At 47.0% G+C, this 62,053-nt stretch overlaps 1 protein-coding gene across 1 annotated transcript; it reads left to right on the top strand.

Annotated features, from left to right (window-relative positions):
• The first annotated feature begins 28,627 nt into the window (after positions 1-28,627).
• On the top strand, positions 28,628-61,843 carry Parp1 (poly(ADP-ribose) polymerase 1). Its single transcript, XM_057770028.1, has 23 exons — positions 28,628-28,851; positions 33,114-33,279; positions 36,758-36,873; positions 38,367-38,581; positions 40,014-40,113; positions 43,586-43,702; positions 44,216-44,392; positions 46,459-46,606; positions 47,760-47,900; positions 48,665-48,904; positions 49,089-49,157; positions 49,387-49,519; positions 50,280-50,475; positions 53,619-53,747; positions 55,292-55,375; positions 56,004-56,126; positions 56,567-56,695; positions 58,306-58,404; positions 58,752-58,904; positions 59,511-59,638; positions 60,248-60,309; positions 60,734-60,848; positions 61,102-61,843. The coding sequence occupies exons 1-23, from the start codon at positions 28,732-28,734 to the stop codon at positions 61,181-61,183; spliced, it is 3,042 nt and encodes a 1,013-aa protein (XP_057626011.1). The 5' UTR covers positions 28,628-28,731; the 3' UTR covers positions 61,184-61,843.
• Positions 61,844-62,053: the final 210 nt, after the last annotated feature.

The following is a 62,053-nucleotide window of genomic DNA, read 5'->3' as shown; positions in this document are numbered from 1 at the left end:
CATTTGAAGATTCAAGCATGCTTGGTAAGCTGTCCTGGGTCAGAATATAAGGTGCTCCTCTTCTTTAACAGAGTTATTCTGCTGGGCTCTAAGTGTAGGGAGGGACCAGGGATCCCAGCAACGAAACCACGAAGGAACTAACTTATAAATTTATTTCTTCTTGTTCAAAAAGCCAGAAGAAAGGGCAAAGGAAGAAAGATTAAAATGGGGATGGGAAGTGGTTACGAGTGCCCTGAAAAGACAGTGTGCTCCAGGACATGGGAAGGTAGCAAGTTAGGATGAGAGAGAGAGAGAGAGAGAGAGAGAGAGAGAGAGAGAGAGAGAGAGAATATTATTCTAGAGCTAACAAGATGGCTCAGCTTGCTGCCACAGCTAATGAGCTGAATTTCATTCCCAGGGCTCACATGGTGGGAACAAAGAATGGATCCTCAAATTGTACCCCAACACATATTATGTACACACCCACACATATACATATATGCACATACATAAATGTATGTACGCACATACATGTATGTGCACACAAAGCACACAAATAAACAAATGTAAAAGAAAAAAGTCTTAAGTATAATTATTATAAAGCCAGTCCCGAGAACACCCAGAATCTCCCTCCACTCCATGAAATCTTTTCCAGTTAAAACCACTACAATTGGGGCACAATAGAGGATCTGGGCTTGATTTCAGCACCCACATGGCAGCTCGCAACCATCTGTAACTCCATTCCCCAGGCTTCTGACACCCTCTTTGGGCTTCTACAGATACTAGGCGGGCACATGGTACACAGACATACGTGTAGGTAAATAAACACGCACATAAAATAAAATAAATAAATACAAATGTTGCAACCTTTCTTCAAAATGAAAAATAATAAGATACGAGTGCTCCCCCCAAAATATCTCTAAAGTACTTCAATAACTAAAACAAGAATAAAGCAGAGGAACAGATGGGGGTAAAAGAGCTGATACAACAATGTATAGAGGCCAATTTTAGAAAGAAACTTAGATTTTTATCTCTCAGATGCATTAAATGAAAGACTTTGCCTAACATTCAGAAGGATGCTTCCCCACATTCTGCTGTGATATTTTTGCCTAGTGAAGAGAGAACATGCTTTCTTGTCTTTGAAGAGCGGTGGCCATGAACTATCTGGTGTGAGCCCGCAGAGGGGACAGCAGGTGCCCAGGGTAGGACTCCTGCCCCAACTGTCTTCTCTCTGCTCCGTCTCCTCCCTGTAGGTCATAGGTCACTGCACAGCACTCCAGCTAGAGAAAGTTTTGTGATGATTGACACTCAACAGGTAATGTCATTGGTTCACACAGGGGTCAGGCAGCACAGCCCATCAAAGCTGAGATGGCATGGTGACAGAAGCTGCTCATAGCTATGGCATGAGAAGCAAGAGGAAGCTGGTTATTCCTCAGGAATTCAGGGAACAGAAAACTTGGACCAGAAACAGGTCCAGGCTGTAGCTCCCAAGGCCGGCTCCTCAGTAGTCTACCTCCTCCATTTCCTAAAGATGCTATACCCTCCCCCCAAAGCATCACACACTAAGCTGGTGGAGGCCACTTCACCTCTACATCAGAAGAATAATACATAGACAGAACAAGTGGATTCCAGAGCCAAGTCTGATACAGCCTCCTGCCCGTGACCTCTTACCCTCAAGAGAAATGGGTTTAGCTGAGCAAAGGGGTGGGGGTCCTCAAGAGTGGGAAAGGGAGCAAGTGTTCTTACTCTTCCTTCCCCAGGAAAAGGCTGTTGGCAGAGGTAGACACTACAGATAAAGTTGTCCTGGAAATTGCCACAAGCTAGTGTGGATGAGTCTACATTTTAGACAATAATCTGACAGCAGGTGACCGCCAACAACCCTAACCTTACTACATAGCCAGCTCTTAAGGGCCCACCTGGCCCTGGACCAGGTCTACCAATGGCCTCATCTACATTCTGAGGCCACCAGAACTTAGCTTGTCTGGGTCAAAACAAAAAAGGGCAAACTTTTTGGTTTTGATTTTTAAGGGCTTTTACTCCCCATTCCCCTTTTTAGTTTTAGTTTTTGGTTTTTTTTTTTTTAAGGTTAGCGGTTTCTTGTTTTATTTAAGCATATGTTCTTGTATAAATTTTTCTCCTAGTTGAAACATCCCTTCCTGGAGGAAATAGGGACACTCATACATCCCAAAAAGTCAAGGAAACTTATAATGTTCAAAAATATACAAGACTGACCAGACCCATTGAGGTAGTTTTAAAGAAAAGGTCATGCTGTCTCTTCACAGAAATAGAACCCTAAGACAGAAGTTGGTACCGAGTATGGGGTATTGCTGTGAGAGGCCTGACTATGTTTCTTTGGAGAAATATGGACATTGGTACTTTGGGTTAGGAAAACGGTGGAATGCTTTAAGCACTGCTTAATGGGCCTGACTAGTAGGAGCATGGAAGACAGTGGTGCTGAGTGCCATTTGATGAACTGTGGAGGATTACCTCAAGAGGTTTCAGAGAAGAATTTTAGTATGTTGTCTAGAGATCATTCTTGTGAATGATTCTTTCTTCATTGGTGAAGAAAGGAGTTTCCTTTTTCCCTTGTCCAAAGAGTCTGCCTGAGGCTAAAGTAAAAAGTTTTGAACTAATTCCATTGGTAGAGGAAATCTCAAAGCAGCCTAGTGTAGACTCTGCCATGTGACTATCAGTGGTAACTCTAAAGAAGATTTATAATGAAGAGGAGCAAGCTGAACAGGGCAAATTACCTAATGTAAATTTTAAGGAGAAAAGGAGCACCAGAAAGTGGAATAGAGATAAATCCTACGTTCAAGGCCGGGCGGTGGTGGCGCATGCCTTTAATCCCAGCACTCAGGAGGCAGAGGCAGGTGGATCTCTGGGAGTTCGAGGCCAGCCTGGTCTACGGGAGCTACTTCCGGGACAGGCAACAAGGCTACAGAGAAACCCTGTCTCGAAAAACCAAAAACCAAAAAAAGAAAAAAAATCCTATGTTCAAGGAGATAAACAGATTAAGAAATGGAATAAAGGGAGTGGTGACCTCAGGACAAGACCTTACCCAGCTAAATTTCCAACTTGTGAACAGGAATTAAAGAAAAGCTTGGAGCTGGGTGTGGGGGTACATATCTTTAATCCCAGTACTTGGAAGGCAGAGGTTGGTAGACCTCTGAGTTTGAGGCCAGTTTCCAGAGCAAGTTCAAGGACAGCCAAGCTTAGACAGTAAAGGTAACAATCAAAAACAGAAAGCTGATGAAGATATAATTGAACATTCTAGGGACTGCAAGCATCAGAAGAACTTAGCAGCTTCATTCACATAGTTCTGGTTTTAGAGTTGAGGCCTGAAGAAAGGGATTATAGAATTTACTTCCATGACTAAGGAAAGTTGCTGAGCCCAGGCATGTGTCAGGAGTGTCCCTGAATGGAGGCCTAGAGGGGCCATTGTGTGAAGCTGTGAAGTTGAAGCCCGGATTGCCTTGGAGATCCCAAGATATTAGAGATGCCAGAGTCTTGAGATACCTGCCAAAGAGAGCTGCTAACAGGGGGCAGAACCAGCCCAAGAGAAAGAAATGTGTTGCAGTCAACAAAGCTGAACAGAGTTGGAGATCTGAAGAGTGTCTTAACATCAGACGCAGAGATGCAGAGTATGGAGTTTGCCTGGCTGGTTTTTGGTCTTGCTGTAGTCCAGTATTTCCTCACTATGCTCCCTTCCCTATGTTTTGGAATGATAATGTATATCTTGTGCCATTATATGTTGGAAGTATGTTGGATCTGTTTTTTATTTTGATTTTATAGGGGATTACAGTTAAGAGATTGCATGAATCTCAGAAGAGACTTTGAACTTCGAACGTTAAAATACTGTGAGACTGTGAAGACTTCTGAAGCTGGCCTAAATGCATTTTTGCATCTGACTACAAGCCTTTGGAGGCCAGGGAGTGGAATGTGGTGGTTTGTAACAGCTTCCAAAGGGAGTGGCACTATTAGGAGGTGTGGCCTTGTTGAAGTATTTGTGGCCTTGCTGGAGGAAGTGTGTCATTATAGGGGCAGTCTTTGAGGTCTCCTGTGCTCAAGATACCATCCTGTGACACAGCCCATTTCCCATTGCCTTCTAATGAAGACGTAGCCAGCATCATTGTTGCCTGCATACCACCATGCTTCCCACTATGGTAATAGTAAGTGAGCTACCCTAATTAAATGTTGTCCTTTGTGAGAGTTGCTGTGGTCATGGTGTCTCTTCACAGCAATAGAAACCCTAAGACACTAACTTTCTGGTGATGCAGCAACCTGTGAATCATCCAGGCTCTTGTAAGAATGCTCACCCATGCTCCTGTAAGTAAGCCCAATAAACTCATTGGTTCTCCAAGCTGGGCTTTGGTGGAATGGTTACTATGTTCTGACCTTGGTTCCCTATCTGGGATGAGTAGATTCATATCCAGGTCTTTGTGTGCGTGTGTGTGTGTGTGTGTGTGTGTGTGTGTGTGTGTTATAACTCAACACCTTTCCTCCAAACCCAAGCAAATGAAATTGGAAGAAAAAAGTCTAATCCTACCCACCTGGTAATTGGGAGTGGCCACACAAGCACTGGACGGAGCCTCGCAATACACTGTGCGTCACAAAGGATGGCAGGGACAAAAGGAATTCACATGTTTGGACAAGATTCATTCTAATAAAAATATTAAGTCCCAAAGAAACACTGTGTTGCTGTTTCCTTTGGGTGGGGCCAAACGCAAAGGGTGGCATATTCATTCAATGGAATTCCACTGGGCAGCAGAAAGGAACAGATGCATCCAGCACTGTGTGCAAAAGCAGTTAGCCACAAAGGAGTGCATTTCCACGAAACTGCGGAGGGGGCAAAACTCATCTCTACTGACAGAAATCAGAGCAGCGGTTTCCTCAGATAGGGTGGAGAGGGTGTTAGCTCACAGGAGCTAGGTTAAAAACTTCAGGATGTCTTGGTCTCTTTTCATTTTGCTAATAACACACTGCCATGAGGTAGTAAAATTGTACATAAAGAAGGTCCATTTTGCCTCATGGTCCTGGTCCAAAGTCCAAGGACCATATCTGATGATGGACAGGCTTCTTGACGTCAGAGTCCCCAAAGTGGAGCAAGGTATCAGGTGACAAGACATACAGAGAGAGTAGGTGCGCACGCTAGAGAAAGCACAAGTGACTGCTTTCTGGTCTACTGCTCATAAAGCCACCTGTATTCAATCGCAGGGGTTCCAACCTCACCCAATCTCAATTCCTTCACAAAGGCTTTAGCTCCAAACAGCATAAAGTTTCCACCTTCCCAGTCTGGCACAATGCAGATGAAACATCAGGAGTGTTAGAGGGACAAACCACATGCAAACTGTCTCAGTTAGGGTTTCTATTGTTACGACAAAACACCACGACTAAAAAGCAAGTCGGGGAGGAAAGGGTTTATTTGTCTTACACTTCCAGATCATAGTTTATCATTGGAGGAAGTCAGAACAGGAACTCAAGCAGGGCTGGAACCTGGAGGCAGGAACTGATGCAGAGGCCATGGAGGGTGATGCTTACTGGCTTACTCAGCCTGCTTTCTTATAGAACCCAGGACCACCAGCCCAGGGATGATGCCACCCACAAGGGGCTGGGCCCCCTCCCATTGATCACTAATTGAGAAAATACCTTACAGCTGGATCTCATGAAGGCATTTCCTCATCTGAGGCTCCGTCCTCTCTGATGACTCTAGCTTGTGTCAAGTTGATGCACAAAACCAGTCAACACACAAACTATAGCATGGGCGGTGGAAATGTTCCATCACTTGACTGGAGTCACATGGGAACCTATATCTATGAATTCTGAAACCTACACAAGTAGGTGTGCACATTTTGTCATTCTGTAAAAATGATAGTTCAGGGTTGGGGAGATGGCTCAGTGGGTAAGGGCACCTACTGGGTAAGCATGAGGACTTGAGTTCGAATCCCAAAAACTAGTATCCTAATTTGTTTTCTATTGCTTTAATAGAAGGATTAGAGAAAGAAGGCATTTATTTATTTGACTTACCCTTCTACATCATGATCCACCATTGAGGGAAGCCTAGGCAGGACCAGACTAGAACCTGGAAGCAGCAACTAAAGCAGATACCATGGGGGAGTGCTGCTTCCTGGCTTGCCCAGCTTCCTTTCTTTTACAGCTCAGGACCACCTGCCCAGAGGAGCAAGTGCCCACAATGGACTGGACTCTCCTATATCACTTAGCAATTAAGAAAATGCCCCTTCAAGCCAGGCGGTGGTGGCGCACGCCTTTAATCCCAACAGTTGGGAGGCAGAGGCAGGCGGATCTCTGTGAGTTCGAGGCCAGCCTGGTCTACAAGAGCTAGTTCCAGGAGAGGCTCCAAAACTACAGAGAAACGCTGTCTCAAAAAATAAAAAACAAAACAAACAAAAAAATGCCCCTTCAGAGATGTCCATAGGCCAATCCGATGGAGGCGATTCCTCAACTAACTGAGAATCCCTCTTTCCAGATGTGTCAAGTTGGTAACTAAAGCTAAATAGGACACCATGTTTTTAGAAAACTCGATGTGGCAGACTACAGACATGGCTCTGTAGACCTCTTCCAGAGGGCTCAACCTTGGTCCCCAGTATCCATGTCAGGTGGGCCATAATAATGTAATTCTAGATCCAAGGGCTCCAATGCCCTCTTTTGACCTCTGCAGGCACCCACACGCATGACATATATCCATACAAACACAAATAAATATACATAATTAAATAAAAATAAATCTCAAAAAGTTCAAGCACAATTATAAATGTATATAATGCAGTGTTGAGGGCAGAGACAGGCAGATTTGAGACTCTCACCGGCCAGCGAGCCTAGACAGAACAAAGAGCCTCAGGTTCAGGGAGAGACCCTGTCTCAAGGGTAAGGCAGCAAGCAATAGGGCAAGACAGCTCATGCCCTCCTTTTGTCTTGACATGATGCGTATGTCTGCACACAGAATGTGCATACAAACAGAAGCACACATGCATGCTCATTAAGGAAAACTTTGAGCTACACTGAAATACCCTTTATCACAATGACAGAATTCTAAACACTTGGTTGTGCAGCCTCTTGGTAAAGCATGAGAAGCAGCACTCAGAGTTTGCTGGTTGGCATTACAGACAAGCACGGCAGTTATAGAGGACAATTTCCCAAATCAATCAAATTTGAAACTATGCATTCCTCTGACTTAGCAATTACATTTCTGGAATCTATGCAACAGGAATCATGTTCACATGCAACCTAATTTATGTACAAGGTTTGCCGTTGCGACACAGCAAAATTCTGGAAACAGCCTGAAGGCCCAGCAGTACTGCTCATTGCATTCCTGCTACTGTGACAGAACACCCTGACAAAAGCAAACTCAGGGAGAAAGGGTTCCTTCTGGCGCATACAATCCATCACAGGAATATCAAGGACCGACTTAGTATATTTTTGGATTATGCTTTGTGAGAATGTTTGGCTTTTAAAAAAGAAGGTCCATCTGAGTTCCCTTCAAGATGGCTCCCTCCAGGGTATTTCCCTGAAGGGCTCCCAGCCTGGACTGACTGCAGGTGCCTCCTAGCCTGGAAGCAGCCCAAGGAGAAGGTGAAAGAACAGGCACGTGGCTCTCCGGGGAGCTGCTTCCATTTTTCTCAGCAGATGTTTCCTTGGGTTTTATAAAAACCTGTCTGCAGCTGTCAGGCTCGGGTTGACCAAGGGAAGCTGTCACTCCCTGGGGCTTTGCGAAGGATGCTCCTTGGGGACTTTCTGGGGAACTCTCTAGGGCATATCATCACTGTTCTTCTTTCTAAATGGAGAACTGGATGTTTCTGGTTACCCCTTCCTCCTGTTACTGCAAACAGGCTCAAGGTTCAGTTCCGTCTGAGGCTTGATCAGTTCCCTCATTGCAAAGTCTGGGTCATACTTATCATTCCAAAGGGCAAGCCATCCCCAGTCCTCTTACTTGGTCTACTCCTGACCCTGTGGAATCCTGCTTCCTGCCCCAAGTCCAAGGTATAACCAAGCCCCATCTCTGCCGTAACTCCTGCTGGCCTCTGAAGGAAACACCAAAATCTTAAGACTCATTTTCAAGGGTAAAACTCTCCTTCCCAGCACCACAGCTCAGAGGAGGATGTTGAAATACTCTATGAACCAAAAGGAATACCCGTGCCCACCAGACATAAGCCAATGACTGCCAACCAAAGACTAATGTCCCTCTATGAGAAGAACCTAATTTGACTTCTCTTCTCGTTCAAAGCTGTCTCCAGCAGGGACTGTGCCTTCATTAATATGTGTAGTCTGGAGCCCGGAGCTGCCTGCCAAGCTCCAGCTAATTGGAAATTGACAGTCTCTGCCTGAGGGGAGACAGGTTTCTGCCCGTAGACTCTGGGCATCAGATCCCACACAGGTTGGCCTTGATTAGCCAAAGGGGGAGTCAGGCATTCTGTTGCTACGACAGATACCTGAGAATTGGCTTAAAAGGAAGAAAAGCCTTTGCGGCTCACGGTTTCAGGGTTTAGTCCAGGGTCACCAGAGTCTGGTTTCTAGGTGCTGAGTGAGGCAGAAAATCCTGGCAGAAGGATTTGTAATGGAGCAGAGAGCAGCTTAGCTCATGGCAGAGAAGAAGCAGAAAGAGACCAAAAAAGAAAAAAAGATATGTATTTCTAAGGCGACCTCAGTGACCCATTTCCTTCAACTAGTTCCCGCCTCCTACTTGCTAACATCTCTGAATTATGCCTCCATATTATGACTCCGTCAAGGGATTGATTGATTAGGTCAGAATCTTCACTATTTAACAGCTTCCCCAAAACCAAGCCCCCACCCTGTAGGAGGCATTCAACACAACAGAGCGCAATCCCACTGCAGCCTGTGGGCCACTACGAGAAAGTCTGGACAGTTAAGAGGAACTTTTTTATTTTTAACATTTTATTTAATGGGGGGGGGTCATACACTCAAACAGAGGTCAGAGGACAGCTTGTGGGAGTCATTTCTCTCCTTCCACCATGTGGATCCCAGAGATGAAACTCAAGTCATCAGTCTTAGTGGCAAGAACCTTTACTCACTGAGCCATCTTGTCAGCCCAACACTAAGTTCTTAACCAGGAGGCTGGAGTTGTGACTCAGTCAGTAGAGTAGCTGCTGAGCAAGCATAAGGACCTCAGTTCAAATCCCCAGCACCCATATGAAAGCTGGGCACAGTGGCACAAATCTAAACCTCTATCTCCAAAACATTATTTACATCATAATTCATGACAGTAGCAAAACTAGAATTATGATGAAGCAACAAAAATAATTTTATGGTTGGGGGTCACCACAACATGAGGAACTGTATTAAGGGGTCACTGCATTAGGAAGGTTGAGAACCATTGGGCTAGTCAGTGGGAAAGACCAAGGGTACCTGCTGACCGACCCACAATCCATGGTCAAGGAACAAGTCAAACTCCAGTTGCAGCACCACTCCCAAGGCCTTGTTCTCTTCCCCACGCCTAACCAGCTCTCCTGTAGCAAGCTTCCTTGCTAGACTATCTTTGGATCACCAACACCCAAATAATAACTTAGAGATTTATTAAGTATGAAAGCTTAGCCTTGGCTTACGTTTTTTCCCACTAGCTCTTACGTACTAAATTAACCATATTTTTTTTTTTTGGTTTTTCAAGACAGGGTTTCTCTGTGGTTTTGGAGCCTGTCCTGGAACTAGCTCTTGTAGACCAGGCTGGTCTCGAACTCACAGAGATCTGCCTGCCTCTGCCTCCCGAGTGCTGGGTTAACCATATTTTTATTACTGTACATTCTACCACAGGGCTCTTACCACTCTCCCATAATGCCTGTCTGACTTATTCTGCATCTCAATGGTGTCCCCTGCAGGCCTCAATTATCCTCATCCTCTCTCTGCCTGAAGTCCTGCCTATCTCTCTTATTGGCTGTTCAGCTTTTTATTATATCTATCACAACAAGCCTCTTCACAGTGTACAAATATCCCACAATATTTCCCCCCTTTGTCTAAATAAAAAATGAGAGGTTTTTAACTCTAACATAGTAACATATACAATAAGAACAATTATCAGGTAAGAATTATATTTACAATGTACAGTCCATTTGCATCTGGGAAATTTAGAAACAATATTCCATTATCTATCATATATTGGTAAGTCCAAAGTTTTGTACCTAATTCACTTTCTATCCTAACTTGCATTACCAACCCAAAACTATCCTTTTAGACTTCAAAATATTTTCTTAGATAAACAGTTTAAGTTTTTATGTTCCCAACCTTATATACTTTTCATCTCTTTTGTAAGTTTCTTTTCTGAATCTGGTAACAAGGAAAACTATAACTATAACTATCTAGTCTTCAACCCCATCAAAGACCTAAAAAGAATATATTACCTGAGTAAACAGGAAGTACAAAGCAAGCAACTTCCAAAACTATGTAAATGACAGACAGAGCTGACTGCCTGGACAGTCACCCAAGGTTACTCTGCAACATTGAGGCATCTATCTTTGGCCTATAGGCCTAAAGTATCTGATAGACTTTTCTGTGAATCAGGAATTTTGAAGGACTACCCTACCTTGTCTTGACAAAGTTCAGCAATTGCCTTCTTTTTTGTCCTGCTTGTCCAATTTAGACAGCATGCCTTCAGCAATCAAGGGAAAAGCAGTTTCTTGCCCAGTGGATAACCTTACCACAATAAAAGCAAACTCCGTATGAAGAATTTTTAATGCCTATCATCAGTTTTTGAAGTAAATTGGTGCTACCAGCAGCAGATAAGTCTCACTGTCATGAAAAGCCTTATGTTATTAAAAACATCTTAAATGCCATATTCTGTAGGTCTCTGAAGTGTTTGGAGACCATCTATCTATTTAAAATATGTTTCGGTATGACCTTGAAGATATAGCTAATATAAATTTGATTGTTATAAATGACTATTAACCTGTGCTTCTTAATGGATTATAATAATAATTATATAATAATAATATATTATTATATGATAACTTTCAAAGACTATAACTTTGTTTTTTAAATGATCTGAATATGTACAATACCTTAAACAAGAGTAGAAACATATCCAGCATGTTGTAACAAAAATAACCTAAAATTTGTATCAATATACAAAAATCCATACCAATGTAAAGTATTTGAGACTAGTAGTTGTTTTTAGTCTGAAAGAGTAGTACTCTTTTATCCTATCATTCCCATATCCCCCTGTTATTAACAGAGGTTTCTGTCCTGCCCAGTCCTGCCCGGTCCCACCCGGTGGCGCAGCTATTCCATCCCAAAGAAATACACAGAGATCTACGTTACTCATAAACTGGTTGGCTGATTAGCTCAGGCTTCTTATTAACTCTTACATCCTACATTAACCCATAATTCTTGTCTGTGTCAGCCACATGGCTGGGTACCTTTTATCAGCAAGGCATTCTCATCTTGCCTCCTCTGTGTCTGGGTTATGACTGCAGACTGAGTCTTTCCTCTTCTCAGAATTCTCCTGTTCTTGTTGCCCCACCTCTTCATCCTGCTTGGTCACTCCACCTATACTTCCTGCCTGGCTACTGGCCAAACAGTATTTTATTAAAGCAATATAACCTATTTTCTACTGGATCTTTTTAAAGATTTTTTTTGACCACTTTACTGAGGGCTGCAGCCTTCACTGACTGCATGAGTCAAGCCTTAACCCACAGGACTCTGCACATGACACTGGCTGTCTCAAAGCTTCAGGCAGTGACCAGGAGCTGCAACTATGTATTCTGTGATCTGTCTGAAAGACTGCAGGACTAGGAAACTGTGTTTGGTTCTGTGTTTGTGTATTTGGAACCTTTAAAAAAAAAACTTTCCCAGGTTCTATATGGAAATATGTGCCCCCATGTCAGATACCATGTATAATGAGTCTTTCTCTGTCCCACCAGCCAGCTCCCAAATAATGACATGGAGACTTATTAACTGTGAAAGCTCAGCCTATAGCTTAGGTTTGTTCCTAACTAGCTCTTATAACTTAAATTAATCCATATTTTTATTAATCTACATTCTACCATGGGGCTTTATCTCTCTTCCATCTTGCACCTCCTTTTTCTGCTTCAGGTCTCCTGGAATCTCTTCCATGCCTAGATTCCTCCTCTTCTTTCTCTCTGTAGAAATCTGTTTAGTTATTGGCCATTCAGTTTTTTTATTATAACAACCACAGTAATACATCTTCACATAGTGTACAAATATTCCACAACACTCTCCCACCATATGATCAAAGAAACTCCACAGACAGAGCTCCATGTGGAATGGGTCTATGGCCAGCAGCAGGCTTTCCCAGTGGTAGCTCCCGTATAAATTCCCGGGTACACTAAAGATGTGTCTCAGTAGGAGGAACAGCTCCTACCATATTCCCAGCCCTCTCAAAGTGCTGCAGGGACCTCATACCAAGTCAGGGGCTCTGATTCTGCCGGGCCAAGTGTGGTAGCTTGGATGAGAATGGCCCTAAAGGCCCATATGTTTGAACACTTAGTCTCCAGTTTTGGTGGCTGTTTGGGAACGACTAAGAAATAAGGCCTTGCTGCAGGAAGTATGTCACTGGGGGCTGGCTTTGAAGTTTCAAAAGACTTTAGCCCAGTGGTTCCCAAACTTCTTTATGCTGTGACCCCTTAATATAGTTCCTCATGTTGCAGTGGTCTCCAACCGTAAAATTAATTTTGCTACTACTGCATAACTGTAATTTTGCTACTGTTATGAATCGCAATGTAAACATCTGTGTTTTCTGATGGTCTTAGGTGACCCCTGTGAAAGAGCCGTCTGACCCCCCCTTCCTGCAATGGGTCACAACCCACAGGTTGAGAATCACTGTTTTAGCCATAACCCGTGTTCCCTCTCTCAGAGTTTGCTCTCTCTGCCTCCTGCTTGTGGAGCAGGATATGAGCTTTCGGCTATTCCTCCCACTAAGCCTTTGCACTACTGTCATGGACTGTAACCCTCCGAAACCATAGGCTCAATTAAATGCTTTCTTTTATAAGTTGCTTTGGTCATGAAGCTTTATGAAATAGGAAAGTAACTAAAATGTCTAAATAACCAGGCTAGCTAAGGATAAAACAATTATATTTTATTTATTATAAGGGAAAAACTCACGAAACAGGAAAGGAAGATCCAAGCTCTGCTCAACTGCAGGGGGGGGGGGCGCTACACAGAGAGCGCACATGGGTAGTGCACAGGTTTTTATCTCCTGGTCCCAGAAAGCCATGGCTAAACTCTTAAAGATTATTGGTTAACAAGGCTTTCCCCATCACTAAAACATAAGTATATGCACTGAACCCCAGAAGCTGCACTTGATTCCCCAGATAAGATGCTGAATCTTTCTACTCAGGTCCCAGTCCTCTGCCCAAAGCCAAGGGTGCTGATGGGCGTGATGCTCAACATTGTATAAAAGTGGTAAGGAGCCCTTGCCTACAGAAGTAGTAAATATCTGGTCCCAAGAGTGTAAGGCAAGAGCCTAGTTCCTCAGGGAAGGAACACAGGACACAGCCCCAAAGGGCTACACTGTGGGTCTCAGCCTGTGAGTTGTGACTCATTTGGGGGTTCGAATGATCTTTTCACAGGGTTTACATATCACATATTCTGCAAATCAGATGTTTATATCACAATTCATAACAGTAGCAAAATTATACTTACTAAGTGGTTGGGGAGTCACCACAACATAAGGAACTGGATTAAAGGGCTGCAGCTTTAGGAAGGCTGAGAACCACTGGGCTACAGTCAAGAAGGTAACATTCCTAACAGTCAAACCCAGGGCTCACCAAGATGGCCAGTCTCACTAGCCAGTTTGCTTGGGAGAATCCCATCTCAACTTTCTGAGGCTGGAATTACAGGCAGCTGTCCCACCCATTCAACATCTGCATGGGTTCCAGGGGTCTGAACTCCAGGCTTCAGGCTTGCACAGCACTTCAGCTGCTGAGCCATCACTCCAGCCCCCTGACAGACCACTTTGATCTGGATAACATCATACATGACCGGTTGGCACAAGCTCCGAACAGTGGGCATACTGGACCCTCCCTAACAGGTGTCTTCTGCCCTACCCTTCCCCAAAGGTGGTCTTCAGGGAGGGGGACTGTATAGTTACCTGTCTCACTGCTTCCACCAAATACCTAACAACCGCTACGTAAGAAAAAGGAATGTCAGCAGGGCATGGTGGCAATGCCTTGAATCCCAGAACTTGAGAGGTAGAAGCAGGTGGATCTCTGAGTTTGAAGTCAGTCTACAATGAGTTCCAGGTTAGCCAGGGTCATACAGTGAGACCCATCTGGGAGGGGGGAGAGAGAGACAAAGACAGAGTTTACTTTGGCTCAATTTCAAGGGATGAAATCCGTCCTAGCAGGGGAGGTTTGGAGCAGGTGCAGAAGCAGCTGTCACACTATGTCCACCGTCAGGAAGACATAGTTAATTTGGCCTGCTTTCTTCTTTCATTCAGTCTGGTGGCTAACTTAATTAACCTAATCTAGGAACTCCCTCATAAGCATGGCCAGAGATTTGTCTCCAGGGTGAATCTATATCCTGTCAGGTTGACAGTCAACATTAATCAATATTGGGACCCTTTTGGCCGGTGTCTGCTAGCATGCTTCCTTCATCCCCACCCCTCCATATCAGCAGCTTTTTACATAAACATCATCTCGGGATCCAGCCTTTCTCTCCTCTCTCAGCTCCCTCCCTGGCCCCTCTCTGGGGGCTGAGAGTCTCTACCTCTGTTCTCTGTCTTGGATGAATGATTGTTTTTCATTTATTTCCCGGGAGCTCTCTTTATGACTCTGCTCTCTGTAATTCGCACGGCAACAGTCTGCTGGGACATATGTAAAATCAGGACTGAGCAGGCTCAGAGATGCGTGGAACACCAAAGAGCAAGGAACTCAGGGACTCTGCGGGAGAGAAAAGGGCCAGGGCTGCTGCTGCTTGGAGCAGATCAAAGCCAGCCGACTGCTAGCTGCGGGGGCAGGAAGCCCTCCCTGTTCCAGACCGGGCTGCAGCTCTCATCAGAGAAGCTGGAGAAATGAGGCTGCCCCCAACCCCTGCATTCTGGCCAATTACATAAAGCCTGGTATTTCTAAACAGCTCCCCTGGCGAGCCTAGAAGTCACTCAGGACCACAAACAGACTCAGCTGCAGAGCTATGGTGAGGAGAAAGGACAGCTAGTCCAGGGCAAAGGACTATGAGGTGACCACATGTCTCCTTCAAGGCCATGCAAGTATCCAATGCCAGAGAATGAGGGGACTGTCACATAAGCCCTGGGTGAGGGCGCTTGGTTCTAAAGGAGTAGAGATATCATGCAAACCTCAGATTCGAAGGGCTGCTGCTCCTAACCCCAGAGAGTACCTAGAGAGTGGGACACCTCCACGGAATGGTGCCTTCACCACCTGCTTTCCTGGTGTCACCGCCATGATCCTGAGCCTTCCCTGATCACAAAGACCCTGCGTGAGTGACAACTCCTACTCACTCCACAGCAAAAGCAGAGAGCCTACTGTGTTCTCTCAGAATAGGAGATGAAGCGCTCCAGGGTGCCACCCCTCGCTGCTCACAGAGGGTGAACATTTTTTATATAGTGTGTTAAGCAACAGAGGGCAGTAGCTCAAAGCCAAGTGACTGTGCTGTGCCATTAATCATCCCGGGGTCTATCTAATGAAGCTCCGAGGCTGTCCTGAAGCAGGTGGCCTCTGAGCTGAGGCTCCCCGGAGCTCTCAGACTCTCTCAGCCTCCCTTCATCTCCTCAGTGTCCCTGAGCATACCTCGGCTTCTCTCTACAGGGGACTGGAGATCACTGCAAATGGCAATGAGGTTCTGAAAGGCTATCTTATCGCTCGCGACAAGCCAGGGCCTAGGACAAAGACCTATAAGCATAGATTCCCCCATAAGTAGTTGTCGAACGGAATAAAAGACAATGACATTTTGTGCTTTCGTTGGGGGAAGAAACAGAAGACTCCAAAGCCATGCCCAGGGCCCTACGCCTCCCACTGTGGCCTGGGCTCTACACCTGCATGCGCTCCTGGGCACTGGTAGACAGAACTCAGGGAACTGAGAAGTCACACACTGTAGGTCCTGATGGAAATGATTGATTATTGAGAGGATTGCACAGACACGAGTCCAGGATTCTGTGTGAGGTGAGACAAAATTGGGGCATCAACCTTGCGAGGAGCGCTTGGAACCGGAACGCCTAGCACACCCTGGAAGACAGATAGTGGACAGGATTCTACGCATGAGGGATCAGCACCATAGAGGGACATCCCTGGAAATAGGATGAATGCAAAGAGTGAATAATCAATGCTGGAGATATTCTACAAAGGAGAGGATGAGAAACACACTTCATTCCTGAAGCCGTATGTCTTTATGATTTCACTATGTCAGGAACATAGATGCGTACATGGGTGTCTTCCGACAATGTCATGATAAACTCACACGCTGTGGCAGTGTTATAGGCAGCAGTTTGTCAAGTAGCCCTTACTTCCTTGCTATCTAGTCTTGGAAAGTCCAGGTTCTTTAGTTCCAATCTTAGCCGCTAGTATTAAGTCTCAGATCACATATTACACATCATACAATCAATAGACAAGACAGACAGACAGACAGACGGATAGAGTGTTTAGGTTAAAGAATGGCTGTGATGAGTTAAAGGAGTCTCAAAGAGGCCAGACTGAGAGGCAGAAACGGGAAGCTGACAGGGATATGAAAGGACTTTCCATAGATCAGGTATCTGCTAACTACATGGGAGTTCTGCTAGAGATGCTTCTGTCGTGCCAAGGCTTAAGCTTAGCTGGAGGCTGTAGAGGTGAAGGGCTGGACCAGATCCAGACAAAAAAAGGAATGAATGGGCAGATGGATGGATGGGATGAAAAGTTGGAAGGAAGGATGGGTAGATGGATAAATGGATGGATGGATGGATGGATGGATGGATGGATGGATGGATGGATGGATGGGTAGGTGGGAGGATGGATGAATGGATGGATAGATGGATGGGTGGCTGGGAGAATGGATGGATGGATGGATGGATGGATGGATGGATGGATGGATGGATGGATGGCAAGCAATTCAAGTAGGCCTCATCAATAGTGGGGACTGAGCCCAGCTGAAGCCCCTAGACAGCTGGGAGTTCTCTACCTGCTGGTCCTTTGACACATGCAACTGTCAGTCAGATGACAGATAAATAGAGACTATCACCACCAAGGAGTTAGGTGTCTTTGTCTTCATGGGATCCAGGTGAGGGTGTTGTCCCCTTGCCTCAGTCTGCTGCCTCCAGTAAGTTCTCAGGCCTGGTCTTCCTGATATGGCTTTAATAAGACCACATGTTCTATAGCCCCAATTTATGTTGATGTAGAAGGTGGTAACCTTCCTTCTATTATAAGTCAGTTACCCTCTGAGCCACGTGGATGATGCAGGACAGGTGGAGCCATCCGTGTGTCCACCCAGATACAATCGCCCTCTGGATGGAGTCAATACTGCTTGTATAATGGAGGCTCTTGGAGTAAGGCCAGGCCTGTAAAAGGCACTGTTTTACACAGTTTGGGGAGGCTTAGAGGCAGGTACTTCCTGATCTCAACTCTGCACCTCAAATCTCCAGGATTGCCTGGAGGATTTTTCAAAGAACCCTGGCTGAAATACATCTGTCCCAGGCACATTGACCAAGACAAAACCACAAATTAAGTATGTGGGAGTCATTAGAGAAATTGACAGACAGAAGCAAATCCAAGCGTTTTAGAAGTCTCACAGAAGCACTCAGTACAGGAGAGTTTGGGATTGTCACCTTTCTCGGTTTAGTGACAAAATGTATCTGGCAAAAGCAGCTTAGGTAGGAAGGGTTTGCTCTGGCCCACGATTTGAGGGGACACAGTTCATGACAAGATGGTGATGGGAGTGTGGGGTGGCTGGTCACACAACACCTACAGTCACAGAGTGGAGGAAGATTAATGTGGTGCGCAGCTCACCTTCTCTGTTTTATTCAGTCTGGGAACCCAGCTCGTGGGACAGTGCGGGCCACATTCAGAGCAGGTCTTTCCTCTACAACTAAACCTCTGTGGAAAAGCCCTCAGGGAGACACCCAGGCTGTGTTTCCCAGGTGATTCCAAACCCAGACAAATGGATGGACATTAACCATTGAACTATGTTATTCATTATCATTGCAAATATATTGCTTATCTATTCTGTGTGGTCCTGAAAAGCATCTACATGAATAACCACCTCCCTGCACTCACGTAGCTTACAACCTGTAAAGGAAAAGAAAGACAAAATGGAAAGATTGAAACAACCAAATTCAAAGAGTGCTCTGACCAGCCTGCCCCTCAGGACCTGTCCCTCTGACCCCTAAATCCACTGTCCGGTCCTGGCCCAAGCCCAGATCCATCACCCCTCCCTAGGACACCTCCACCTGTCCCTGAATTTCTCTGCCCACCCTCCAGGAGTTCTCCTTTCTTCTCCAGTCTGGACGGCACTTCCCTGCCAACTACCAGAAAACAAAACTTAACATTCAAACCAAGTGGGTCACGCCATCCTGGTTTCTTCCACCAATTTCACAGTTAGGCTCTCCTGTGCCTTCCTGGTGGCGTGAGGCAGGACTGTGGGTATATATTGGACACCATCTAGTGGACAGCAGGGCAATTTATTTCCAAGCTGTGGACAGAAAACCAAAGACTCTGAGTCAGTCTTCCTAATTTCAAAGGTTTACAAACAAGCTGTATTTTAGGAGCATTTTGACTTGACTTCTTTACAAGATCAGTGTGTCAAAGGTCACGTACATTTTGCTTCAGAAGCCACATATGGGGAAGAGCAGATAATATGTTAGTGAGAGCTGCTTTATCTCCAACAGCCTTTCATCTGTGCCCAGATGTTGGTTCCAGTTTGCTAGTCAGCTTTTGAGTACTGTGATAAATACTTGAGCTAATCAACTTACAGAGAACAGAAGGGGTTGTTTTGATGGCCTGGGGGTTTTTAATTCACTGTCAGTTGGCCCTTACTTCTGGGCCCATGGGTAGATGATAACTTCATGGTAGAGATCACATGGCAGAGCAGAACCATCCAGATCACCACCAGGAAGTGAAAGGGAGAAAAAGGAAGGGTCTAGGGTCCTGCTATACCTCCAAGGGTATAACCACGTAACCCAGAACCTCCTGCTAGGCCTTGCTTCTTGAAGGTCTCACCACCTCTGCTTCACAACAGTTTCCTTGGAGATTGAAATATTACATCCTGCAGGGAAGTTTGTTAAGCAGCAAGGTAAGCAGCTCATATTAGCTTCAGGAAGTCCCTGAAATAGACTAGATCCACTAGGACCCTCCCTGCCGGGGTAAGCAGTGAAAGCCAAGCGTTCTTATCAGATTAACTCAGCAAAGAAGACATTAAAACTCTACCTGGAAGAAACAGAAATCAGCAGAGCTGCCTGGAAGAGGGTTACTTGGAAAGGACCTGCTCCAACATGTTGGTTGAGCTTCCTGTGGTGTGGTCCAGGTTTCCTAGCTTTTGTGGGCTGTCAATGCTGGGGTGGGCTTTGATGATGCAGATGTCTGTGAGTCATTTCTGCTCCCATAAGTAACCATCCATATTTCTATAAATAACTGTCCCTATTTCTGTAAATAATCCAAATAAAAACTTATTGATGCACCCAGCTGGACTTTGGTGGTATCGGTACTTTGGTTTGTTGAGGGGCCCCTATCTGGGGTACGTAAACCATGTGTTGCATCTTCCCAGAAAATGGTTTGTCATACAACTTCCCAGTAGCACCGAGTTGGAACCCGACCCTTCAACAGCCTGGGGTTATTCTGAGTCTAAGCTATAATACCTGACTCTCTGTCCCTTCAGAGTCTTGACTGATTTTCGTCACTTTCCTAAAGGGACAATACCACGGGGACCATAGATTGTAAATTCAAGTCTACCAAGCATTGCTATTTCCCATAGCAAATTAAGAAACTCATGTCATGATTTTCATATCAATGTCCCAATCAGTTCCCAACTGGCTCTCTCTGACTGTGTGGCCGAAGATGAATTATAAGACTAAACCAAGGACCAGAGCCTGGAACACAGTGAGCTCATCAAAGTGAGGTCACCTGGTACATTCTTTCCCAGCACCAGCCAACTGGTCTCTCTGTGGAATGGCCCTTGTCACCACCACAATCAAATCCAGAGCCTGTAAAGAAGACTAGCAAGCTCTGGACAGTGAGCATTCATTCAACAAAAATTGACTGACCTCCTTCAATGGTAAAGACGAATGCAACATCTTTCTAAGCCTCACACCGACCTTGTAAGAAACCTTTACTCCCCCATCAACAGATGACTCTTGGGAAAACAACTGCCTTGCTCAGAGCACAAAGCTTCCAAAGGGCAAATACAAGCCTTTCTTGGACTTCACAACCTAGGTGATTGAAATAAGGTTGGTTTTTATTTTCAGATTTACTTATTTTATGTGTATGAGCATTTTGCCTGAATGCATGTGTGTGTGTGTGTGTGTGTGTGTGTGTGTGTGAGAGAGAGAGAGAGAAAGAGAGAGAGAGAGAGAGAGAGAGAGAGAGAGAGAGAGAGAGAGAGAGAGAGAGAGAGACTGGTGCCCATGGAGGCCAGAAGAGGTCACTGGATTTCCTGAACTTGGAGTTCCAGACCTGGATCTTCTGCAAGAGCAACAAGCACTCTTAATTGCTGAGCCATCTCCAGCCCCCAAACTGGTGATTTAATGATGAAGTTTTGCATGACTCTAGAAAAGGGACATAGACGACTATCTGTAAGAGACCAAGCCATTTTTTTTTCTTCTCCTTTGCTTTCTTTTCTTTAATGCATTTATTACTGCTATTATTGTTGGCAGTACAGCGTGTATTGTGAGTGCAGGCACATGCACACCTCAGCACACATGTGTGGGGTGAGAGAACAGCTTTTGGGCGTCAGTTCTTTCCTTGTGCCTTGGTGAGTCGGGACCTCTCTTGCTTTTGTGTGTTCTCCAGGCTACCTGCCTTACTGAGCTTCCCAGTGATTCTATCTCTCCTCCTATCTCACTCACAGCAGGAGTGTTAGGATGACAGATGTGGCCACATCTGGCCTTTTATTGGGGGCTCCAGGGACCTGAACTCAGGTGGTTAGATTTGTACAGCAAGCACTTTACCTGCTGGCTAGCCTCAGGGGTCCCTCCCAAGAAAACTATACTCTAGACTTGCTATGGAGCCAGCCCTGTTTTCCCCAGAGGCAAGGGTGTTGTCCTTGGTGTTCAACAAGGACCTGTGGGACCCATCTACTAACAGGCATATTATGCTCACTGGGCTCACTCCGTCGGTGAGCCACAGTTTGGGGGTGGAAGGAGGATTTTCAACGATTCTCCCTTTAATGATGCTTAGGAAGAATGGGCCCATCAGGAGCCAAGGGATATCGCCCTTGGCTGGCCCTTGTTTGCCCTGCAGGCAGACTCCTTCAGCCAGGACAGTACTTCACAGATTGACACAGTGAGATGGGCCACTGTCAAAAATGCCCATCAGACCTTCTCATTCCTTGCAGTCAGCCTAGGGCTCTTCCAGGGCTGCTTTCCACCGCCAAGGCCAAACTCCCATCAGAAGGGCTCAGGAGAGCATCACCTGGGCTCCAAGCTGTCGATGATATATGAAAATTTTTGTTGTGAAAATATAGGAACATGTACATTATGTATAACATTTCAAAAGAATCTAAATAAAACAGTCATACGTTCAACTGCTAACTGGAAAAAAAAATGACTTTGAAGCTCCTTGAGTTTTCTGTCTCCGTTTTATTCCAGCTATCCCCTAAAAGAATCACTACTTGAAATGTCAACAATTATACACAGATTATACACCTTACTGTTTAACCCTGAGTCCCCAATAATGCATAGGTAATATCACAGTAAAGAAAAAAAGAAAAGCACTTTTTCCCTTGAAATTATCTAACCAAGAGTGTGTCCGGATTTCGAATTCTCTCCTTCATGTTCCCTGTGTCTTCTGTTCTCTGTCTGTTGTCTTTGTCTGTGTGTCCCTCTGTGCCTGTCTGTTTCTGTGACTGTGTGTGTCTCTGTGTGGGTCTGCTGTGTGTCTGTGTGTGTGTCTCTCTAACAAAAGCTTTCACTCTGTATTTATTGAACACATAAAAGTATCACATGATGAAGAAATGGAATACTTTACAAACAGAATTTTATAATGAACTAAGTCACTGTCTCCAACTGGTTCCAACGGACCCAGACAATAAACAGTCCTCCAGACATCATTGCTTATCAACCAATATCCATAAATGGTGACTTTCAGCCTCTGCGTTTGCTGCTTTCGGCAGATGATAAACATATATTATATGGGTCAGGGTATGGAAGAGTATATAACTATGACTACAGCTTAGCTTAGGTTGTAAACGCTGATTACTTGGGGGGAAACCCAAGGCAAGTAAGATTGGTTATTACATTGTTGGCTTAAAGGCAACTTAAACAAACAGGCTCAGTACACAGTAGGATAAACAGCATTAACTAGCAATGGCCCCACACAGTGACCCCCACTCTTTAGTATGCCTTTGGGAATCTGAATTTTTTTCTATCAAAAAAGTTCATATATATATATATATATATATATATATATATATATATATGTTCATCATTTTGTTCAAGTATTAAGAGATTTCTGAATGTATTATTTATTAACTCTGACTGTAGGGTCCAGCCAAAGTTCCAGTCTCTTAGAATATAAGATATTTTCAGAACATTACATCACTGCACCTGTTGTATTTCTTTAAGGAATGCAGCATATGTAAGCAACTTAAATGCTATATGACTTTTTTCTTTTGGCTTTGAGTTTTGTACAAATGGACCTACTCAACTAAATGAGTTTAGTAACTCTGATTCAGTTTTTTCACTTAGCACTGTTTTTGAGAATCATGTGTATTGATACGTGAGCTGTCATTCATTCTTCACACTGCCGTGTAGGAACTCTATTAGGTGACTACACTGTAATGTATGTATTTATTTTTTCGTGGCTATTTGTATTAGTTCCACTGGGTGCTATTATGAAAAATCTTCTACAGACATCTTTGTAATGTTCTAGTCTTCCCCTTGCTCAGTCACAAGCTTTCCTAGAGTATACCTACAAATGTAATCACCATCAAAGAGGACGATCAAGTTTAGATTTATTAGGCGACAACTGGCCATGCTGTGCCACTCTGGAGTTGGCCCCATATGGGGCCACTGTCATTGCTCATGGATGTTGCAAACCTTTACGGAATTCTTTCTATGCAAACATCATGCTGAGTACTAGTGCTGGAGGGTAAGACAAGGCCTTTGTCCTCAAAGATTTCACAGGTTAGATGGTTCAGTGGGTTAAATGTTCATACTTCCTCCCAATGCATGTGTTGAATTCTTTATTCTTGTGCATGTATATGTGCACATGTGCATGTGTGCATGTGGATACACAGATAACAAAAGGTACTGGATCCTCTGGGACTGGAGTTACAGACTTGTTATGAGCCACCTAGTTGTGTCACTGAACTTGGGACATCTGGAAGAACAGCAGGAGCTCTTGACCGCTGAGCCATCTCTTCAGATCCACTTTATGAGGCCTCTGAGAGGTGATTGGTACCCTAATAAAAGAGGCCTCAGGGACTGGAAGGGATGGCTCAGTTGATAAGAGTGTTTGGTATGCAAGCATGAGGACCTGAGTTCAAATCCCCATGTCATATGAGCCTGTAGCCCCTTCACTGTGAGAGCAGAGAGAGGGGGATGGGGATTCCTGGCTGCCTACCTAGCTCCAGGCTCAATAAGAAATTGTGTCTCAAAGGAACAAGGTGGTAAGTGATAGAGTAGGACACTTGATGTCCTCCTCTGGCCTTCACATACATACCATGTATATGCAGACACACACACACACACGCACACACATGGCCCCAGAGATTTCCTCATCCCTTCTGCCATGAGAAGTTACCATTAAAAAAAAATCCTTTGTGAGGAAGCAGATGCCTCCTTTCTGGGTACCCTGGTCTTGGCTCCCAGCTTATAAGCTGTTGTCTGTAAGCCAGCCAGTCTGTGGAATTTTGTTATAGCAGCCTGAACAGACTTAGACAAATGAAAAAGCCAGATACATGAGGAGATAATTACAAAACAAGATCTAACACACGGTGGAAGAAAACCGACATAGTTCAGACTGGGCTGTGGCAGGTGTCAAACTCCTGCCGTGGATTCCTAACTATAGCTGGCCAGTCAGGTTTGTGCAAGGGTCCTCATAGGTCAAAACCCCCTGTAGAGGGGCCTGGTGCTCCGGGCACCATCTATGGAATAGTCAAGATGATCGAGCCTGTCTTGAGTTGACCCAGCTTTCCATGTATGAGAAATTCCAGGGCTTGCTGACCGCTACATCTATCAGCTTACACCCTGGTCTACCTCCTCACCTAAGGGCTGTAGAATGTACCTTTCAGAACACTGACCGCAGCTCATGAACGAATAATGTCCTCACAAAGTCACTGCAGATGGCGCAGGTCCTCTGTGCTCATCCCAGGCCGCACTAGCTTTGAGTCCCCACCCCAGCCCCCACTATACCTCCTCAATCCCTCTCTGTTTTAAAATCCTGGAGATTTCGCTGCGTGTAATTGTCTTCCAAGGAACAAGATCTGACTCAATTATTTCTCAATATGTCAAATAAATCGTGCTGCAATAACATTCAACTGTAATTCAAAAAAATCAAATCTTCAAATGTGAAATTACACGTGTTTACAGAGTTCTAGTTGAAATTTTCTGCCCTTGTAAATTATAGAGAGAGGAGAATGACAGAATTTTGAAGTTATTTTTTTTAAAGGAAGTGTTATTGAAAAATAAATCACAGCGATTTAAAAGCGCCCGTGTGTGAATACCATTAAGAAATCTACACCCTGATTAAACTTATGTAACCATTAACAGAGGAACTTGGCTTCATAAACACACAGGTTCCCAGCTTGGGGCATTACCTGCCTTTTCTCTCCCACCCTCCTGGATGTGTGGCTGTCAAGAAAACAAGAGGATCTGATTTTTATCAGACCCATGCCAGCACTGAGCAAATGAGGGCAAAGGTTCTCACACCAGCCAGAAGGATGTGCACCTCCCTAGGTCTGCTGTCACCAGAGGGACTGGAGGGACAAAGAGAACTCATTGTGACCAGGCAGGTGCCCTCCAGTCAGCCTTCAGATGGGCTGTGGGCACCAGTTATTTCTTCCTAGGGTGGCTATGCCCACACAGCCAAGCTCCTCTCTTGACGGGAAATCGGCAGCAAGGACGACGCGTAGGCTTGGAAGGGAACAAAATTTTCAGAGGCAATTGTGAGTTTCATGATGCTGGCCTCGTGTTTTAAAATAACTGGGCTTATTTGCTCTGTGAGAAATGTGCTCACTGGTCCATGTGGATGGAGCCCTTGAAACAAACACGGCTGGGCTCTGCCTGCCTGGGATAACAGAATTAACCAGCTAACAATGGCACCACATAGCGGTCCCCACTTGTCAGCATACCTTCTTTATACATATTTATATATGCATCATTTGTTCATTCAGTAAATTTTCATTGATTATCATATGCCAGGTTCTAGGCTAAGGGCTAAGAATACAAGATAATTCATATATTAAAATACACCTATATGATTAGCCAATGAGATGGCTCAGCAAGTTAAGGCACTTATAGTCAAGCCTGATGATTTGAGTTCAATCCCAGGACTCACAAGATAGAAGGAGTGAACCTACTCCCATAAATTGTCTTCTAATTCCTATACACACACCATGACATGTATACGCACACACACAAATAATAAGAACAAATAAATAATTGAATAATTCAAAAAAGACAATAAGGCTGTTGGACCAGGAATATAGCTCGGCAGTAAAGTTTATCTAGCAGACATGAAGCTCTGGACTCCATCCCCAGCAAGAAAAACAACAACAAACACTTCTTGTCTCGCATCGTGGAGAAAAAGAGGAGAAGAGAAGGCAATGTGTGGTGGAGGCTGTCAGGGAAACAGTACAGTGCGGCCTCCTGTGCCACAGCGTTGCCTCCCGTGCCACAGGGCTGCTAGATTCTACCAGCCCAGGCGCCTGTGATCATTTTCTTCCTTCATCACAGAGCTTTCTGTCTCTAGTCTCATCCTCTTAAGAAAGCAGACAACACGAACCACGGTAAACAGCATTTAGAAGTTAAAAGCAAACAAGGGGAATATAAAGACCATAAACATTATTTTTAAAATCCACACAACTGGAAGCTGGAGATAGGGCTCAGAGGTTAAGGGCTCTTGCAGTCTTGCCCAGGGAACCCAGACTCGGTTCCCTGTACCCTTCCCCAGAGGCTCACACTATCTCTAACTCCAGTTTCAGGGGACTTAATGCCCTCTATGGGCATTCACATGGTGTACAAACATACATACATGCAAGCAAAATATAAAATAAATAAGTCTTTTTAAAACTGTTAAATTTAACATAAATAGCACGGGGGATTTTTTTAATGGCAAGAAGTACTGGGCCTGGAGAGATGGCTGAGTGGTTAAGCACACTGACTGCTTCTCCAAATGTCCTGAGTTCAATTCCCAGCACCCATATGGTGGCTCACAACCATCTGTAATGAGATTTGGTGCCCTCTTCTGGCCTGCAGGCAGATATGCAGGCAAAACACTGTATACTTAATAAATAAATCTTTAAAAACGAAGCACTACAGGAAATCCACAGAGGAAGTTGATAAAAACGGTGACGTATCCAAGATTTTCAGTGTTGCTGGATGTAGTGGTCTGCCTGTTGTCCCAGCTACTGCCATGGTGAGACAAGAGAAACATTCTACTGGCCTGGATGGCACAGTGAAATGCCATTGAGAGAGAGAGAGAGAGAGAGAGAGAGAGAGAGAGAGAGAGAGAGAGAGAGAGAGAGATATTTCAATCTTATTAGTGATCCCAAAGTATGTTTAAAAATGAAAACAGGCGGTGGAGACAGCATAGCAGGAAAGAGCAGAGCAGCACCAGACGGAAGCTCGGGTCCCAGGACCCACGTTGGGCAGCTCACAATCACCTATAACTGCAATTCCAGAGGCTCTGACAGCCTCCTGTAGCCTCTGAGGGCAGCAGCTGCACACATGTGGTATACAGCCACACAATCACACATATAAATAAATAAAAATAAATCTACAAAAACTTTGGAATTTTTCTTAATAATATTAATAGCTATAATCCCAGTACTTGGGAGATAGGGGCAGGAGGATCAGGAATTCAAGGCCAGTCCTGACTGCATAGCAAGGTTGAGGTAAGGCTGGACTGCATGAGGCAGCAATGGCCTGAAGCAGCTGTCACATCGATTCCTGCCTTTCTGCAGACAGAGCAAAAGATTAATAAACCACTGCCATCACCCATAGCAAATGAACAAATTAAATATTTGTGCTGTTCACTGAGTATTTCTTTGTGATGGGAAAGTTGCAGCTGTTTTGTAGACATTCGGAATACTTCCAGTCAATGCAACTGTTTGCAAGATTTTTAAAAACGTATTACAAGGGATGACTCAGTGGTTAAGAGCACTGGCTATTCTTTCCGAAGACCCGGGTTCAATTTCCAGTACCTGCATGGAAGCTCACAACCATCACTAACTCCAGTTCCAGGGAATACAAAAACTTCTGGCCTCCGAAACCACTGCACACACATGAGACATAAATATTCATACAGGCAAAACATCCCCAATGCATCCAATTCACACACTGTAATTTGGTCTGTGAGACTGTTATTTAAGTCTGGGGTGGCCTAGCCTGCCCAGTTTAGAACCACTGCAGAGCAGCAAAGAGAGGCATTTGTTGAGGTGGATAAACATAGGACTGGGTACAAGGGAAAGGGGAAGGAGTACCACCTGGACTTGGGTAGGTAGGGAACAGCTTTGTGATTGATCTCTATGTCTCTCTGTCTCTGTCTCTGCCAGGGTCTCACTGGAGCAAAGATGGAGGCAGCGCACAGAAGGCACCTGGAGCCAATTCATACCTGCTGACTCAAAAAGACTCACGGGCAAGCAGGCCACAGCTCACCAACCAATTTGCTGCCAGGCCGGGAGCTTACCCACACACTAGGGCAGAGGTAAAAGGGGATCTTTGTGAACTTGAAGTTCATTTTCCTGGCAAGTCCCAGATCAGCCAGGGTTATATAATGAGTCCCTGTGCCACACACATACCATTTTTAAAAAGACCACTTATGTGAAAATCGTCGTGCTGCATTAAATATCAAGCTTTAACAGCAGCAAGTTTAACAATTACCATAGCTTCAATTGCTGACAATTTTAAATATCTTGAGGCCTCCCCAAGTGTATGATTTGAAAACATCTGTTGCAATTACTGCCAACAGTCACAGGTTCTGCGGATTCTCCTGGAATTTGTAGTTGTGCATTTCAGTTACTAAGAATGAAAAGTTAGGCTTTGGTTGGTTTTCTGTGCCAGCAGTATGGAGGCTGCAGACCATAAAGCCCTACTTAGGGTCAGCACGGCTTGCTCTCAGACAGACCTAGAAAAAAACGGGAGTGGGGCGAGGTGGAAGAAGTTAGGAGAGCAAGGAAGCCTTCCTGGGACAAACCGACAAAAGGGGTGGCGCCTATCGGTTTTCCGGGGCCCCCGCCCCAGAGGCTGTGAGACCAGGACGCACAGGCGCAGACGCACTGGCACGCAACCCCCCCCTCCCCGGCCCGGCGCGTGTCGAAGCCCCGCCCCCGTGCGCGGGCTTGGGGGCGGTCCCGCCGCCAGGCATCAGCAATCTATCGCGAGCGGAGGCGGCGCCGCACGCTTGCGGGGAACCGACACGTTAGGGTATCACACAGGCGGCAGCGTGTGGCTGACGCAGCGGCACAAGCGGAAGGATGGCGGAGGCCTCGGAGAGGCTTTACCGGGTGGAGTACGCTAAGAGCGGGCGCGCCTCTTGCAAGAAATGCAGCGAGAGTATCCCCAAGGACTCGCTCCGCATGGCCATCATGGTGCAGGTGCGGCGGGGCCGGGCCGGGGGCGCAGGGCGGCGCGGCCGCGGCGGCTGTTTGGGTTCGGGGCCGCCGCGCTCCCCCTGCGGCTCACGGTAATGGGGAGAGAAGGGCGGGAAAGGCCCGCAGCGCTGCCGCCGCCGTCCTTGAGGCCCACTGGGCCGACCCCTTCCCGGGGATTGAGCTAACCCTGCAAGAAAAGCCCGGGAAGAGCGAGCCTCTGGCTTTGTAAAAACGACAGGCCTCTCCGCTGGGTCTGGGTGGTCGCAGAGTTCTTGTTTATTTCACTGCTTTCTCTGGGGGTGGGGGTGCAGGATGTGCGCGCTATCTTTGAAGCTGCTCTGATTTGGGCCTACCTTGTCCTGGAAGATTTTTTTGTCCTACGTGAATAAAGAGGACGAGCTTTTGGAGTTTGGGGATTTTTTTCCCCCTTAAGCCTATTTTTGGTTATCCTTTCGACATCCGTTCTCTCGGTATTTCTATTTTAATTATGCAAAGCTGTTCAGTTTCTTTACAGTACGTTCGCTTTGGGCCTGATTTCTAGTTGGAAATAACATTTTCTCCAAACTTCCCGGGGTCACTGACTTCTCGGCGCTTTCTGGTGTGTTCACAGACGCTTCCCGTAATGGTTCAAGAGTTGGTACACGCTGTGAGGGGGTGGGTTAAAGAGTCTTCTGGTTTTCTGATACCTGCCTTTGCATGTGCGGTTCTCACCTGCTCAGTTCCTTCCTCCCCATCCCTACCTCTCCCCATACTCACTGCTAATGGTCAAGGTAATTGATTTCCCTTGCTTCCTGCTGCTGTAATGTGTTTCAGGATAAAGGCCTGAGAACCCTCAACGGGGTTCGGTACTTACTGGGGGGGGGGTGGGGGTAAGACGTTCACCAGTGGGTACGAGGGCCCACTTTGCTTCTGATATTTCACATTATGGCAAGAACTAAAATTGACATCTTAGCGCCCTGGGAAGGGCTAGACTGCCTAGCTCAGTCAGCAAGCCTGGCACGCAGTTCTCATTCATTTCGCATACATTTATTAAGTACCAGCTAGGTCCCAGGCTCTGCGACAGTGTCTCTATAATTGCCTTTGGTGATAAAAATCACAAGTACTGGGAGGCACATCTTTGTTGCTTGCCATCAAGATTGGGCAGGGAACCCACCCTGGGCGCTTTCCGCGTGGTGAAGGGAGGATTGATAAGCCTTGGAGCTGATGTCGCTGGGCGCTAGAAGAGGAGGTGCCCAAAATGTCCCGGTCAAGTGTGGGAACTTGATTAAGAGACTTTATTCACAAAAGTAGGGCAGGAAGATGCAGATAGCTTAGAGGGAAGGACCTAAAATTGGAAGAACAGTTCAGAGCTCTGTTTCCAACTGAGGTCTTTACCCTCGGAGGTAGTAAATAGAACTCGGGGCTCTCCAGGTTAAGAGCAAACTGGCTCCTAACCTGGATCCACATCCTTCCCAGCAAAGGTGGCTTACATTTTCATATCACTTTGTGATTGGAGATTCCTTGTCCTAATTACGGCAGCTATGGGGGGGGGGGTATTAGTAAAATTTGAAGTAATGGTACTTTCCCAGAAGTAATTTGGTTGGTTTTGAGACCAGGTTTCAAGGCTGATCTTCGAGATTCTCTGGCCTCCCTCTCTGAAGTGCTGGCCGCCACCACACCCAGTCTTTCCAATGTTTGTTTGGTTTTTTTATTTTGTTTTGAGACTTGGGCTCCACGTGTCAACTGTCTTGCTGGCCTTGAACTCACAAGAGATCTGCCTGCCTCTGTCCTCTTACTGAGATTAAAGGTGTGCGTCAGCACGCCCAGCCTTTCAGATAATCAGTTTCCTTTCCACGTTACACATTAAGCATTTTTGGGTTTACTGTGTTAGCCAGAGAATAGTCCTGAGGTGAGAGCATGACCCTGTTTCCCATTGTCCAGGAAAAGAAGTAAGACGGGGAGTCTGGGACTGCCATTGATAATTAATTCAGCATTCAAGGCCCTCCTCCGGATTTTATTGATTGTGAAAGAAACTGTTATTCAAAATAAGGAATTCTCTTCCTCAGTTGTAGTTGGGACTGATTTTTTTTTTCTTTCTTTCTTTTTTTTTTTTTCCCAAAGACTGGGTTTTCTCTGTAGCTTTGGTGTTTGTCCTGGAACTCGTTCTGTAGACCAGGCTGGCCTCAAACTCCCAGAGATCTGCCAGTCTCTGCCTCCCGAGTGCATGCCCTCATCCTCCCCACCCCCACCCCCACCCCGGCGTTTAAAGTTGGTCCTGTGAACTGGCCTGCAAGAAACCTTTCTTCTGGTTTCTAAATTTAAATGCCTTTTTTTTACATTTGTATGGGAGGATTGTTCTCTGAGCAACTAAAAACCTGATTTTTTTTCAAAGCCGGCTAGGAAGGGAGAAGTTGCACCCTCAGGCCACTTGACTGGGAGGAAGAGGGTAATCCTACAAGAATTTGAGCATTCTGTGCCCACAGCAAGGCCATCTCCCTCCTACAGGCAAAGTTCTTGGCCTACCTTTACAATCCACGGCTGGTGCTCTGTTCTTGTTGGCCCAAGTCCTGCTTATTTCATAGCTCCTAGGTAGAACCTGGACCTTGAGCCAGTTGTTCTCAAGCCTTGCCGTACCAGGAGGTTTTGTTTCTCATTGACGGCCCACTTGTATTAGAGTGAATGAGCGCTGTGGAGTAGCAGAGACAACAAGGAAGGCGGAAGCCATGAGGGCTCAGGGATCTGAACCTGTTGCCTGTTGTCATTCATGTTGGGTCCGCTCAGAAATGCCATTTGTTGTCTGGTTTAGAGGCTGTCTTTTCTGCTGTTCCTTTTCTCTGTGGGTTTGAAACTGAATAAGCGTTCTGCCAGCACCAGCGATGGAATTGGAGTAGATTCTTCTGGCTTGTACAACCTTGAGGGAAGCGGTGGGTGGGGCCTTGAGGCACCTGAGGAAGTCTTGAGGCGCTTTCAGTTGCAGGCCCTAGAACAGTCACTGTTGGGTCACCTAGGCAGGACTTGATGTTAGATTTTTTTTTTTGTCTGCGGGCGTTTTGCCTACATGTGTGTCTGTACCATGTACTTGGTGCCCAAAGAGACCAGAAGAAGATGTCGATCCCCTGGGACTGGGTGACAGCTGGTTGTGAATCACCATGGGGGTGCTAGGAATTGAACCCAGGCCCTCTGACAGAGCAGCTTAACCACAGAGCCATCTCTGCAGCCCTCAGCCTTACATTTTAATGCATCTGAAAAGGAGTGGGAGTGATTATTGGAGTACCTGACTTGCCATGCTTCTTCAAAATATCACTTGTCTCCATAACCTCAACGTGGTGCTTATGTTCAGTGCTGCTTTAATATTTTTATCTTTTTGGCCTTCGCCTCTCTCTTCCTTGAAGGCAGTCGTCGTCGTGGGCCATCTTATCAGAAGGCAGTTTGTTAGGTAGCTCTTCTGCCATCAGGATGGTGGAAGAACCTTGGTGTCAAATTCTTGTCCCATCCGGCTCCATTGTTGTTGCTGCCATCTGTGAGACAGGGTTGCTGCTTCACAGAGGCATGGTTTGTGAAGGAAGAGCACAGGAAACTGGGTTAACGCCTGTGCCTCCCTCATTTCTAAAACAGGCAGGACTGGGCCCAGAGCATCACAGGGAAAGAAAACACCTGAAGTGGCATGAGCTCAAGTGGGAATTGGGTACCTCCCTGCTGCCAGGGGTCAGCCTAGCTCCAGGCCTAGAGGTCTTCCTTCCTCTCGGGCTCTTTTTCGCCCCCTCCCCTCACAGAAGCTGTTCCTTGTAGTCACCTGTGCAAACCTTGCTGCGCCTGACACATTTTCTCTGCCTGGCTCATCGGGGTCCTGTTCCTCATTATTTTTAACTGCAGGGGCTCGTAAGAGCCACTTCTGGGCCACCTTGATCTCAAGTGCTGCTGCCAAGCTTTGTAATGGGTACAGGGGTCGCCGGGACCCTGAGATGTGCTGTGTTTATCACTAGGCGGTGCAGCAAGTTAAAAGGCAGCACGTTCCCTAAAAGAAACCTGGGGCCAGCTTCTTGTCCTGAGACAGTGGATTATGGGAGTGGGGCAGCTATAATTTTTAGCTTTTAGGAAAATAGTTAAGGTGAAACGCCGGAAGCTGTGTCTTGTCTATTTGCCAGTCATTGTGTGGCATGAGAGAACCCCAGACAGGCCGCAGGAAAGAGAAGGGGGCTCCCGTTGCTGCCTGGGCTGGGGGCAGGGTGGGCTTGGGGTCTTCACAGATATTAACATCTCTCTCACCCCTGCTTTATGACTTCTAGTCTCCCATGTTCGACGGAAAGGTCCCACACTGGTACCACTTCTCCTGCTTCTGGAAGGTGGGCCACTCCATCCGGCAGCCTGATGTTGAGGTGGACGGGTTCTCTGAGCTGCGATGGGACGACCAGCAGAAGGTCAAGAAGACAGCAGAGGCTGGGGGCGTGGCAGGTGTGTAAGGGGGGGCAGGAATACAGCCCTGTCTCTGTCTTGCACCGGTAGAATGAGAGCATCTCCTCATCCGGCCACATGGTCTATTGCACGAGGTCTGATGTTTTGTATTTCCAGACGCTGAAAATGTAGCCTTTAAATTTGCATGGTTCTCATTTTTAATAAGTTTTGATTTTTTTTTATTAGTAGTAGTGTCTGTTGTGCGTGTATGTGCGTGTATGCTACAGTATGCATGTGGAGGACAGCTTTACTAAGTTGGGTCTCTCCTTATTTGCATGGGCTCCTGCAATTGAACTCGGGCTGCCTGGCTTGCACAGCATATACCTTCACAGCCAAGCCATCTCACCAGCCGGACTTTGATTTTTAGAGCAGTTTTAGGAAACCCAAGAGATACAAGAGTGCGGTGCTCCCATAGGCCCTTCACTCCACAGCAGCGCATTTACAGCAGTTGATGAAACTTGATTGACACATCATGATCTTGCTGTTGTGCATTCTGTGGGCTTGAATGGATGGATAACTTCTCACTGTGAGGTGGGGTCACTGCCTTTCAGGTCCTATGCACAGAGGTTACCCCAATAAAAGACTTCTGTACCTTTTCTTCCTTCTCATACTTGGGAAACCTGTTAATTCTTTTCTTTAAAAAAAAAAAAAAATGAAAGAAAGGAAAAAGAAAAAAACAGACCTCAGGCAGAGTCAGGTGGATCTCTGAGTTCAAGGACACCCAGTGGTGTGTGTGGAGATCCTGTCTCAAAGCAAAATATAAACAGACCTCAAGGAGGGCAGTGTTGGCACACACCTGCACACCTTTATTCCCATCTATGGCAGAGGCAGGTGGTTCTCTGAGAGTTGACTAGCCTAGCCTGGTCTATAGAGCGAGCACCAGGGCTACACAGAGAAGCCCTGACTCGAAAGAAAAACAACCAACCCCACAGTCAGCCACAGCCTTGGCTTCCTGAGTGCGGGATTACAGGTGTGCACTCCCGCCTTGGCTTCTGTTCTGATTTCTAGCCTCCTGGGTCAGTTTTGCCTGGGTTTAGTTGCAGGGAGAAAAGGAAATAAATGTGTGTACTTTCTTTTGCCTTTTTTCATTTGGCATGACTTGTCCTTGGTCTTTTTTGTGGCTGAGCAGTGTTCCTTTGCTTGTCCAGGTCTCTGTTGGTAACCGTGGGTTGGTGATTATTTATTCCGCAGACTTTGTAGTGTTGATAAAGTTCGAGTGTCCTTCATCAAAAACTTGAAACTGAGCAGCAGTGCACCACAGGTGGAATCAACCGTGGACAGGCTAGAAATACTGTGCACTTACCTTTGGGCTGTGTGTGTAATGTGTCTGTGAAACAGATGGATTTCATGTGCAGACCTGCGGTCCCTCCTGACTCCAGGATGTTTTGTGTATCTGCAATTATTCCAAAAGTCAAAACAAAAAATCTGAACTCCAGAACAGATGCCAAGCATTCTGGATGGGGATACTCAGCCTGTAGCTTGTCGTGATTTCTTTCTTCCCCTCCCTCCCCCACTTTTCTTTTTAAATATGTATGAGTGTTTTGTCTGCATGTTTGTGCTTGGTTCCCAGGGAGGTCAGAAAAGAACTTTGGGTCCCCTGGAGCTAGAGTTAGGGACAGTTGTGAACCACCATGGATGGGTCCTAGGAATTGAACCTGGATCCTCCACAAGAACAACAAATACTCTGAGCCATCTTTCCGCCCACTAGTCATGATTTCAGTGTGTACTTTATCCCTGCAGTACGAGTGCTTAATCCTAGGTGCAGGTTACTGGCCAAACACAAGTATTGTGACTATACTGTCTCCCAGTCTGTGGCTCATCTTTCACTTTAACTATAAATTTTATTACACTTATTTATTTGGGGGGGGGGTCATTGCATACATACATGGCTATTCTTTCTTAACACCGATTGTGTCCCAAGGATGGAACTCGGGTATAGTCAGACTTTCCTTTGGGCCACCAGATCACAAATAATGACACAGATATTTCTTATTATGAAAGTTTGGCCTATAGCTTAGGCTTGTTCGTAACTAGCTTGTAAAACTTATATTAACCCATTTATATTAATCTATGTCTATCACGTGGCATTGCCTCTCTTCCATCTTGCACCTCCCGTTTCCTCTCCATGTCTCTTGGCATATCCCACCTGTCTGGATTCCTCCTCTTCCTGTCTTTCCCCGGAAGTCCTGCCTGTCCTCTCCTGCCTAGCTTTTGGCCATTCAGCCTTTTATTACATCAATCCCAGCAGTACTCCTTCACTCAGTACAAATATCCCACACACTTGGGCTGAAGTTAGCTTGTGTTAGCTATAGGACGACAGTGAGGCTTTCCTGTTGTTATAGCGGCCTTTGTTGGAAGATTCTGTATTCGTGACTTCTGCTGCTGTGGTAGGACAGTGTAACCAAAGCAACTCAGAGAGGAAAGATTTTATTCGGACTAAGAGTCCATCATGACAGGAATGGGCTCTATGAAATATTTTATGTATTTAAATTAAATTATACGCTCTGAAGTATTTTATGTATTTAAATAGCTATGTGCTTTAATTGTTTTTTTCTGGTTTTCTAATGTGGAAATGGCTTTCATATTTGCATATTGGCCTGGTTTTCTATAAATTTGCAGAGTATACTTACTAGTAGCTTTTCTGTGGATTCCTGAAGCTATCCTGAGTGTTGCTGTGTTCTGACTTATTCATATGTGGGCCAGAAGATAATTGGTGGCAGTCAACTTTGCCCTTCCATCATGAGTCATGGCTATACAATTAAAGTTGTCAGACGTTTTGCCCTCAAGCAATCTCTCAGTCATATTTACTTTTTAGATGGGGTCTTACTGTTTAGCTCTGGTTTTCCTGGAACTCCCTATATAGACCAGGCTGTCCCCTGCCTCCTAGGTGCTAGGATTAAAGGCATATGCCACCGCATCCAGCATGAATCTAGGGGCTATAGAGATCACTCAGCCCTTAAGGGCACTGGAAGCTCTTCTAGAAGACCTGGGTTTAATTTCCAGCACTTACATGGCAGCTCACAGTGTCCATAGCTCTACTTCCAGAGGATCCAGCACCCTCTTCTGTACCCCACAGGCACCATGTGTACAAGTGGTACATAGACATGCAAGCAAAATCCCCATACACATAAAGTAAATAAACTTTTTAAATCTAGCTTTTTGTCTCCCCCTTAAGCCCTTCACCATATGTTCAGTTCTTATATAGGCTTGAGGTTGATCTGTATTTAAATATTCCTTTCAATTCAACACTTAACTTTGAATCATAAAAGCACAATAGCAATGAGAAGTCTGAGTTGGAAATTAAACAAAAAGTAACCATAGTTGTTGCCAGTAGACATGACCTAAACTGATTGTGTTCACCCAAATCACAATGTCTTTGTGGGAGGATCCTGGGAGGAGGAAGACAGAAGATGGGGACATTTGGGGACTGCAGTGTGAGGCTGCAGAGTTGAGCAGTGATGTATGTTTGGTTCCTCAGGCAAAGGCCAAGATGGAAGTGGCGGCAAGGCGGAAAAGACACTGGGTGACTTCACAGCAGAATACGCCAAGTCCAACAGGAGTACATGCAAGGGCTGTATGGAGAAGATAGAAAAGGTGCGCTGGGGAGCCAGTGTCTGCACTTGTGGGATCTCACCTTAGGTGGGGGGCGTTGGCTATCTCAGGAGAAAAGAGCAAACAGCCTCTCCATTTTGGCTCCGCACCCATGGTCAGAAAGAAATACAGTGGAGAGCCTTGTAGAGAGGGGAGTGACAGTTCTGGGCAGACCGAGTCCTTTGCTCTTGTGCAGCTGCCTCCATGGGCAGGGGCCCTGGAAGAAAGATCTTGGAAAGCGTCGGCATAGGTCCCCAAAGTCAAGCAGGTTCGGGGGAGTTCTTGTGTAATTGGTTTGAGGTTAGGAGGGCTGTGTGGGCCTTCAGTTATCCTGGTTTGTCGGAGTAACTCAGACCAGCCTACCCTGCCACTAGTTCTTGCCCCTGAAGGCTGGCAGCCAGTCGGGTGGGGTGGCTGGCTGGATATGCTACTGAGAACAGGGTAGAAGGTGTGTCTGTGCTTGCCAGCATTTTCTTCTCTACTGCCATGATTCACTTAGCACTGGTGAAGGGTTTCTCTCCCTTGGAGTATTGTGAGGTGCGTGAGTCAACTTTCTGTATGGTAACAATGCCAGAGATCGTCTACCTGAAGAGGGAGCTTTGTGTTGGCTCTCAGTTTTAGGTGTTTCAGTCATAGTTCCTTGGCCCTGTTGTTTGGGTGGCATCGCACATGGCAGGAACCTGGCACAGGAGTCCTTTTCATCTTGTGGAATGCAAAACAGAAAGACCAACATCTTAATATCAAGGGAAACCCAAAGCTCTAACCTTCTAGTAGGCTTTCTACCACCTCCCAAGAGCATCACAGTCTGATGGTATAAAGGCCTTTGGGAATAGTTCAAGAGCCAAATGTAGTAGGCACAAGACAGAGGAAAACATAATCATTAACTGTCCTTGCCTTCCACCATTAAAAAGGGGAGCACAGCCTGCTCTGTGCTCGAGTATCACTCAACCCTGGATGGAGATTTCTGCATTATCAGGAACCTTGTTCACTGGGTTCTTGTCCACTGCCTCACAGGTGGGAAACTTCTAGAAATGTCACTTGTAGAAATTGTACACCTGGCAGGCTGGCAGGACCCAGCTCTTGCTTACCTGCAACTTAGCTGAACCCTTAGGTATAGCAACCACGGAGTCCTCGGGAGAGTGGAGGATAGGTGAAAAGTCCCTGTTGGGATAAGTTGCTGCACTGAATCCTTTATAGAATGGTGCAGTGCCACTGCTGACCAGCACACCATGTCAGCATTTTAACCCTTCCTGGGGAAAGTGTTAGTACTTTGTTGCTTGTCTGAGCAGGTGGGTGGGTAGATAGTCATCCACAGTGCAAGGAGTCAGTCTCATAGAATGTTAGTGCAGGGACCTAAGGGTACCCACAATCCTTGGTGGCATAAGAGCCAAAATTTTCTGAGTTGCTACCTGTGCTTTGATTGGAACTCAGGGCTTTAGGCTACCTGTTCCCCTGTCCGGCCTTGTCATTCCTTATGTGCCACATTGTCTCTACAGGGCCAGGTGCGCCTGTCTAAGAAAATGCTGGACCCGGAGAAGCCTCAGCTGGGTATGATCGACCGCTGGTACCATCCAACTTGCTTTGTCAAGAACCGGGAGGAGCTGGGCTTCCGGCCTGAGTATAGTGCCAGCCAATTCAAGGGCTTTAGCCTCCTCTCTGCGGAGGACAAAGAAGCCCTAAAGAAGCAGCTCCCAGGAGTCAAGAGTGAGGGGTAGGTTGGCTGTGATTAAAATGTGGAGTCCTGAGGAGGCCTGTGGTATCAGGACAGCAGAGAAACTGGGGCATCTGCTATTCCAGCACCTCTTCCCCCACCCCCCACCTCTGGCAGCTCACTAGTCATGAGATCTACCTCCAGGCACTCTGAACTTCTGCCCTCAGGCCTGGTATAGCAGACTGTGCCGCTTTTTTTAAAAATTCTTTTCTTATATTTATTTATTTATTATGTATACAGTATTCTGTCTGTGTGTATGTCTGCAGGCCAGAAGAGGGCACTAGACCTCATTACAGATAGATGGTTGTGAGCCACCATGTGGTTGCCGGGAATTGAACTCAGGACCTTTGGAAGAGCAGGCAGTGCTCTTAACCACTGAGCCATCTCTCCAGCCCCCTGTGCCGCTTTTTTATACAGCCTTCAGATGCTCTTAGACCAGTCAGGTAGTTCCCTTACATGTTAATGGCCATCGTTTACCACCCTGAGAAAGTCCACCACATGTGTGTTTCTTTGTCTGGGTCTCTGGGTGAATCGTGGCTGTTCATAAGTAGATGGACAGTGGTGGATAGGTGGGCCCACACATGGAGTTAGCGTCTAGGGTGACTTGGAACAAGCATGCTGCGGCATAGAGCAGTGTACTGTGTTCATGAGCAGTGTCTATACCACTGTTACCAAGAAGCTTGCACCATTCCAGATCCTAACACAAGCTCTTGGAGCAGCACCGGTGCCTCTGGAGTGTGAAGCTAGCAAGTCAGGCCAGTGGTGAGGATGTTTTGGACTCTTAGAGCATAGGGGATTGGGATTCTCTGGCTACCATTATGCCTGGAGAGCTGGGGTGTGTTGAGCATGGTTGGTATGCCAGACCCTCCTCTCAGTCCTGTGTCCGAGTGAGCTGTTTCATCTTGTTAGCACCATAGTCCTGCGAGGTGCATGCTGCTCCTCCCCTAGCACATGGCTTTGCAGAGTACAGGGTGAACTCAGGCTGCAGGGTTTTCTGTGTATCCTTGGCTATCCTGGAACACATTCTGTAGACCAGGCTAGCCCCAAATTCACAGGGCTCTGCCTGTCTCTGCCTCCCGAGTGCTGGAATTACAAGTGCTTACCATCACCACCCAGTTAGGCTCAGTTCTAGTAGCTGTGTTTGGCTTTTCCACAGTCCCCTGTCACTTTGTGTGTAAGAGACGTGGGGTTTAGCATCAGGTGTGACCTGAGCCCTTGGTGTGTCCTGGTTGTTCTAGACACTAAGGTGAGCTCCAGGCCCCTCATTGGCCAAAGATGTTGTCAAAGTCATAGCTGCTCCCTGAGAACAGAGAAGGCAGGTGGAAGAGGGGCTAATGGGGTTAAAATGACATTGAGGCATGTTAACCCGGTCACACTGGGTGTCCTGTTGTACTGGAGGCTCTGGTTCTTAAATAAGTCCTGTGTCTTTCAGAAAGAGAAAAGGTGACGAGGTGGATGGAGCAGATGAGGTGGCCAAGAAGAAATCTAAGAAAGGAAAGGACAAGGACAGTAAGCTGGAAAAGGCCCTCAAGGTGAGTCCTGGGCAGGAGGACATCTGGCTGTCCCTACTTAGCAAGACCAGTGTAAATTCTCACATATGTGACTGTTCTTGGGCCACGAGGCTTTTCTCCCAGCTTATTTTCTCCCCTTCACAGAAGTCATTTTTATTTGGGTGATGGGACACATTAGACTCAGATGCCAGGCCTGTGGCATGGACCAACACTGTAGAATGTGCCACGTCTCCCCAGACTCGCTGGGCTACACAAAGTGATGCTTCAGTTCCAACCCAGGTATCACTATCTTAGCTGCAGGCTTGCTCCTGAGTATTAAGGACTAAGTCCCCAGATGCCAGAGGTTCTTAGCGTAGATACCTTGGAGGCCTAAGGAGAAAGTTTTCCCAGTTTTTAAAATGAAGGTCTTTTTTAACAAAGGGACTGGAAAGCATGCAATAAAAAAGGAATCTCCCCATCCCAGCACTCAAGAGGCAAAGACAGGCGAATCTCTGAGTTTGAGAACAGCCTGGTATACAGAGCCAGTTCCAGGACAGCCAAAGCTACACAGACAAACCCTGCCTTGAAAAGAAACAAAATGGGTTGAAGCAATGGCTCTGGTTGAGAACACTGGCTGCTCTTCCAGAGATTCTGAGTTCAGTTCCCAGTAATCACGTGGTGGCTCACAACCGCCTAGAATGAGATCTGGTGTCCTCTTCTGGCATGCAGAACAGCATATAAATAAATAAACAAATAAAATAGTAAACAAAAAACAAGGCAACAACAACAAAAAGGAATTTCCCCCACTAAATCAATGGTCATCGACCAGAGGGGCTCATCACTCTTGCTGTGCTGTGTTGGGGCGGAGAAACAGTTATTACTCAGAGAACGTTTGGACAGAGAACAGTGAGTCTCTTCTTGGGAACATGATTTTTCAGGGGCCTTCTGTTTGAGTTTCTCATTTTGACTGGTGGAGCCCTCTGCTTGAGTTGAGTGTAATGTGCAACGGGTGTTTTGCCTGCCTGTGTGTCTGCTCCCTACGGAGGCCAGAAGAGGGTACAGGGTTGTTTGGAACTAGAACTAGAGAAGGTTGTGAGTCGCCATGTGGATGCTGGAAATTGGACCCAGGTCCTCTAGTTGAGTCGTCTCTAGCCATTCCCACTTTGATTTTTATTCATCTTTGCATTCCTGTAAATGGAAGCTTTCTGTCCTGACCACTTGGTCCCAAATAAACACACAGAGGCGTCCGTTAATTGCAAATGCTCAGCTGATAGTTCAGGCTTGTTAACTTAAACTCATTTCTATCTATGCCTTGCCACATGGCTCATGACTTGTTACCTCATTTTCTACGTGTCTTGCTCATTCGGCAGCTGACTGACTGACTCTCCCAACTCTCCTGACTCCTCCCTTCCTCCCATCATTTTCTCTGTGTCGGCTGTCTCGCCCAATCTCTTCTTGGCCCTGTTATTGGCCAATACATTTTTTATTAACAATGGGTATAATCCACGGCACATTCCCTTCAGAGGGTGTGCTGATACTTTCTCCCCGATGTGGCCAGTGATGAAGAGCAAGCCAGAAGTTTGAATTACCCTCTCAGCTCCTCCCTCAGCTGTAAAGGAGAAATAGCTCTGCCATTTCTGTGAAACCTGTGTTCATAGACTGCTGCTCCTGGTGTCCCAGTGTGTTTCTGCTACAGGGAAGAGTGAAAAGGATGGTACTGAGGGCCCAGCGAACTGGGAAGCAGGGAGTGCGTGTAGGTAATGGCCTCAATTAGTGGGGTCAGTGTCTTGCCCTGGCATTAATGGCAGCCTGTATGGTGTAGTAGGACCAGCATTCTCCTTTCCAGCTTAGGAGGTGCAGCCTGATATGTGATGCCCACCGTGCCTGCTGCCCCAGGGAAGGTGGAGGCTCATCTTGGCCTGCCTCCTTGGCCAGTAGTTGTGAGAATAAATGAGGTGGGACTTAAAGCAACAGCAAAGAGTGGGCACTCAGTAGACACTGAAATCGAGATTTAAAGTCCCAGTTCCAGAAGAGATCACGTAGATTCCTGCTTGAGCTTGAGTGTCTATGAGACTAAGGAATCTAACTGGGTGTTGGGGCCATAAGCCCCACCCAGAACTTGTAGTTGCTTCTCTGTGTCTCTTAAAACAGCTTTCATGGGGGTTGACACCAGGGCCCTGTGCAATAGAGAATTCAATCTTTTGGTTTTTTGAGACAGGGTTTCTCTTTGTAGCTCTGGCTGTCCTGGAACTCACTTTGTAGACCAGGCTGGCCTTGAAATCAGAGATCCTCTTGCCTCTGCCTCCTGAGTGCTGGGATTAAAGGTGTGCATCATACCGCCCAGCAGGGATTCAGTTTTACGAGTGGTCTCTTCTATACTTTGCCGAGTTTTTTCTAAGAACATTGCCTGGGCTTATGTTGATGTACACATGGATTTGCCTGAGGGTTAAACCCTGGCGGTGGGTGGAGTTGGCCAGGCTGGCTTTGGAGGAAGAGCCCAGCTCCATCAAGGGTTTGCAGTGGAAGGCTCAGTGATGGGGCCTGCCACTCCAGTGATAGAGCTCAGCCAATAAGGACGCTGCATATATGTTTGTGTACCACATGCTTGCCTGGTGCCCAAGGAGGTGGTTTTGAGCCACCATGTGGTTGCATCTCTAAACCATCTCTCCAGTCTGATTTTTCTTATTTTTATATTAATTATTTTGCATGTGTACATGGTGTTCATATGGAAGTCGGGACAACTTGCCGGATTTAGTTCTCTACTTCTACAAAGTGGGCCCCAGGGGTCAAAGTCAGGTCATCAAGCTAGTAGCAAGAGACTTTTCCCATGAGCCATTTTGTTAATCAAGGTAGCTCTTGATTAACTCATTAGTTCAGCAGAGACTGAGGCAGGAGAATTGCCATGAGTTTGAAGGCAGCCTGGGTTCCTGAGTGAGATCCTGTTTTACCCTAGTCTCTCCCTAAAGGTTACCACTTAAACTTTTGAAGTGTACAGCCCAGGCTTTTATTGCCCCCCCAAAGAAGACCCATAACCTCTGCCTCAGTAGCAACAACCTTACCACCAGACTTGTGGCCAGCCCCAAGACCAACACAGCGCTCACCAGCCCCTGCTTGTCCTAGTCCTCTGAGTTTCATCTCCAAAAACTACATTAAGGGGTCTGGGTGTGATAACATACCTTAATTCTAACGCTTGGGAGGCAGACACAGGTGGCTTTCAAGGCTAGCCTAATATACATAGCAAGTTCCTGGACAGCCAGGGCTACATAATAGACCCTTTGTCAAAAAAAAAAAGCTTAAAATATGAAAGGAGAGAACCAAATCCCACACACTATTCTCTGACCTACATATGTGCACTATGGAACATGTCAGTGTATGCACGTTAATAAATGCAATTTTTAGTATGGTAAGAAAACAAGGGGTTTTGTGTGTGTGTGTGTGTTTGGTTTTTTTGTGTTTTTTTTTGTTTTGTTTTTTTTTTTTAACTTTGATCTCCATTGTGGGGTCTCATCCTCAGGCCCAGAACGACCTGATCTGGAATATCAAAGATGAACTGAAGAAAGTGTGTTCCATCAATGACCTGAAGGAGTTACTTATCTTCAATCAGCAGCAAGTACCATCTGGAGAGTCCGCGGTGAGCTGCCTTTGTGTTGGGGGGAACACAAAGAAGGCACTTAAAGAAGTCACGGCTCACCGTCTCCTTCAGTTGGGAGGCTTTCCCAGCTATACCATACATTGCCTTATGTTTGTTCTGATTTAGAACTTGGTGAAGTCCCAAGGTGAGAAGGTACTTTTACTTGGTACACAGTACCTTGTGTGTTCATATACGGATAGCACTGACCCAAGGACCTCTGCTGTCTGCTGCCATGTGTCCCGGGGCTGCTAAACCCACCCTGCGCCTACTTGGGCCACTCCTTGTGTAGTAGAATGTATGCTGTAGGCCTCCCTTGGCTTTCTAATTTCCTGAGGTGGGGCTGCCGCAAGACCCCCAAGTGTAAAGCCTGGCCTGTATTGTAAGCTAGCAGCTGAGCTGTGGTAGAGCCCAGAGACAACCTCTTTCTAGGGAATAGGGTCTGTTTGAGAGCTCTTCCGTCTCCATTAGTTGCTGTCATGTCCTGAGCCTCTGGTCTCTGACATGTTTCTTCAGATCTTGGACCGTGTTGCTGATGGCATGGCGTTCGGGGCCCTCCTGCCCTGCAAGGAGTGCTCAGGCCAGCTGGTCTTTAAGAGTGATGCTTACTATTGTACTGGGGATGTCACTGCCTGGACCAAGTGCATGGTCAAGACACAGACTCCTAGCCGAAAGGAATGGGTAACTCCAAAGGTAAGTGTTGGGGCATCTAGAATCTGCTGGCAGGAAAGCGTGACTGGACTTGAGCATACTCCGGGTCTTAAGATGACAGCCCATGTTCCTCACCCTTCCTCATAACCAATGCTCCCTGTTCCTCCTTTACTGCTGTGATCACCCCCTTCCCTCCCTGGGCTGGCTCTGCCTTCCTTGGCCTGAGTAAGCTACTCCATAGCCCACTTGACTTGATCATTTCCTCACCCTTAGAACCTCAGCTTGCCAGCCAAGGTGGTGGTGGCACCGCCTTTAATCCCAGCACTCAGGAGGGAGAGGCAGGCAGATCTCTGAGTTCGAGACCAGCCTGGTCTACAAGAGCTAGTTCCAGGACAGGTTCCAAAGCTACAGAGAAACCCTGGGGGCGGGGGCAGACGACTCACCTTGCCCAGCTTTCTGATACGCAGATTCTACAATCCCTTACATAATCATTTTTGTGCCTTTTCCTGCCTTTGGTTGGGACAGTTGTAAGATGACAATGAGCAGAATCTGCCATTAGATGGCAGAGTGTGTACTTAACCTCCTTTGAGGGAGGGTGCAAAATGTGTTCAGTCTGATGATGCTTGCTATCCAAGCATTGTGGAGTTCATGACTGTTGTTCCTCCAGGTGCTTATCTCAGACCAAAAGTCAGCCCCTTAATGTCCTCCAGAACCCTTGTGACCCTTCCTGACTGATTCTACTTGCCAGAGTTCCCACTGGCTACTGTGTTTTACAAGGTACCTGTGTCCAGGCAACTCTGCTGTTTGACTCTTGGCAGACTTGTCCAGGTACCGCCTGCACGTATTCCTGCACATCTCCCCTCCTGGTATCTGTGTGCTGTACTCTGTCCAGACAGAACTGCTTCCTGAGGGCAAAGGCCCTCTAACCTTTTGTGCCGTGTGGCATTGATGAGTGTGAACCTGAAGGTGTCTGGCACCTCACTTGCCATTCACTGAACATGGGCACAACTAGGAAGTTCCTTTCTCAAGAGGGAGACTTGGGAGCAGAGACTGTGCTCTTCACCAGAGCCATTTGAATGTGACATCATCAAGTGACCACCTCCCTCCCTAGTGCAAGGCCTACTTCTGTAAGTCATTTGGGGTACAGAAAGAACTGCGGGCTTGCTATGTGTATTCCTCCCTAGCAAGCAAGGGAACTTAACCTGGGTCTCCTTCAGAAAACTTCTAAATCTCTCACTGGGTATTTGAGGTGTTTTTGTTTTTGATTCCTTAAAACCAGTGAGCCTGAGGCCCCGCCACCCGCAGTCTAGTTTACATTAGGGACCATTAATGTTAGCTTCTTTCACTTGGGAATGTGCACTCAGGGTTTCCCTGTGACTGGGTAGTTGATTGGATTTTGATACGGGATAACAGTTCATTGTCTCTATACAGCCCTGGCTGTTCCTAGAACTCACTGTGTTTAAACCAGGCTGGCCTAGAACTCACAGAGATCCGCCTGCCTCTGCCTCCCAAGTGCTGGGATTAAAGGCGTGCGCCACCACTCTACCCTCTGGGCTAGGTGTGTGAGTCTTTAGGAGCCTTCAGCCTTGAGGGAAGCACCTGTGGACCCTAGAGGTCAAGGACAAGGAGGTCCCAGCATGCATCCTAGGTCTGGTGACACTTCTCTCACTAAGCTGTCCCCTGGCTTTTTATTTTGTATTAAGCGACGACTTTGGGGGGGGGGGCTTGTGTACCATGGTGCACATGTAGAGGGCAGAGGACAGTTCGTGGGAGTTCTTCCACCGTGTGGGTTCTGGGGTTCAAACTCAGACCCCTGGCTCGGCAGTCTGCACTAAGCCGCCTCATCGACCCTTGTTTTGTTTTTCTAAAGGGTACGATTTTTCTCTCAGGCCCCTGCAGTAAACTGATCTGTCATAGTTAAAGGAAGTGAGTCCTATAAACGGTAACAGTAACAAGCTTTCTTCCTGGAACTTCAGCATTCTCCTGTTTATTGTAGAGATTTTAAAAAGGATTATTTAATTTCCACAGGACATGTCCCACTTAGTCTATTGCAGGTTTATTTCAAGAGACATCCGATGCCTTTAAAACTGAAACTTAATGTTGTTTAGGAATTCCGAGAAATATCCTACCTCAGGAAATTAAAGGTCAAAAAACAGGACCGGATATTCCCTCCAGAGACCAGTGCCCCAGCGCCACTGGCACCTCCGCCCTCCATTACCTCAGCACCCAAAGCTGTGAACTCCTCTGTCCCAGCAGGTATGACTCCCGGGAAGGATTATGGGCTAGGTTTGCCCTAGGAGCCGTGCCATGCAAGGACATAGAGGAATGACGAGGGTATCCTGTGGTCTGTTTGCCATGTGGTCAGCGTTCCTTGGGGATGGTCAGAATATACCACACGGTGTGCTACAAAGCACATCCTCACTCTCCAGGCCCGTTGTCCTCCCTGTCATCAGGACCCTGGGGAGATCCCAGTCATGAGTTGGCATGCCCTAGGCCATCAGAAGCAGATAGAGCTATGTTTTGTTGGCAAGGAGAAATGTTGCCCACCCCTTCAGGCGTGTGGACACTCTTGAACCGTAAAGGTGGAGGCCAAGGCTCTGCTTCTGGACACCAGCCCAGCTGCACCTGTTCCACCCCTGGTACTGAGCGGTGGTTGCCCCAAGTCCTCTGCTGCTTGAAGCCTGGGGTCTACATGAGCACAGGGTGGTCAGTTAATGTCTGCTCTCTGGTCCCCCTTTGACAGGTCCTTCCTCTGGTGTCTCCTCAATTGCCATTCACACCCAAATCCGTGATTTTGTTCTCTACAGAGACGTTAATAAGATTCACGTGGTATCATCAATGTCCACCCTCTAGAGAGGACAGGCTAGACCTCCCCTGTTGAGAGATACGAGCTATGGCCTGGGTGTAACCAGTGATGTGTTCGTTCTTGCCTTCCTTTCCCAGAGGGCCCCATCCATGCCAGCCTTACAGTCAGTGCTGGGTAGTTGGTGCAGTTTGCTCTGCCTTTCCTGGAACAGCTCAACTCCCTGTGATCACACTGATGGAGGCCTTTGTCACCAAGAAGTTACTCAGGAGTTAGGTCTCGCCAACTACCCTCTTGAGCATTCTCTTCCCATCCCCAGATGCAGCGTCTCCTGTCTGCCCCCTGAGCAGTCCCGGGTTGCCAGTCCGTGGTTTGTTCCTACCCAGTTTTCTCTGTTGCGGAACTCAGGTCCTCGAGTGGAAGTTTGCTGTTTTGCCCTTTGCTCTCCCACTGGCTTTGGTCTTCCCAAGATTTCCCGAGGCTGGCGACACCCTAGCTTCTGGGGTTTTCTCCCGAGGAGCCTGCAGTTCGTCTCGCTTCACTTTGTCTTTTCCTGGGAGCAGAGTTGAGTGGGCCTAGCCTGACACATCTACTTTCCTGTCCCAGATAAGCCGCTGGCCAACATGAAGATCCTGACTCTGGGTAAACTCTCCCAGAACAAAGACGAAGCAAAAGCCATGATTGAGAAACTCGGGGGCAAGTTGACGGGCTCGGCCAGCAAGGCCTCCCTGTGTATCAGCACTAAGAGTGAGTTTATCGGGCTCGTGTCTCTTGCAAGTGTAAGAAGGGTGTGTGTGTATGTGTGTGTGGCACAGCTGGGGTGCAGCCGGTCATTGCTTGAATGTAAACTGGTATTGTACTGTGCAGTCCTTGTGTGTGCTCACAGTGGCTCAGCATTCCCAGCCGCGGGCCATAGTAAGTGTCACTGTGTGGTGTCCATGGGATGTCCCCAGTTCTCTGTCAGAACAAAAGGTGTGAAAATAGAGAGGAGGCCGGGCAGTGGTGGCGCACGCCTTTAATCCCAGCACTCGGGAGGCAGAGACAGGCGGATCTCTGTGAGTTCGAGACCAGCCTGGTCTACAAGAGCTAGTTCCAGGACAGGCTCCAAAACCACAGAGAAACCCTGTCTCAAAAAACAAAAAAAAAAAAAAAAAAATAGAGAGGAACTGCTGGTTCCTTTGTAGTTAGGGTGGAGTTTACTGCTTCACAGTCTGGTGATGAGGCCCATATTTTTAGGCTGGACTAGTGAATGTTGTGGGTCTGGGCCCAAGAGTCAATTTCTGTTGAGTACCTCTGACACCACGCTGGGATTGGGAGAAGATGGCTCCCTTGGTATTCCATACCCGAGGGACAGCCAGTGCCATTGGAACGTGACTGTCGGATGGAGAGGGTGGAGGAAGTGTTGATCATGAGGACATTAGTATTCTGGGGCTGCAGTAACTGCAAGTCCGGCTTACTTTTTTGCTTATGGTTTGTTTGGCTTTTTTCCCCTCCTTTCTGGATTTAAACAGAGGAGGTGGAAAAGATGAGTAAGAAGATGGAGGAAGTGAAAGCAGCCAACGTTCAAGTTGTGTGTGAGGACTTCCTCCAGGATGTGTCCGCTTCCACTAAGACCTTCCAAGAGCTTCTCTCAGCCCATAGCTTGTCCTCATGGGGGGCTGAGGTGAAGGTAGAACCTGTTGAAGTGCCAATCCCCAAGGGCAAGTCAGCTGCACCCTCCAAGAAGAGCAAGGGCCCTGTCAAGGAGGAAGGTGAGACCCCGCTGCCCTGCCTGTGACCTTGCTTCTGTGTGCTGCTCTGGCGAGCTGTGTCCTCCGTGCTGGGTTCGTGCTGGGTTGAGTGGGCACAAACAGCACCCATGCTGCACGCCTCTGGAAGCTGCTCTGCCTTTGTTGCCTTAGTTTAGCTCTTTATGTTCCTCTGTCCCTTCCTGAGGTGTCAGCAAGTCTGAGAAGAGGATGAAGTTAACTCTGAAGGGAGGAGCAGCTGTTGACCCTGACTCTGGTGAGTGATGAGGGGCCACCCATGCCCCTCAGTGGTGGTTCAGAGAGTAGCCATAGGGGAGCAGGCAGCCTTTGATTGCCAGCCAGTCCTGGAATCATGGGTGCCGGTGGGAGGACCTTTAAACGTGGTGTAGCACACAATTGACTGGGGACTCCTAGGCCCACAGACCCCTCTCCTGCACCCTAGCCCTCCAAGGGAAAGCACTACAGGAGCTTTGCCTCTGGGGCAGGTCTGGAACACTCTGCCCACGTCCTGGAGAAAGGCGGGAAGGTGTTCAGTGCCACACTTGGCCTGGTGGACATTGTGAAAGGGACCAACTCCTATTACAAGCTGCAACTTCTGGAGGATGACAAGGAGAGCAGGTGAGCTGGGAACAGATTCCGTCCAGGCTTAGAATGTGCTGCCCACCTTGAAAAGTCAGGCTGCCGCAGGGCTGGAGCAGAACTCCCCGTTAAAAATAGCAGCACTGACAATCAGTTGTGTTGCTGTGTTTGGCTCAGCCATCACAGGCTGTGGTTTCACATCTACCACTGGGTTATTCTCTTGGGCATTAAAAACAAACAAGATTCATGATTTATTGTTGTGCATGTATTAAAATTAAAGTTTATTTTGTTTGTTTTTTGAATCAGTTTCTCTTTGTAGCCCTGGGTATCCTGGGACTTGCTTTTTAAACCAAACTGGCCTCAAATTCTTGAGATCCACCTGCCTCTGCCTCCCAAGTGCTGGGATTAAAGGTGTGCACCACCACCACCAGGCTTTAAATTTATTCTTTAGTGCCATTCCATACTTGGTGGTTACTAGAATGAAGGTGATTGTTTTGGAGTGTATAGGCTCTCTTGGTTGTAGTATGCTTACCTAGTGTGTTCAAGGCCCTGGTTCCACCTGTAGCACCAGTCAACAAATGGAAGGGAGGGAGGGGGAGGGAGCAAGAATGCACACTTGTAAAAGCATCCCTTGGGTGGGCGGTAGTGATGCACAAAGCAGGTGGTTCTCTGGATTCGATGACAAGTTCCAGGACAGCCAGGGCTACACAGAGAGGAGAGGAGGGAAGACTGTCCCTTACTGAGGATAAAACAGAACAAAAGCTCATCCTCTTTCTGCCTCCTTCGTATCCTCTCACAGGTACTGGATCTTCCGATCCTGGGGCCGAGTGGGCACGGTTATCGGCAGTAACAAACTTGAACAGATGCCATCTAAAGAGGATGCTATTGAAAACTTCATGAAATTATATGAAGAGAAGACTGGAAATGCCTGGCACTCAAAAACCTTCACAAAGTATCCCAAAAAGTTCTACCCTCTGGAGATCGACTACGGCCAGGTAATCAGGATAGAGCTTTTCCAGCATCTGTTCCTTACTCCGCAGTGTGGCTCAGATGGTGTTGGTGAACACATTTAGATAAGAGTTAATGGTAGCAGTGTGACAAATCTTCTCCCCCAAAACAGAAGAGAACTTCCTGGCTCATTATATGAGCCAGTGTTACCCAAGAACATTAGGGAAAAGCTGTTGAATACCATCTCTGTAATGCAAAATCCTCAACTAACAAATCAAGCAGTATGTGAGACTGTATACACCAAGTTCAAGTGCAATATAAACCCCGAATTAGAGGTGGTTGACATTTAAATACTGCTGTGAATGAGGGCAGAAGTCACACGATCATCTCCATAGCTAAAAGAAATTATTTTTAGACCTATGCCATAAAGCATCAAATGAAACTTAGATAGGAACAGGGTGGGAGGGAGCTCCAGCTGGATTTGAGCTCACACCCTCCCACTTAGCCTTCTGGGTGCTGGGATTACAGGTATGTGCAGTTACAAGTGTTGCTGCACCCCCAGCAGTGATTCTGAGACATGAAGTAAGAGAAATTTCTGCATTTGCTCTGGGCCTCTTCACTGTAATGCTTACCTTCTGGAAGGTTGTACATGTTGGTTTTGTAAAATCCTGAGATTTATAAATGGGTGCAAATTTTAATTCCATGCCTTTGGTATCCAGCATGCCTGAGAGGAGAAATTCTCTTGTAGAGTGTTGTGAGCTCTGCGTTAAAAATAGAATTTAGAGGTGGCTGGAGAGATGGCTTAGTGGTTAAGAGCACTGGCTGCTCTTCCAGAGGACCCAGCTTCAATTCCCAGCATTCACATGACAGCTCACAACTGTCTGTAACTCCAATTCTAGGTGACCTGACACCCTCACACAGATATACATAAAGTCAGCACACCAATGCACATAAAATAAAAGTAAATTATTATAGAATTCAGAGGACAGTGTGGTGCCACCTTTAATTCCAGAGAACAGAGGCAGGTATATCTCTATTAGCTTGAGGTCACTCTGGTCTTCATGCTAATATGTTCCAGGGCAGCCATGCTTACTTAGTGAGACTCTGGTTTTGGTTTTTGGAATTTTTTTTTACTATTTTTTTTTTTTTAAAGATTTTATTGTGTACACGGTGTTCAGCATCCTTGTATGCCTACAGGCCAAAAGAGGACACAAGATCTCATTACAGATGGTTATGAGCCACCATGTGGTTGCTGGAATTGAACTCAGGACCTCCAGAAGATCAGCCAGTGCTCTTAATCTCTGAGCCATCTCTCCAGCCCTTGTTTTTGTTTTTTAAGTAGAATTTAGCTCTTACATAATGCGTAGGCTGAAGCCTTGAGACCTTGGAGCTGGAGGTGAACTGGCTTGGTCTGACTTAGTACCCTCCACTGAATTAAATATCTTTAGTATTTCAGAAAATTTTTAAATAGGCATGGACACTAAAACTACCCAGGATCAACCATAGTGAAGTCGTGGCATATGTCTGCATCTGGCTAGTTTCACCTTTGGTGTCATTTTCCTGCCACAATATTTGAACCCTGCCTTACGTACTGTGTGGTACGTGCCCATCTCTACCCTTGTGACCCAGGACCACCACACACTTTCTCCAAAGACAACGCTTTGCATAGGAGCTCAGTGTAAGACAGATAGGTAGTTGGGTGTTTTAAAAGCAGAAAGCATGACACCAACCTTAGTAATTTAACCCAGCCTTGTGCAAAATGGCCTCATTGTAACGTAGTTGGTAGCAGCAGAACTGTTGAGCATTTTCAGTTTGTACTATGGCACCTGGGGTGGTGCTTGCATAGCACTTGGCTTGATTTAGAGTGGTGTATTTCAAAACCTCAGTGGTTGATCCCTTGACCAGCAGCTTCCATAGGAAACTAACGCCTGCCCAAAGATACTGTTTCCTTTTGGAATGTTGGGTTGTGTTTGGGGTAGTTATGTATTTGTTTTTAGGTTGGTTTGATTAGATATTTGTTGAACTGAGGTCATGAGGCTTTGAGGGGTTTTTTGTTTGTTTAATTTTAGTTTTTGACAGGGTCCTGCTGACCTGAAATTCACTATGTAGAGCAGGCTAGCCTTAAACTCAGAGATCCTGCCTGCCTCTAGTGCTATGATTAAAGATGTATACCACCTCACACAGTTAAAGCATCATTTCTTCAGACTGCTTGGAACTCCATCCTGGGGTGAGCCAGAAATCACAGATGCTCAAAACAAAGCAGCCCCTCCCCCTGGTCAGACATTTAGATTCTTTGCAGGGACCTGCTGTGGTGACACAGGTAGGCATATGAATGCTTGTGTGCCTTCAGAGGTGGAGTCACTATGTCATAAATAATGTGCTCGTAGACAGTTTGCCCACCAGTGCCTCTAAAGCTCTGTGTGCACAGTAGGTTCCCTGGGAAATGACAGCAGCACCGGGAGCACTGCTGGCACAGGTGACTGCAGTTCACTCCAGGGAGAACCCAGGTCCACAGCCCACTTCATTTTCCCACTGCAAATAAATACCAGCCCATACACCACATGACAGGGCAGCGCAGTACCCGCCTTGTCGGGCTTAGGTGTGAGAACTAGAGGAGGCAGTCACAACAAGCTGATGTTAGCTTAGCCCAGTTCTCCAGGAGGCAGGAGTGAAGTCTCGTGTGCTACTCGTTCATTAGCAATAGCGACTCGGAGAAGGTCAAAGAGGGATGGCAGTTGGTGAGAGATGCTGCATCTCTGTCAGGCTGACTGGCAGAACGAAATGGCGCATGGGGATAGGTACTGTAGGGAAGGGGATAGAGACGGGTCCTGCAGCTGGCCCTGGGTGAGCAGGTACTAACAGGTCCCTGCCCGCTGCTCTGAACTTCATTTTCATAGCCATCCCTTCTAAGGTGGCCATGGGCGGGCATGGGCAGCTTCTTCTGCAGGCACCAACGTACCCAGAGAGGGACAGGCGTTGTCAGAACAGCTGAAGGGGAGGGTGCGGCTTGGGAATGCATAAAAATTATTTTGTCTGTGCAGAAACCCTCCTGGCCACTATGGTCTGGAGAGTTTTGGTGAACATTTGGCTTTTTTTTGCTGGCTGTAGCCTATCCTGCATCTTAGTTACCTGTAGCTAAGCCCTGATGACACCGCCCTTTGTCTTCTTTGGGTTCTCTGCTGACCTGAAGGATGAAGAGGCGGTAAAGAAGCTAACGATAAAGCCTGGCACTAAGTCGAAGCTTCCAAAGCCAGTGCAGGAGCTCGTCGGGATGATCTTCGACGTGGAGAGCATGAAGAAGGCCCTGGTGGAGTACGAGGTGGGTGCTGAGCCTGACGAGTTCTCGTGTTCTCTCTCATCCCTGCTTGCCAGGCATCACTGCTGTGGAGCATCCAGTGTACGATACAGGGCTGTCCCTGGGCCCTGGCCCCTCTGCCTTCCCTGTTTTGGTTTTTTTGTTTGTTTTTTCGAGACAGGGTTTCTCTGTAGCTTTGGTTCCTGTCCTGGAACTAGCTCTTGTAGTCCAGGCTGGCCTCGAACTCACAGAGATCTGCCTGCCTCTGTCTCCCTAGTGCTGGGATTAAAGGCGTGTGCCACCACCGCCCGGCTACCTTCCCTATTTTTTTTCTCTGTGTGTGAGGGTGCATAGGTCTGGTTCTTTGGGACCAAAACATACCAGCCAGCTGATGCCAGTGGAAGTCCAAGACTTTGGTTCACTTGTCAAAAAAGAAAACTGGGCTGGAGAAAGATGGCTCAGCAGATAGAGCACTCTCGCTGTTCTTCCAGAGGACCTGAGTTCAGTTTCTAGCACCCGCATGACAACTCACAAGCATCTGCAGCTCCAGTTCCAAGGGAATCTTTTTGGTCTCCTCAGGCACTAGGTATCCAAGTGGTATGCAGGCATGTTGACAAAACAGTCATAGATAGAAAATCATTTTTAAAAATTTTAAACTACAAAGAAAATGGGACCACCGCCATCTTGACCCGTGCTTCAGTCAATCAGTCAAACTCCCGTCAGCTCTTTCTTAAACATTGGAATTAGGTGTGACCATGGTCGAGTGCTTGCCTCACATTCATGAGGCACAAAAAGAGAAAGGAAAACTTGGAGGCAAGACAGTGGCGGATGAAACAGCCCTGCTCCTGATTGGGCTTGCATGGCAGGAGTTTTCACCTGGCTCCAGTGTCCCCAGCCATGAGCCCAGAAGCTGCAGGCTGCTCTGCAAATCCAGCGGCTCTGGTGGGTGTGCCCGTGCCAGAGTCTCAGGCCAAAGGGTGTGTAGGTTCCTGCAGCACACAGGTGTCACACCTCAGGCACTGAGTGAACAGCACAGGCCAGTTCACTCACAGGAGGGGGTAGGTGTCCTTGAAACAGTCTGGTTTACGAGTGGGGAACTGTCAGTTTCTCATCACTAGAACATAATGACCTCATCTCTGCCTTCTCAGCTCCAGACCTGGATTAACAGGAGAGCCTAACTGGTGTGCTCAGTCTTAGTGTTGTTGGGAGCAAATGTGTAGCCTTAAGGGTGGCTGATTTGACAGGAAGTATTGAATCAGATGTGTGTTCTTGAAAAATAATTCACCACTTGGACAATTGAGGCTCTTATTCCTGAACTCTAGTGTCCTGGGCTGTGCAGCCTGCAGTGGGAAACTTAATCCCTCACCTTGGTCCTGTGGGATTGGTAGGAATTCTCTTGCCTCTTCCTCCAGAAGTGCTGAACTGTACGCATTGGGCTGCTGGTACACGGAATACAGGGTCAGGGGAAAGGGTTGTGATTTCTGTGGAGGTGAGCCACTGATGTGTGAGGAAACTGTCCTGTCAGCACTGCACAGAATGCCCAGCCTTTGTGTCCCCTGTCTCTTCAGATTGACCTTCAGAAGATGCCATTGGGGAAGCTGAGCAGAAGGCAGATCCAGGCCGCCTACTCCATCCTCAGTGAGGTCCAGCAGGTAAGCAAGCACCACAGGGTTTCCAGCCAGGCCAGCATCTCTCCTGGTGAGAGATAGTAGCCACATCCACTGTGAGGTAACAGTGACAGTATTAAACGAGGTTTATGTGGATTTGGATAATTTTTTTCAGCTCAGTAAATATTGTCACTGTCCAAAGATTGTTAACGAAATATACAAATAGTAACGCTTTTAATTAGTGGATATGTAATAAGCTCCTTAGAAATTTGGTGGAGGCCTTGTCCCTACCTGCACCGACATTGTTTGGGCTTCCCAGCTCAAGCTCTTTTTGGCTCGTGCTCTCCAACATTATGAACAGTTTCCTTATCTTTGAGATAAGGTCTCTGTGTAACCCTCGCTGGCCTGGAACTCAGATCCACCGGCCTTTGAGTGCTGAGATTAAAGGTGTGTGCCACCATACCATGCCCAGTTGAATAGTTTTCAAACATAAAAGCCAAAGGAATTTTACACCAGTAGCCATGAGCCCCCACATAGAGTTTGCAACAGCACTTTGTGCAGATAAACTATGTGTTACAGGACCACGGTCCTGCACCGTGCTGATGAGAAGGGGCTCTACCTGCTCGTGCATACAGCAGCTGTGTCAGCCCTGTGTCCTTCTGTCCCCTTCCAGGCAGTGTCCCAGGGCAGCAGTGACTCCCAGATCCTGGATCTCTCTAATCGCTTCTACACCCTGATCCCCCATGACTTCGGAATGAAGAAGCCTCCACTCCTGAACAATGCAGACAGTGTGCAGGTAGTAGGCCCCTGCGCTGGGGCCAGGGGCTGGTCTTACTCCTTGGGCCTGCCCTCCTTACTGTATCCTCAGAACAGCATCTACTGTTTCTTTCCTTTCTTTGACCAATTAAGTCTAGGAAATTGTCACTAGCGAAGACCATTTTCTCTGTCCCCATGTAAAGGCCCCCATGAGTCCCTGGCGGAGGTCAGTTTGTGGCATCTATTTTCCTGCCCGTCATTCGTGTGTAAGGTTTCTGACATTTGCCACTCGCTTCCCTACGCATCAGAGCCTCACTAGCATGTCAGAGATTGCCTGTGAGTGTCAGCTGCTGAGTGGGAGGTGATGGTAGCCTTTGACCAACAAAGAGGTCCCCACACACACTGTAGGGTGTCATCTACATACTGACTTCTGTCTCCTTCCCTATGGACTTAGCTCCCAGGTCTTAATTTTGTTCCCAGGCCAAGGTGGAGATGTTGGACAACCTCCTGGACATCGAGGTGGCCTATAGTCTTCTCAGGGGTGGGTCTGATGACAGCAGTAAGGACCCCATTGATGTCAACTACGAGAAGCTCAAAACTGACATTAAGGTGAGAGGCCTACCCCTTCCCAAGTATTCAGTAGTTCACCCAAGAGCAGTGGTCCCCAACCTATGTGTGCATCAGGGCCATCTTCACAGCTCCTTAAATGTGCAGCCAGCCCTTGAGCCTGCCTTCTCACATATCCTGATGGTGATGCTGGTCCTTGGAGCCCCCTGCAAGAGTCTTCTGAGCGAGTGTCTCGGACTGCCAAAAATTCCTTTTCTTCTATATTGGGTACAAGCAGTCAACTGAACTTGGGTGTGTTGAAGACTCAGGCATATGGGAATTGCCCTGCCTGGGCTATATTTCTCTGCCCCTAGCCTGGCATGCCTCTGATTCTTTTTACCTGTGACAGGATTACAGTATGCAAGAGTGTTTCCAAATTCTTGGCCTCTTAATCAAAGGATAGAAAGGCTCATGGTTTGCAAAAATAGTGTAGGTTGGGTGATCCGCTATTCTGATTGACAGGCTTGATTATGTTTGCCATTCACCCCCATGCATGTCCTTCTCATAGGCATCTGATTTTAATCTTGGGATGCCAATTTCACATAAGCATAGAATGATAGAGGATTTGTCCTAGTCAGAGTTACTTAACTAACTATTGCTGTGATGAAACACCGTGACCAAAGCAACTTGGGAAAGAAAAGGGTTTTACTTGGCTTACACTTCCAGGTCAGAGTTCATCATCAATGGAAGTCAGGGCAGGAACCTGGAGGCAGGAGCTGATGCAGAGGCCATGGAGGGGTGCTGCTTACTGGCTTGCTCCTCATGGCCTACTCGGCCTGCTTTCTTTCAGAACCCAGACTACCAACCCAGGGGTGGCCCCACCCAAAATAGAGTGGGCCCTCCCACATCAGTCACCAATTAAGGAAATGCCTACAAGCTTGCTTACAGCTCAATCTAATGAAGACATTTTTTAAATGAGGCTCCCTCCAGTGGCTAGATGTGTCAAATTGGCATAAAACTAGCTAGCACAAGATTTTCTGCAGAAGTTTACTTCAGACCATGTAGAGTCCCTATGCTTGCCTGCCTCACAAACTGGATATAATGTCAAATGTACATTCTTAACGGGAAAGCTATAGGTCTTGGTGAAGAAGCTTCTATTTGCATCTACGGTTATAAAGCTTGTTATTAAGAGGCAGCAGAGAAAACCAGAATTTCTAGGTTTTTCCAAACTTAGAATAAGACTACATAAAGAACATCCATGCCTTCTGCATAAGCTCAGTGTATTTAGTGTGGCTTGCAGGGCTGGGGTATAGAGCGCTTGGTGGGCTGTGCAGGGTCCTTTGGTTCCATCCTTAGAACTGGGGTAGAGACAGGGAAAATGTATGATGTCTTTCATCGGTGAGCTGGGCTTCTGGTTCCACCTCGCTAATGGTGAATCTCGTGTTTCTGGCTTGACTCATACTTAGTGCCTCGAAAGAACTCTTGGGCTCCTCCTAGCAGTCCAAGTGGATGAGGAAGTGGTGTTTGGGCACATGGGACCTGGCCTAGGCCTGCAGGTGTCATTTGTTGGGCAATATGAACAGCTCCTGGCATCCTCTAGGCTTGTATATCATGGTTCTTCACAGGGCTCTCTGGGGGTCTCCCTGCCCTGATCCCAGATGCCTCTTTTCCAGGTGGTTGACAAAAATTCTGAGGAAGCTGAGGTCATCAGGAAGTATGTGAAGAACACTCATGCAACCACACACAATGCCTATGACCTGGAAGTGATAGATGTAAGAATCTTTCTACCCCTTTCCATCCTGCCAGGTCTCCCCATCCCCTACTTTCCTGGGTCTGGCTCAGAAAGAGTGGACTGTGTTGCTTTGCTCTGTTTTGAAACAGGCTGTAGCCTGGCTTTTCTGAACCTTGCTTTTAAACCATACTGGCCTTGAATTTACAGAGATCTGCTTGCTGGGGTACTGGGATTAAAGGTGTGCACCACCATGCCCAGCCCTACTTATTTTTAAGTAAACAGAAGTGACTTGTTTGTTGAACTGGAGAATTGGTGGTATTGTAGAGTTGGCTGTGCCCACCTCTTACCCTGAGTCACAGCTTCTGCCTCACTTTTGCTAATGCACAGATCTTTAAGATAGAGCGTGAGGGAGAGAGCCAGCGCTACAAGCCCTTCAAGCAGCTTCACAATCGGAGGTTGCTGTGGCACGGGTCCAGGACCACCAACTTTGCTGGCATCTTGTCGCAGGGTCTGCGGATAGCCCCACCTGAAGCCCCTGTGGTAGGTTGCTGACCTCATGTGTGGGGAAGTGTGGAAGTATGTGTTCCTGCAGTAATCTAAAAGCCCTGGGTGCTTCGGGAGAGCCTCTAAGCCTGTGCCAGCCCCGTCAGTAGTGACAGCTTCTGGAAGTGTCTAGACAGGATGCTCTGAAGACAGATTGGACTTGTTGACATGCAAAGTACAGGCTTTGGAGCCCAGGCATGCAGCTCCATGAGCTCCTGAATTTCCACCAATAAACAGAACAAGGAATAGATGTCACCTGCCGGGTTATAGAAGGGACCAACTGGACAGGAGTTCTGATGTGGCCATCCCAGCCTCTCATTTACTGTTCTAAAGCCCCTCACTTAACAGAGGGACTAAGGCTAGCTAGTGCTTGGTGGATGTATACATGTCTGACCTATTCTAAGTAGTGATCAAATCTCATTAAATCTTCACATTACCCCCATGAGACTTCTGTTAGGAGAAAGTGGCCCTAAGCTGTGAAGCGCCTTCCCACAGCCCCTCTGAGCGCTGACCTTTGAGCAGTGGCTCATGTGGGTACTCAGTGGACCGCCTTGCTGACTTACTCTTGGAAGGTTTTCAGCTGTCCCTCTTTCAACTCTCCAGACAGGCTACATGTTTGGAAAAGGGATCTATTTTGCCGACATGGTATCCAAAAGTGCGAACTACTGCCACACATCTCAGGGAGACCCGATCGGTTTACTGCTCTTGGGAGAAGTTGCCCTTGGAAACATGTGAGTATCCTGGCTTCATGGCCAGGTAGATAGAGTGAACCAGGAGAGTCTCCTTGGCCAGGCGACAACCATGGAAATCCTCCACCAGTTTAGTGGACTCTGAAGTCTGGATTCTAGGCTTGTTTGTAAATACAGTAGTCGTGGGTGGTTCAGGGGACCAAGGGAGGGAGATTGAGAGATGGTATGAAAACCCAGGGGAAGGAAGGCAGGAGGCCAGGAACTGGCAGCAGGAGTCCTTTTGCAGTGCGGGGAAGCAGGGAGGCCATACTTCAAAGATCCAATTCCTCCAGCTTCATTCAGGCAATCTCCTTCCTGATGACGGTGAACTAGGCCATAGGGTAGACTAGACAGGAGACTTCAAGCAGCTGGCCACAGCTCCAACAGGCCCTTCCTCTGGAGATAACCCCACAACAGTGGTGGTTGTTGTGGGCTCTGTATTTGAGAATACTCTTGGTTCTGAAGAGTCCAGGAGCTGGGGAGGTAGATTCCACTGTAAGGGAGGACAGAGTTCCGTGGACATTGAGTTTACCTGACAGTAAAGACGCTGACAAATAGTGACTGGGAGCCCAGTGCCCAGGGGCTAGTCTGAGACTGTCCTCTTCTGAATAGGTACGAACTCAAGCATGCGTCACATATCAGCAAGTTACCCAAGGGCAAGCACAGTGTCAAAGGTACTGTCTCCAGCCTGGCGTGGCAGATGGGGGGCGGGGACTTTCCTCCTAAGGCTGGACTCGTGGAGCTGCTGCGAGGGGTCCACAGGACAAAGCAGTCTCCTTCCTTGTGACACAGCTAGTGTCGTAATGCCGTGGGAGTTCTGTGGGACAGGAGGATCCTCTGGTGTGCCTGGAACGAGTGGGTAGCACGTGATGATCAAAGCCTGTGTGTGTTCATTCCCCAGTTACTACTCCATCTGGACCTCCATGGCTTTATTGGCTTATATTGGTGCCTCGGAACCTTTGTGACTTCCGTGTTTGCATCTGAAGGGTGTTTAAGTGAACTCACATCCTGCATAAAGTACATGTCATGTGCCCAGGACATTTTCACAGTTCTTGCACATCCCCATCATGCCTAGCACTTGATCCTTCTTCCTTACAGGTTTGGGCAAAACCACCCCTGATCCTTCGGCCAGCATCACCCTGGAGGGTGTAGAGGTTCCACTGGGGACAGGGGTCCCATCAGGTGTTAATGACACCTGCCTACTATATAATGAGTATCCTTTCATGGTCTGTGCCGTGTGTTCCGGAACTGTCCCAGCAGGTGTGTATGCTCCAGTGCCAGAGCAGCTTATATGGGGATGGTAAGAACTTTTCCCTTGGATGATCTCCTGTGTGCATTTGAGATTTGACTCCCATTGTACGGGTAAACCTGTTCTCTGGGCACCCGCCTTCCCCCACCTTGAGAGGATTTCATGTGAGGAAAGTCATGGGACTCCATGGTTGGCTCCTTGACCACTGCCTTCCCAGGTACATTGTCTACGACATTGCTCAGGTGAATCTGAAATACCTGCTGAAACTGAAGTTCAATTTTAAGACGTCCCTGTGGTAAAGTGTGAGGGGTGTGCTGTGCCCAGCACCCAACCCCCCAGGTGCCTCCACACCACAGACACCAAGAAACCTCAGCCATGCCGCTGCCTAAGGGTGGCACCCTCACCGACTCTCCTTAGGGTTTTATAGAGACAGGTTAAAGGGCTCTGGATTCAAGTCCCTTGTCCATGTTGCACTCAATGGGAGGGTTGTTTGGGGTTTTTATCCTACCAGGTGCATCCCTGTTAGACACAGCTGACAGTAGAGGAAAAGTTGGGGAGAGGTTTTTTGTTTTGTTTGCCTAGACTAGTTCTGAGGAAAACCCAAGCCACGCCACAGTCACAATGTCTGCCTTACTGGTTTCCACATGAAGGAAAGTGTGCTTCCTCCCTTTTCCAAAGGTTTGTCTTTGGGGTTGATTTTTGGCAAAATGTTAAGCATTTATTTTAAGGTAAAAATAAAAACTAATTTCACACTATGTAGATTTTCTTTTATCTTGGACTTATTGTTTCTTTCTTAGCCTTCTGGACTTTTGTTTTGCTTTGGTTTTCAGTGAAAGGGGCTAACCAAAAAAGAAGGGGCTTCCAGGAGCACTTAACTGGAGAAACCTAATCTCTGGGATTCTTGATTAGTCCATGAGCAATTTTGTCTTCCAGATTCAACCATCTGTAATCAGTATAACCACCCAAAGAGCTAAGAGTTCTCAATTAAAATGCAAATGGCTATCTACTCCTGTGTTGTGTGGCTCATCTCCTCTGACAGATATGGTTAGGGGGCAGAACCGAAGCTACGCTCAGTGGTTAATCACACTTGCTCTTGAAGAGGATCCAGGTTTGGTTCTTACAACCATTTAGAATCAAAGAAAACAAGTTTAAAAATCACATCTGAGGGG

Source organism: Chionomys nivalis, chromosome 5, assembly GCF_950005125.1.
Source record: "Chionomys nivalis chromosome 5, mChiNiv1.1, whole genome shotgun sequence".
NCBI lineage: Eukaryota > Metazoa > Chordata > Mammalia > Rodentia > Cricetidae > Chionomys > Chionomys nivalis.
This window is presented reverse-complemented; position numbering and strand designations above follow the sequence as displayed.

Excerpts from the sequence above, each read along its gene's own strand:
- Parp1 (XM_057770028.1), top strand. The coding sequence starts at position 28,732 with ATGGCGGAGGCCTCGGAGAGGCTTTACCGGGTGGAGTACGCTAAGAGC. Across the intron at positions 49,520-50,279 it reads GAGGATGACAAGGAGAGCAG|GTACTGGATCTTCCGATCCT; the intron begins GTGAGCTGGGAA and ends ATCCTCTCACAG. Across the intron at positions 58,905-59,510 it reads CCCCACCTGAAGCCCCTGTG|ACAGGCTACATGTTTGGAAA; the intron begins GTAGGTTGCTGA and ends TCAACTCTCCAG.